The 72,089-nt window shown below is 37.6% G+C and overlaps 2 protein-coding genes and 1 long non-coding RNA gene across 4 annotated transcripts; 2 read left to right on the top strand and 1 right to left on the bottom strand.

Annotated features, from left to right (window-relative positions):
• Positions 1–4,406: 4,406 nt before the first annotated feature.
• Positions 4,407–6,254, top strand: RNF222 (ring finger protein 222). The gene has a single exon (XM_003768721.3). It carries the CDS (start codon positions 4,429–4,431, stop codon positions 5,062–5,064), a length of 636 nt encoding a protein of 211 aa, XP_003768769.1. The 5' UTR covers positions 4,407–4,428; the 3' UTR covers positions 5,065–6,254.
• Positions 6,255–25,615: 19,361 nt separating this feature from the next.
• RPL26 (ribosomal protein L26) lies at positions 25,616–33,096 on the top strand. Of its 2 annotated transcripts, none has more exons than XM_003768722.4 (4): positions 25,616–25,714; positions 26,261–26,433; positions 29,602–29,742; positions 32,928–33,096. In XM_003768722.4, the coding sequence occupies exons 2-4, from the start codon at positions 26,266–26,268 to the stop codon at positions 33,054–33,056; spliced, it is 438 nt and encodes a 145-aa protein (XP_003768770.1). In that variant the 5' UTR covers positions 25,616–25,714; positions 26,261–26,265; the 3' UTR covers positions 33,057–33,096. The 2 variants fall into 2 exon arrangements, with proteins under 2 accessions (XP_003768770.1, XP_012404194.1); XM_012548740.2 differs by lacking the exon at positions 25,616–25,714 and adding an exon at positions 25,719–25,903.
• A 1,141-nt stretch (positions 33,097–34,237) lies between these two features.
• On the bottom strand, positions 34,238–57,631 carry LOC116423237. The gene is made up of 2 exons (XR_004233759.1): positions 57,393–57,631; positions 34,238–34,694 (listed from the first exon to the last, which is right to left on the bottom strand). It is a non-coding gene; the product is annotated as an uncharacterized LOC116423237 (long non-coding RNA).
• Positions 57,632–72,089: the final 14,458 nt, after the last annotated feature.

Raw genomic sequence — 72,089 nt, 5'->3', positions numbered from 1 at the left:
TAGCTTGTGAAGGAAATCAAAAATGCAGGTGGGCATAAATATTCCTCTCCACTTTAAAAGCCAGTTCTCTTCTTTCTTACTATATGGATGGATTTGAATCCATCCACATGTATTTATTTAGCATCTTCTATGAACCAGACACTATGGGAAGAAATATGCAGAAAATGAAATAATCTCTGTTACTAAGGAGAGAAATTAAATCCTGATGGGGAAGACAACGTATTTACAAAATAAATACAAATAAATAAATAACAACACAAAGCAATTAAATACAAAAGGAGTTTGGAAAGTAGGGCACCAGTAATTGAGGGCTATCAGAAAAGGTCTTGAGCTATATCCTGAAGGAAAAGAGAGATTCTGAGGCACAAGTAAAGTGGAGTACATTCTAAGCACAAAGGCACAGAGCTACAAACTCAGGTGCTGTATTTGAGAAACAGAAAAGTTTGATTAGATTGCAGAATATAGGAGGGGTAGTGGCTCCAATAAGTTTGATAATATTGGCTAGAGTAGGGGGCATTACTGGTCTCCTGTTTGATCATGTTTCCCCATCATATTGTTTTGGTATAGGAGATAGAATGCCTTCCCTTCCCCCTCCTCTCCTCTCCTTTTCTTCTATGTATGTCCTATTTATCTTTCAAAGGCTTCAACAACCCATTTCATCTAGAAAGATTTCTCAAACTTTACTTAAGGGTAAAATGAGCACCACAAGCTCCTATACCATTTATTTTCTGTAATATTCATATAGTACCAGAAAGTCTTACATTGTCATTTAACTATTTCATATCAGTATGTCTGCTTTCCTAATTAGTTTGTGAGGGCAAGGTTTTTACATTATACTTCTATACCTCTCTCTTTTCATCTCCTCTTCCCCTTCTTACATAACTTACCACCAAAATATTTCTGCCCATATAGGGACTTAATAATTGGGAATTTGTGAGCAGGGAGGGGCTGAAGGCAGAGAAGGAGAGAAACAGAGAAAGAGAGTTATAACAATCAGAGACAGAGAAAGGAGAAGAGGGAAAGAGAGGGCTAGACGGAAGACATTGGAGAAAGAAACTTTTTTAAAAGGAGAGACAAGATAAGGAACATCAAGAGGTAGCTGGCATAATTTCTTTGTTTTTTATAGATGGAGAAACATAAGGAAGAAAAGGGAATTCTAGGTATATAGGTAGATAGATAGACAAAAGACAAATAGATAGACAGACAGACAGACAGACAGATAATCTAGATGGCAGTTCCTGTCCTTGGATAACCTTGAATTAGCACCGACTCAGCCAGGCTTAGGAAATACCTTTCTATATACAAACACATATACAATGTAAGTGTGTATTAATATATGATACATACACATATAAACATATAAATGCTTCCTTGTTAATGTTTTACATCTGTCTATATGATCTATATATCTGTATATGATCTGTTCTCTATCATTTCCTTGTTACCTGTTAACCCTATCATAGATATGTATAGAATTTGATCAAAATGTATCAGTATACCAAAAGAACATTTTATTGACCTTCCACTTTTCTCTATCCTCCATATACTCTTTTATTATCAAGTTATAAGACCCTACAGAATATATACCTTAGTATAGATCAGGGTTCTTAACCTTGTGTGTGTGTGTGTGTGTGTGTGTGTGTGCACGTGCGGCACATGACCACTTCTGCAGCATGGGGAAATCTATGGATCCCTTTTCAGAATAATGTTTTAAAATTCATAAAATATAATATATAGTATTAAAAAAGAAACCAATTATAGTGAAACAAAGTTATCAAAACTTTAAAAACAAAACAAAACAAATTCACAAATCCCAGGTTAAGAGTCACTGGTCTAAATGATTTCTAAAAGTTCTTTCTAGCTCTAATCTATGAACTTCTTATTTTATCCTTTATCATCTAACTAGTTGTTATTTACATCTTTAATTAATCTTTTTATTGTGATTTATCTCTCTCATAGACCTACCTTCCACCAGCTCTCTCTATATATCTACTTATCATTTTTCAATCTGTATTATCATTTTTCTCTTTAGAATTTTCCAATTGGTATTTCCTTTGGTGTTCCATAGCACATCATTGAGAGTCAGAAAATGCAGTTTCCCTCCCAAATCAAAGAAACTATGTTGGAAGCAATTAGCCTATGATTAACCTAGTCAGCCTTGGAGACTAAGAGACGATTACAATGAATTAATTGAGACTTCCTGGTCAACAAGGCCTATCAGCATTGATATAATAATTTTTTAAAAATTTTCTATATGTGTGAATATGTGTAAAATATCTTCATTCTTTTATTCCCTACAGTTATGCCAGGATCAATTTAAATATGTCTTGGTGGACATAGAAAAAAAAATTCAGAAATACTGCATGATGCCTAAGATCCCTTTCATTTCTAACATTTTATAAATCTTTATTCCTACCACACTCATATCAGTGCTATGCCTTTATTTTGTTACACCTTTTTTTTCAGGTTTCCATTACTTCTTGATATACATTTTATGATCTAGTTTTAATTATCTGTCCTCCATAATCTATTTTCTCAACATACCTTAAAGTTGGCCATTATTGTAGTTACTTGAACTTCCAATTATCTAAAATTATAAAAACAATATTATAAGAGCACCAGCCCTGAAATCAGGAGGATCTGAGTTCAAATCTGGCCTCAAACACTTAACACTCCCTGGCTGTGCGATCCTGAGCAAGTCACTTAACCCTAATTGCCTCAGAAAACAAAAACAAAAACAAAAACCAACCAATAACAAAGCATAATTATATGGAGTAGTACTGAACAGAAATTCAGTGGTTGCCATTGCTAGTAGTACTTCCATTTCACTGTCAAAGTACTGTGCATTCCAGAATCTTCTCATACATCTACTCTCACATGAGACCCAGAAACCTATGTAATACTCCCTGATGACTCTACCTTGTCAGCTGCCTGAGATACTACTGGTACTGCTATTGCAAATATCATAGCAACTGTTAAACCATGGAGGTGTAGTGTATATAATGTGACAGATTGAGTCTGAACCATTTTAAAATATATAAAAAAATTTATAATGGCTATGACTGCTATCTGTGCTTCAACTAATCATCCCACTAGGCTTGAGTTATGGGGTTCTTATTTATTACTCTTTTCCTTTCAATTGTTCCAAATACTCAGTTATGCAAAATGTTTCAGATATGGCAAGTTTACAATATATCTGTTATCAATATCATCTATTTTCTGAAAATCAATTTAACCAAATAGGGAGAGGATCATTACAAATAGATTGGTTACTTGGTGATGAATTCTTTGGCCATAGAAACCAATGAAATGATGAAATATGCAAAACAAACACCAGACAACGATTAAACCCATGGGACCTGAGGAAATCACCAAGAAGAAGAATATAGAGAGTGAAAAGTTCCAGGACAAAAGGAAGTTGCAACTTATAAATTCTTCTCAGAGAGGAGGAAGTAGAAATGATATTAAAGAAAATAATGGAAAGAACAGCTATACCAGATCAAGCATACTATGAGATTATCCAAGTTAGTGATGACACAATTCTGAGGACATTATTCTCAAATACAAGAAAGCAGTGAGGATTCCACATACATATAATTCATGGCCTCCTAAAAATTTTGAACTCACATGAATCAGATCCACTTCTAGGAAGAAATTTCCAAAAGATAATATTCTCTTTGACTCCTTGCCATAGTTACTACAAGAAATTTTCCTAATATAATTATGGTATAACTCATGCCGAGGTTCCCCCTAATGTAAGAGATGTGACCAGCTTCTGTACAAGATCATCAAGCATGATTATCAAGCCTTTAATTGTGAACAAAAAAATGTTGAAGATGCAAACTACTCATGAGTGCTCCTAGGAAGATACAGAAACATATAAAGCATTCCAATAGTTCATCAGCTTCCTCCATAAAGGAATGTATGATCCTGGGCAAGTCACTTAACCCTGTTGCCTCAGTATTTCATCTATAAAATGAACTGGAGAAGGAAAACCACTCTCGTATCTTTGCCAGGAAAACCCCAAGTGGGATTATAAAGAGTTAGACACAACTGAAAAATGACTGAACAAAACAACAACAATTAAGATTAGATAGTAAACGTATATTTTTCAAAAAAGACTATGAAAGGCCAGACTTTGAGGGATCGTGGTTCATAAATTATATAGGAAAGGGCAAGAAGAGAAAAGGAGAAGATGAGCATCATGAAGTTTTAGAATTGGACAGTACTTCCTCTACTCTAACATTGCTCCCCCTATTTTACAAACATTCAAAGTCACACAGTAAGCTGAGTGGATTTCAAACCAAGGTCCTCTGACTAAAACTTCAGTATCCTTGCTAGGATGGGGGGAATAAGATAAGAAGAGTACTGCTGATGCTTTCTATTCTTCCTTCCCACAGCAGAAGCTTATATATTGCTGGAGCTGCCATGTCAGAAGGAGAGAGCAAGGAGAGTGTGGGCAGTGAGTGTCCTGTGTGCTATGAGAAGTTCCGGGACCTTGAAGGAGCCAGCCGAACCCTGAGCTGTGGCCACGTCTTCTGCCATGACTGCCTCGTCAAGTACCTACTTTCATGCAAAGTGGATGGGCAGATTCAAAGGACCATCATCTGTCCTATCTGCCGCTATGTCACCTTCCTCAGTAAAAAGAGCTCCCGCTGGCCCTCTCTGTCATCAGAGAAGAACCTCCAGACCTTGGTGGTCCCCATGGGCCTGGACAACCTGCCTTTGGGACACACAAACCCTCTAACCATTCCCCACCCTCTCTGGGTTTCTTCCCAAGGTCAGACCAACCAAAGTCCATTTCCCAGAGACCTGCTGCCTGGCCTTGTCCAAGAGCCCCAGATCTTTATCATCAGTTCCCACGGAATGCCCCTCAGGGAGGAGGACAGTGTCCTGCCGAGGCAGAGCCTAGCTAACCTCTCTGAAGTGTCCCCAGCACGAAGAAGCTCTCTCTGCTCACGCTGCTGTCATTCTCGAGTAATGCTGCTGATAGCTCTCATTACAGTAGTGGCTGTAATAGCTACTATCCTGCCCTGGATCCTATTGGTGAGGAAGGAGGCATGACTTTGTCTAGGGATGCATCCCCATTAAAAAGAAGTCCCAGAAGCTGAGAAGCTTCTGGGCCAAGGAGAAACACAGGGAGCACAGCCCCACATGATCACAGACATTTTCAGCATTAGCAAGGAAAGGAAAGATGTCTTGAGGGACCCTGACACTAAAAACTTTGCTGATTCTAACTAAGCAAGTCACTCAGAATTCTCAGGCAGGGCTGGCTGACCTAGGAGATGAGAGCATAATTCTGCTACAAAATTATGAAAAGTGATGGGTTTTTTCCTACCAGCTAGCTCAGGAAGGAGTCAGCTCAAGAGAAGTTAAAGGCAAGATAAAGTGCATCTTCTTATTACTTACTCAGTCTCAAAGTCCAATCGGGAGATGGAGATTCTGGAGGCTGGAACTGGGACTTGAAGGGTTGATCCTGAAAGGTTAGTATGTCAAAGTAACCCCAGATATCTACTGGGAAACTTGTGCTTGAATGAAGATCAGCTAATAACCAAGGTCCCCTTCCCTCCAGTCCCAGTTCAGAGCAATACTCATAAGGAGGAAGGATCCCTACCTACCTGACCAAGGAGCAGAAGATGCCAATTCATAGACAGCCTCAGTACTTGGGGGTCTGATAGCCTTCACTTCTACCACATGGCCCCAAAGAAATGATGGCCCTTAGGGAGGCATCTTAGTAAGCCAGATAAAAGGGGGATCTCTAAAAAAGGCCTTTCCTTCCTTTCCTTTTCAGGCAGAATTGAATCCAGAGGAAAGCAGAGAGTATTGAGGCTGCTTCTACCCTCTTCTTGAAAGATCCTGAACCCTTTTCATTCCCTCCAGGGAAGGCTCTATTGCTCACTGATTTAGCATGAGGTCAGAAAAAAGCCTCACTGATGAAAAGAAGTTCTATCTTGCCAAAAAGGCATTCAGCTGGAGAGAAATTGGGTCATGGTTAGGAGGCCTAAAGATGTTTTCCCCAAATCATCCCATACTTCCTAAATCTGGCTAAAGTTGTTATGTAAAAAGGGAGGCTGAATAGGGTACATACATACAGTTCACTGACCTCTCAAAAATGAAGTAATTGGATCAAGGAGTTTAACACTGTCTATGGTGGATCCAGGAATTGAGGTCTTACAACATCCTCTGTTGACTAGAAACTAATAAATAAATAATAATTATTATTATTATCATGGATGTAATACTTTAAAGTTTACAAAGTACTTTATAAATAATAGCTTGTTTAATCCTCATAACAACCAAGTGAGTTTTTTTTTTCCATTTTACACAGAACATTTGTGGATTGTATTACAAAGGATGGGGCTGTCCATGTTTATTAGCATGTCCAAATCTATAATGCCTCACTCAATATTTTAGCAAATTCCATCTTTGTGGGAAACAGGAGAACAGCCACAGTTGGTCAATCATTTCTTCAAATAGCTCTGGATAGGTCATTTAACTCTATTTGCCTCAGTTTCTTCTCTGTAAAATGAGCTAGAGAAGGAAATGGCAAACTACTCCAGTATCTTTGCCAAGAAAACCCTAGATGGGGGCAGCTAGGTGGCACAGTGAATAGATTCCCCAGCCCTGAAGTCAGGAGAACCTGAGTTCAAATCTAGCCTCAGACACTTAACACTTCTTAGCTGTATGACCCTGGGCAAGTTACTTAACCCCAGTTGCCTGGGGTGGGGGGGATACTAGGTTTGGAATTATATCTATTTATATCACTCAGCTATTTGTAGTCTGGAGTGGGAGAGTGATGATAAAAGCCACTTTTTCTAATTGTTGAAGGGCAAGAGAGAAGTAAATTCAACTCCTGATCTGGAAGGTTACAGTTGGCTTAATCTAAGCCATGCTAACTCCCCTGCCACAAAACTCTTAAATAATAATATTAGCTAACACTTATATAGCATTCTAAGATTTGAAAAGCAATTTATATCTATCTTCTCATTTAAACACCACAACAATTCTGTGAAATAGATCTATTATTATCCCCATCTTATAGAAGAAAAAATTGAGGAAGGTAAGTGATGTGCCCAGAGGTACCCAGCTCAAGGCAAGGTGGAGCTCTTGCCTTCCTGACTTCAAGCCCACTACTCTGTCTATGCCACCTCCCTTATACAAAGGACAATTGGAGAGAATGAACAAATATATTTATCAAATAAAACAACAAAACAATAATCAGAGAAGTCATTCGGACTAGCTTGTTATTGTTCATTCATGACTACTCTTTGTGACCCCCTTTGGGATTTTCTTGACAAAGATACTAGACTGGTTTTACCATTTTCTTCTCCAACTTATTTTATTTAACTAAGTCAAACAAGGTTAAATGATTTGCGAAGGAATAAATAAATACTAAGTGTTTGAGGTAATTTTTCAACTCAGATCTTCCTAACTCCAAGCTTAATTCACTATGCCAATTTAACTGCCTTCTGATTAGTCTAGGTAATATTATACACAAGAGAAAAGGGGACTCTGTCAGCTTAGAATGAGATGAAATCTCAGATCAACTAGGAAGAGAATGATTATGGCCAGCTGCTGGGGTGAATGTAGGGGAAGAGGCATGTAGTTGCTTTATCTGAATTGATATCCTTTTTATCCTTTGTCACAAGTTTTTATTATATTTGATGTGCCCCATTTCATTCTAACCCTGAGCTCAAATTACTAGGCTGGCATGAGTTAGGCCTGGCTCAGAAGGATTCCTAAAAGAGTTCACATCAGGAATATTCAGGAAATAGGTTTGAGACATATCTGACTCTTCCTCTCCCCATCAAAGTCATTAAACTTTGCATCCTGTTTATTATATCCTTTATTATAGGGAGGACTCAGTTTCTGGCTTACCTAGATTGTAAGTAAACACCAATTTGGGGAAGATAAATTTTTAATTTTAAGAGGTCAATTTATAAGCCTCAACTTAAGTATCTCTTTACTGACAGAGCTACAGTTCAAGCAAGACCCAACCAAGTTCTCTTCCCCCCACCCCAGAATCTCTAAAGCAACTGGAAACCAAAAGTGAAAATTTGTACATTTTAATCAAGGACACTACCAGTAAATTCAAAGAGGAAATCCAGACCCAGGAATAGTTTTAGTAGAATTTGGGTAAATTAAATATGGTGGCTCTATATCAAAGTTCCCAGACTCGGAAACAGCCTAGAAACTGGTTGGGCTAGTACTGTCTCTAATGAATGGTTGGAGTCATAGGGAGGAGAAAGGGAGGGGAAGTGTAGGTTCACAGAATTCTCTTCATACCTTTCTTCTTAGTCAGCCTGAGTTTTCTCTACATACTGCCTTCCCTTCTCTTTCCTTCCATTTTATTTCCTTCCTTCCTTCCTTTCTTTCCTCCTGCCTTTTCCTTCTATTTTCTTCCCTTCCCTTTTTTTCCACTCCAACATCCTTCAATATCTCTTTTAATGGAGGCAACTACAAGTTAGCTCAGTGGATAGAACACTAAGCCTGGAGTTGGGAAGGCTTGAGTTACAATCTGGCCTCATTTACTAGTTGTGTGACCCTGGGCAAGTCACTTCACAAACAATACAACAGAACAACTTAAGAACAAAAACAACAAAAAAGTCCTCCCTTCTTCCTAACTTACTTATTATTGTTAGGGGCACCACTATCCTTTCAGTTACTTACATTTGAACTCTAGGTATCCTCCTTGACTCCTCAATTTTTCTTATCCCACCATGGTCTTTCAATTTTACTTTTGTAACATCTCTCACACATTCCCTTCTCTCTTCTGACATTGACTCCAACCTGGTATAGGTCCTCATCACCTCTTAGCTGGGCTACTGCAATAGCCTGCTGATTACTAGTCCTACCACATCTCTTTCCATTCCAGGCAATTCTCCATTCAGCTGTCAAAGCATTCTTCCTAAAGTTGTCCCTTTCCCAATTCAAGAAATTTCAGTGCATCCCTGTCACCTCTTGAAACAAAGTCGTATTTAGTGTTCAAAATCATTCATACATAACAGCCTCCCCATCCTTCACTGTCTCAACCTTTCCAGTTACCTTACATCTCCCCTGATTCCTCTTCATCCTCTCTCCCACCAAGTACTCTGTGATTCAGTGACACTGACTTCCTTGCTATTCCTCAAACAAATTACTTGATCTTCTAATTCTGGATATTTTTGGCACCTGAAATGGTCTGTCCTCATATATCTCCTGACTTCCCTGGCTTTATTCAAGTTCCCGCTAAAATCCTATCTTCTATAGGAAACCTTTCCTTATCCTTTTTAAACCTTGCTTTCCTTCTGTTGATTATTCTTAATTTACCCTGTATTTGGCTTGCTTGTACATAGTTGTTACATGTTGTTTTTCTCCCTTCATCTCTTCACCCTATTATGTCCCTCCCCCTGAGTACACTATGAGCTCTTTTGGGAGCAAGGATAGTCTTTTACCTTTCAGGTAAAAGGAAGGTAGTACAGTGGCTAGCATATAGTAGGGGCTTCATAAATGTTGACTGACTGTCTGTCCTAAACTGCTATGGGACTGAAAACATCTAGTAAGAGTTTGTGTAATATTGGTTAAATTGTTTCAGACTCTGTCATATATACTGAACTACATCTGCTTTGTCCTTGTAGTTTTGAGGAACTTTCCATCATTTAAGATGAAGCTTGGCATGTTTCAGCATTGCCTTATAGGTTTTCTCTAAGGAAGGTCAATTTATTTTTGTTTTTAAAATAAATATTTTTGGAATGCTTGCTTTGCATTGTGAAGCAATGAGTTTAAGCATTTTATTTCTCTCCCCTGCCCACAACCTGGAAGTTTTACTTGTGTAGGTTTTTTGTTGCCCTAGAAGGTGACAGATCCTATTAATATTCTAGAGCTGTCAAACTGCATTTTCTTTGTGGTTTCAGAAGATGAATGGCTGGATGAGATAAGGTGAAATGGTTTACTATATAATGAACCATGTCTTGTGCTTAAAAAACAAGGCAGAACAGTAGTAGAAAAATAGATGGGGAAGGAAGAGTCTTAATGCAACTAAATTTCTGTTGGGTTTTTTTGAAATCTTTTCTTTAGATTATATTCTTATTGTCTTCTGTATTTTAAACAGTAGTCATATATTGGAGCACTCTTAGAATCTTGGGTGCCTACAGGTAGGGATGAGAAAGGTTACAAACAAATTGAACTAATTCCTGCTTTATCTAAGTCCCTTTTCTCTTCTTTTCTCTTGACTTTTCTATCTGCTAAGTAAGACCCTCTCCTCTGTCCTGTATTAACATTTAATATATGTCATTTTGTCCTTACCTCCTTCCTTTCTCTCCTTATCCCTTTTAGCCTAAGAACATTTGTATTCATAATGAATTTGTCTATATATCTGAACTATTAAAGGCCTAGAATTGTCTTCTGAATTTATAACTCTAAGTTCTTTCCTCCTGAAGTGCTAATAAGACCAGAGACTTAAGGGACTCCAGTTTCCATATCCAAGAAAAAGATTTAGGAAAAGAACATTCTAATATTTTGTTGGGGTAGTATGAGCTCAGCCTCATATTCTTCTACTTATGCTCTTGCCTCTTTAAAAATGAAATATATTAAATATAATGAAAGAAATAATATAAAAATAACCTAGGGTAATATGTATGATTTAAATAAGAGTCTAATATCTTCATGTGATTGTATGCTGCCTGTCTGATGATATGGAGGGAGGGAAAAGGAGGAGGGAATACCAGAGAGATGAAACAAACTTATAATAGGAGTCCTGAGTTCTAAGGTTGGATTTCTTACTAATAGTTAGAAACAACTTCTTCACTCTTCTTATTGATTTCATCAGCTACCAAGAATATTATTATTTCCAGACAAATGGCTTCCAAATTTATATTTTTATTATATTTTCTCAATTCTAATCCTACATGATCAACTTATTGGCTATAGCTCTCCACTGACACTTCAAATTCAATTCTGTATTTGAAGAACTTGAGTTGGAATCCCTCCTCCAATGTGGATTTGCCATTGTGACATTGGACAAATGCATTGAATCTCACTGGTCTTAGTTTTTTCATTTGTAAAATGGCCTCTACTACATGGTCTCTGAGGTCTCTTCCAGCTTTCTCTCTATGCTCTATGATCCTATGTCAAAACTGATCTTGTAATTTTCCTACTAAAAGGGCATTACTACCTCCTACTCACCGAAGTCCAAAACACTAGTGTCATCTTTCACTCTTCCATCTTTTTCACTCCTCATAGCCAGTCATTTTTCAAATTTAACTAATTCTGCCTTTACGATGTAATACATATAAATTCTAAAGTTATTCTTCCAATCCCCATTGAGATTAGTATATCAGGTTCCCAGAAGATGACTACTCCAAAGGATCCTAGAAATGACCTTTAAATGGTTCCTTTTTTTTTTTTTTAACATTCATTTTTTTTAAATTTCTGTTCCAAATTTTCTCCCTCCCCTTTCCCAATCCATTGAGATTGCAAACAATGTAATACATATTATATGTGTGGAAATCATGCAAACTATATTTTCACATTAGCTATCTTACTAAAAAAAAAAAAAGCAAGTGAAACAATATATTTCTTTTTTTTTAGACTGGCAAAAGAAGTTTATTATTGGCATTGGGAAGTCAACTTTTGCTTGAAAGACTGAATTCCTTGGTGCTAAGTTCCCAACAGAGGGATATAAAGTTTCTAGCTGAGAAATCCCGACAGAGAGGTATAAAGTCTTGTTAGGGAAATAGGTGAGAAAGAGATAAAGAGGGGGTAACGATGAAAGAGAATATCATTTTAGCAGGCATAGGGTTGCAGTTATGCCAAGGGGAGAGAAAGGTTGCTTGGCATAGTATGGCATGGCATGTTAGGTCCTCTGCAAGGACTGAGTCACAGGTTGGCTCTTTTTGTAATTGAAGCCTAGGCTAGAAGCTGGGGGCAGTTCTTGATGGGAGCTGGGTGCAGTTTGTGCTGGAATCAGAATAGAAAATCTTGGAATTGAATGAGTGTCTCTGGACTAATTTCCAATTCAATGGGGTTGGAATCTCCAGTTCCAGCTAAGTAGAAGTGATACTCAACTGGTCCCACCCAGATAACAGAATCTTGATTATCTGGATTCCCTGGGGTGGGTCTTTCGCAGAGGCAGGGTTGAAGGAGAATCTCTCCCTCAGGGAACTTCTAGTTCCCATCTACTATATTGTTACCAGTTACCATCTCCTTAACATCATCTAAACAATGGTTATATCCCCAATATCATTTTGACCAGTTGCTCTGTCTTCAATATTAGTTAAAGTCAGCTAAGTGGCACAGTGGATAGAAAGCCAGGCCTGGAGTCAGGAAGACCTGAGTTCAAATCGACCCTCAGACACTTTCTGGCTATCTAGTCCTGGGCAATTCCCTTAACCCAATTTGCCCGAGTTTCCTCATCTGTAAAATGAGCTTGAGAAGGAAATGGCAAACCATTCTAATATCTTTGCCATGAAAACCTTAAATGGGGTTACAAAGAGCCAAATATGACTGAAACAACTTTGTTAAGTTGTTAATTATAGTTGTTTATTCAATTAGGATGAACTGGATTTTACGAAGATATATTTACTGAAAAGATATAGCAAGACCCAAAGTACAAAAATCTCCCAAACTGGGAGTCCATTCTCTTCTGTTACTTTAATCTCTGAGAAGTGATGACTACCCACAGTTGCCCCACCATATTCATTCCCCAGTGTGCCATAGTCAAAGGACAAGTCACTTCCTTATTTTTGGCTTTTTGAAGCCAACTGTTGCTCCCTGACCAAGAGTTATTCCACTATCCATATAGTGGAATGACATCACTATATGCCTGGGGTACAAAGTGAAAATGCAAATCATGTCACAATGTACTTCCAGTTGTGGATCTTTTTTTCCTACTTCTAGAAAACACTATCTTCTTTTCCCTATATGTCCCTTCTTGTTCCTATCTGACTTAACTGAATTCAGTTCAAGTGAATTCAAATGAATTTGATTAATTCTGTTATAAGTTCTTCTATATCCAGAACTATCCTTTTTCTTCTTTATTTTTCCAATTTCTTTACCTTATACATCCTTAGATGTATGCTGAATTCCATTCATTTATTTACTCAGATCGTTTAACCATCTAAAACCAATTTTTAAAAAATGAAAGGCTCAATCTAACTTTCTTTTGATTAAACAAAGAGAATTCAAAATAGAAATTTCAAAGATTTTGAAGTAAGCAATCATTTCCAAAGAAGTTGTGATGGTGTTTGTTTTATCTCAGCACCAATTCACACATCAAATATTAAAATAAAAACAAGAAGATTTAGAAGTGTTTCTTTTTAATTTATGAAAATCATTGAAAGATAAGTTGGGTGGAGTGAAGCATCAACAAGGAGAAGGGGCTCACTGTATGCTACATATTGACCTCTGGGCTTAAGGAAAGAAGAAATGTCCCAGCAATAAGAGATTCATTATAGTATGTTATGATATATATATATATATATATATATATATATATATATATATATAAAGTGACTGTCCCAATAAGAAAGGACACTGTATTATCCATATTACATGGAAAAATGCTTTGAAGTGCACTGAAGACTTGGAAGTTGAGGAGTTGGGAGGTGATGATTGGAGCAATAGTGGCCTAAAGTGCCCAAGGTACTTAACGTGTAAGCTGAATTTCTGACCCTTAGTAACTCCATCTGGGTTTTTTTTTTTTTTTTTTTTTTTTGCTGAGGCAATTGGGGTTAAATGACTTACCCGGGGTCACACAGCTAGGAAGTGTTAAGTATCTGAGGCCAGATTTTAACTCAGGTTTTCCTGACTTCAGGGCTGGGGCTCTATTCACTGTACCACCTACTGGCCCCCATCTAGGGTTTTCTTGGCAAAGATACTGGAGTAGTTTGCCATTTCCTTCTCTAACTCATTTTACAGAGAAGAAACTGAGGCAAATGACCTGTCCAGAGGTATTAAGTATCTGAGGTCAGATTTGAACTCAGGTAGGTGAGTCTTCTTGACTCTAGGCCTGGCACTCTATCTACTGTGTCACCTATCTACTTTGACAATATTCACAAAAAAGCCACCCATCTTTTAATCTTAGATTTATTGGATTTGTGCAAAAACATTTAAATTTTACATAATCAAAATAATCTTCTGTGATCTTCTCGATCTCTTATTTGGCCACAAACTCTTCTCCTATTCATAGATCTGACAAGTAATTAAGCAGAGTGAAGTAAACCGAACCAGAAGAACAATTTATATTATAAAATCAATATTTAAAAAATAAATAATATTTGACTTTTACAAAACTGATAAATGAAATGATAAGAATCAATAGAAAAATTTATACAATAGCTAAACTATGCTATACTGTACTATATCTTCAAAGTTATAAGAACTATAATCAATACCATTGTAATAATCCATTCATGGTTGCAGAGAAATGATGATAAAGCATACTATCCACCTTCCTGACAGGAAGAAAATTAATTTGGGATATAGGACGAGAGAGATATGTGTGTAAAATATACACACACACATATATTTATATGTGCATACATATATGTGTATATACATGTACAAAAATACACATATCTATGCAGATACATTATATATAATTACATACACATATATTAGACAATTAGTGAGGAAATTTGTTCATTTGTTAAAAGGAATTTGTTTTTCTCTCTCTTTCTTTTTTCAATAATATTGGGAGTAGGAAGGAGAGAAGATAGATTTAAAATTCAATTAAAAAATAGATCATGCATCCTAAAGATGTAGAATGTTTCATTAACTTTCAGATAACATTACTTATTATAAGTTTTGATTAACTGTTTAACAAATTGTTTTATTTGCTATAAGAGACATCGCATGGGGTAGGGTAATCTGGAAAGGGTTGTAATATAAAAATAAAACATGTCAATACAAGTTAAAAAAAAAATCTACCTATCCACACATGATTGGCCTATCACTTACTGCACACATAGGTTGTTTCTGGACTTACAAATCTTCTAACAATGAGGGGTGCCATTTATCAATGGTATTCTGATTGTAGTGTAAACCAACCTAGCAAGATGTGGTAAAGTGGAGTCCATCACTACATGTGAGCTTAGCCACAGACCATCCAAGCAAAAAGAATCGCTATTATTTATTGCATACCTGGACCAATTGGGGATGAAGATTGATCAAACAAGGTAAAGTGCCTTGTGGCCTGCTGCACCCTTGTGGTATAGACTGGCTTGTGGGGAGGACCATCGCTAATTGCTACACATATGAGGCTCACTGCAGGCCTAAGACCATATCTTTAAGAAGAGACAAATGGATTTCTAGCAAAGATGCAGTGAAACATTTTAGTTTCACTTAGAAATACCTCCAACTGGGGAAGCTAGGTGGCTCAGTGGATAGCGCACCAGCCCTGAAGTCAGAGGACCCAAGTTCAAATTTGATCCTTGCCTACGATTATCTTAATCCCAAACATTGAGCCAGCACCTAACAGTGAGAAGGGCCATTTTTCCAAATATATGCTAATAGAGTCATTGTCTTATATTGAATAGGTAAGTAACCTTTTACTTGGTTGTCTGATTCAAGTACACCTTTTTCAGAGTTTCAGCCCTTTACATCTCCTGCTTTCTTTTATTTTAGGACACAGGTGGTCACACCCTCCCTGACTTCATAGGGAGGCGAGAACACCAAAAAGGAGGTGATCACATCTCCCCCCCTCCCCGACTTCTCAGGAAGGGAGGTGAAAGCATTAAAAAGGAGAGGATCACATTCTCCCTGATTCTCAGGAAGAGAGATGAAAAACACCAAAGGGAAGTGGGGAGTCAAGCCAGATATTGTTAGCGAGTTTCTGGACTGAAGGGTCTTCTTACTAGAAACAGGTATGCACAAACCCATCAGCATGGGAGGTATTACACAAGCACATAGCAATAAAGCACAGGCTGGTAGTGATGACTCCTCACAGCTGGCGCAGACTCAATGTGGTGTAACAAACATGAATTGTACATGCAAGTAGTGATATAACAAACAATATGAATCAACATAGTATTGTAAAAGATTTTCAGAAGTCCTAGAAGGAGGGTATGTAAACAACAGTCACACATACACCTTCTTCAGCAGCCAAGAAATACTCCAAAACCAATCTATTGTCCATTGTTTCATATGTCAGGGAATCCAATGATCCCTGCAAGTTTTTGAAGTCCTGCAACAGTCTTATCATGTCCCAGAGAATCCAATGATTCCTGAGAGTTTTCAAGTCCTATAACCATCTTATCATGTCTCAGGGATTCCAATAATTCCTGGGGGGAGGGGGGGGGGGTTGAAGTCCTGCATCAGTCTCATTAACAATTTTTGATGTCCATGAGTCAATTGCCATAACTGCCATGCTCTTTCAGTGGTGGGCACAGTCAGGGATGGTACCACCCGATGTTTCTTGGGTCTTCTCTTTTGTTTCAAGGGTCTGCTCTGCCTCCAATGGACAAGGTGAATACGGATCATTGGCACCCATCTGATTCCTTCTCCATCTGTAGAGATACAAGCAAACCCTCTCCCCCAAGCAGTTAACCTATCTGATACCTTCTATTCACCACTTTCTGGATCTCTCCACATCATCTGGTGATTATTTAAAGATAGTGGAGCTACTCGCACTGGACACTGCCCTTCTGGTGGGTTATAAAACCTGTCTGACTATTTCAAAGTCCAATTCTTTTTGTACAGCAAAATAACTATATGGACATGTATACAGATATTGTATTTAACTTATACTTTAACATATTTAACATGCCATCTGGGAGAGGAGGTAGGGGGGAAGCAGGGGAAAAGTTGGAACAAAAGGTTTTGCAACTGTCAATACTGAAAAATTACTCATGCATATATCTTGTAAATTAAAAGCTATAATAAAAAAGAAAGAAAGAAAGAAAGAAAGAAAGAAAGAAAGAAAGAAAGAAAGAAAGAAAGAAAGAAAGAAAGAAAGAAAGAAAGAAAGAAAGAAAGAAAGAAAAAAAGAAAGAAAGAAAGAAAGAAAGAAAACCTGTCTGCTGGAGCCAGTGCATCCTTTGTCAAAAATCAATAAGTTAATAGTATAAAGAGCTAAATTTAGATGTTCTCTAGAGTTACCTGTGTGTAGTGTTCTTTTCTTTTCTAAAATATGATGGTTCTCCAGGAGCAGGTTTTTTTGGGGGGCTTCTGGAGGCAGCCTTAGTTTCAGTTCAGATCAATAATCACCTCAAACGTAGCCAGGAGTTAAAATCCAGTCCTTTATCGTCTCTTCCAAAATAGCCCAGTTAGCTTTCTTTGATTCCGAGAACTCTTGTTGCTAGTCCTTCGGCCAGCTTCAGCCTCCAGCTCTCTCTGACTCTCCAGTTCTGAATCTCCCGACTGAATTCTGGCTCTCAATCTCCCCAACTGACTCCTCCACTGACTCCTCCACTGACTCTTCCACTGACTCTTCTGACTGAGGCTCTAAGAGCTTCTTATATATGAGCTCTTAAAGGTGTGAACCCAAAGGTTGACTCCTCCTCCAAGAATGGGATTGTGGGAGGTGTAACTTGTAAATCTCCCGGACTTGTGAACTCTAATGTGTGAGTTAATATGTGAACTCTCAAAGGTATAAACATAAGCATTGTTTCTATCAATTCCAATGAATTAACATCTTGTTTCAAGTTCTGGCTCATAACATCTCCTGATTTCTTTTGATTTAGAACATAAGGTGATCATGACCTCCCTGACTTCTCAAGGAGGTGAGAACCCCCAAAAAGGTGATCACACCTTCCCTGACTGCTCAAAAAAGAAGTGAAAACACCATAAAAAGGAGGTGGTCACACCTTCCCTGACTTCTCAGGGAGATGAAAACACCAAAGGAAATGGGAAATCAAATCAGAGTAGCGGGTTTCTAAAGGGACTCACTTGAAACATGTATACATAAATCCATCAATATGGGAGATATTACACATAATTACATAAATTACATAAGCACATAGCAATATAACACAGGCTAGTAGTAATGTAACAAATAACATGAATCAACATGAGAATTTATACATGTCCATAAGTCCTAGAAATAGTCTAAAAGGAATCCATTGTCCATTAGTTCATGTGCCAGGAATCCAATAATTCCTGCAAGCTTTGAAGTACTGCAATAGTCTCATCAACAATTTTTCATCTCAAGGAATCCAATAATTCCTGATGGTTTTCAAGTCTTGCAACAGTCTTTATCAACAATTTTTCATCTCAAGGAATTCAATGATTCCTACTGGTTTTCAAGTCCTGCAAACAGTCTTATCTTGTGTTAGGGAATCCAATGATTCCTGCTTGGCCACGGCCCCAAATTTTGCACAGGGTCTCCATTAAAAATAACCAGACTATTCCATAATTGGTGATGGATTCTTTAAGAAAAGGTTTCTAAAATTCCTCTTAAAGGACCAACTATCTTTACAGATGCATCCAAACATAACATTTGTGCTGTATACTCTCGTCACTTAATTATAAAGACAGTAATCAGAACTCCTTTTCAGTCCATTCAGCAGAATGAATTGCATGCAATCATACAATTTGTACTTAGGTCTTCTCCTTTGTTTCCAAATTTTTCTCTTTTTCTGTCTCTCTCTGATGGACAAGGTGAATACGGCTCTTTGATATCCATCTGATTCCTTCTCCATCTGTAGAAATACAAGCAAACCCTCTTCCCCAAGCAGTTAACCTATCTGGTCCCTTCCATTCACCACTTTCTGGGTCTCTCCACATCACTTGGCAATTATCTAAAGATAGTGGAGCTGCTTGCACTGGACACTGCCCTTCCCATGGGTTATAAAACCTGTCTGCTGGAGTCAGTGCATCTTTATCAAAAATTTAAAAATTAATGGTATAGAGAACTAAATTTAGGAGTTCTCTAGGGTTATCTGTGGCTCCCCCTTTCTTTTGTTTTTGGAAGAGCGTCTTAATGTCTCTGTTTCTTCTCTCTACGATTGCTTGACCTTGAGGATTAAAAGGTATGCTAGTGGTGTGTTAAATCTTATACTGTGCACAAAAGTGTGCAAAATGTTTAGAAGTATATGCAGGTCCATTATCTGTTTTTATTGCTTGTGGCACACACATAATTGCAAATGCTTGTATAAGAAATTCAGTGACCACTCAGGCTGTCTCTTTTGTTGCTAGTATTGCAAAAGTAAATCCTGAAAAGATGTCTACTGTAACATGGATAAAAGACAGACGATCAAAAGATTCATAATGGGTCACATCCATTTGCCAAATTTCATTGGGTCTCAAACCACGAGGGTTCTTCCCTGGAGGGAGCATAAGAGTGTGGAAAGGAAGGCAAGCTGTACAGGCTTTTACTATGCTCCTAGCTTCCTCTCTTGTTATTCCAAATTGCAAACATAAAGCTCAAGCTGCCTGATGATATATTTAGAATGAAATTCTAGAGCTTCCTGAAATAAAAGAGTATTGGCCAAGATAGTTAAAAGACTATCTGCCTTTGAATTACCATCAAAAATAGGACCTGGAAGTCCATTATGAGAGTGGACATACAAGATATAAATGTTACCTGGATTCTTTATCACTTGCTCTTGAAGTTCCTTAAAGAGCTGATATATAGGAAGCTACAAATTTTATTTGGGCTGTGACAATTCTTTGTACCACACCTACTGAATAGGTCAAATCAGATATTATATTTATATCTCCTGGATAATAAGTAAGAGCTAGAATGATTGCATACAATTCATTCTGCTGAATGGACTGAAAAGGAGTTCTGACTACTGTCTTTATAATTAAGTGACGAGAGTATACAGCACAAAGGTTATGTTTGGATGCATCTGTAAAGATAATTGGTCCTTTAAGAGGAACTTTAGAAACCTTTTCTTCAAGAATCCATCACCAATTATGGAATAGTCTGGTTATTTTTAATGGAGACCCTGTGCAAAATTTGGGGCCGGGGCCAATAAAATTTGCCACTCTGGGATGGTTTCACAGCATACATTAATTTGTGCATTGGTATAAAAGGTGTATATTTTGTCAGGTCTTATCCCAGATAATTACACTGCTCGCTTAATGATGTTTAATAAAATTCTAGCCATAAGCACTAGGTAAGGAGTAAGGCTTTGTTCTAATTGTGCTGGGAGGTTCACCCACTCTGTCACACTGTGTCCTTGATGAAGAACTGCTGTGGGTGCCTCTTTTGTAGCAAAAACTGATATTTCTAAGGGTTTTTGAGTGACTCTTTCAACCACATTGGATAAAACCAGTTCAACTTCTCTCAAAGCCTCTTGAGCTCTTTTGTAAGCTAGCATGGTGAGTTTAAAGCACTTTCTCCCCTTAAAATGTCATATAATGGTTGCAATTGATAGGTAGTCAAGTCTAACACTGAACGTATCCATTGGATATGTCCTATCAGTTTCTGAAAGTCATTTAAGGTGTTTAGCTTCTCTGTGCTTAGTTTTTGTACTATAAGCATCATAGGGTATACTTCATATTCTAAATATTGAAAAGGAGCATGTCTTTTAATTTTTGCTATATGCAGTTTGCAGTCCCTTAGTGTTTCTATGGTCTTTTGTAAACATGCTTCTAATTTTTGTTCCTCAGGTGCATATCCCAATATATCATCCATGTAATGTAATAACATTACTTTTGGAAATGCTTTTCTTACTTGAGTAAGAGCAGCAGCCACCTACATTTGACACATTATAAGGCTATTTTTCATTCCTTGTGGCAAAACTCTCTGTTTATATCTTTTAAAAGGCTCTGCTAAGTTAATGTTGGGCACTGAAAAGGCAAATTTTTTCATATCCTTATCTAGAGGGATAGAATAGAAACAATCCTTAGTGTCTATAACCCAGAGAGACTATTTTCTAGGCAACTGAGTAGGAGACGGAAGTCCAGACTGAAGAGTCCCCATAGTTTCCATCTGTTCATTTACTTTTCTTAAATCAGTCAACATCCTCCATTTTCCAGATTTATTTCTTACAACAAATATAAGGGAAATCCAAGGACTTAGAGAAGGCTGTAAGTGCCCTTGGTCAAGTTGCTCCTGTACTATATCTAATAAGACCTGAATTTTATTGCTACCTAAGGGCCATTGTTCTATCCACACTGGTGTATCAGTTTTCCTTTGAATAGGAACAGGTAAAAATGTTGGCAGGCCTTCAACAGCAGCCCTACTTAAAAAACCGAAGTACTCATTTTTAACCCTAATTGTTGTAAAATGTCTCTTCCCCACAAACTGATGAGGATTTTTCAACTATAAAAGGAGTAAAAACTCCTCTTTCACCTTTAAAAGTCTATCTCAAAGGGGTAGCACTAATCTTAGCTACTATAGATCTTCCTATGCTAGACATATAAATGTTTGCTATAATCTTTGGCCAATAGGCCAACTGATGCCTCTAATAGTTGTATGATCTACACCTGTGTCTACCAACCTTTTCATGGTATTTCATATACATAGATAATGAGCATAGGACATTCAGCTGTAACAGCTGCAGTCCAAAATATTCCTGGATTTTGTTGCCAGAAGTCAAAATCTACATAAATATCACCAAATTAGATTCCAGGAGTGTGAATCAATAAACCTAATGTTACTCCTCCTCCTGGGTCATAGATCACACATTGTCTACCTATATTAGTGACTGGGACAACAGCTACACATTCCTCAGTTTCCCAAATCAGTACATGGATAGACACTGTCTTATAAGCACTCTCAAGGGGTGAAACAATCAAGCTAACTGTGTGTAGAGGCAAAGGATCTATAAGCCGAACAAAAACAAATTTCATCTCTCTGGGGGACCTCTCAGTAGTCCCAGGGGCATACAGCTTTATTCTCCCTAACTATAATTCCTTCCCCCATAGGCTTGCTTAAAGACTGACTGATCAGGTTGCTTTTTGGCATATTGATGTTGGAGTACTGAGCTCTTAAAGACTCTCTGGAAGTAATAACAATTGCTGCCTTCAAGCCATAAGTGTTTCTTGATCTGGGGCTCTAAAACCTACCCCTGCCTCTTGTAATGAGGTCATAGGGGGTTGGCAGAATTGCTTTGTGGGAAGTGCGTTGTCCCTCCCACTCCTCCTCCTCCTCTTCCTGTCCAGGAAGGCGGGGTTGAGGGAGGATGGTTGAGGGTCAGGAAATAAGGAATACTCTAAGAATGCATGCTCTTCTGTAGGCAGAATTGGAAGGGAAACCAAGCTTTGAATGTGAAAAAGACCACATCCCTTTCATTAGCAAAATGCTTAACTCTTCTCTATCAAATTACAATGCCCTGCAGATCTCATAGAGATTTAGCAGATGAGATAAATTAGTCAATTGCTAAAAAGGATTTCTTTAACTATGCCCCATGTGCTGTACTCTCTAGGGCTACCCTCACTAACTTTCTGCTTGCTTTTTTTTCTGATATTTCCTTGTCTGGCTGTTCAAGTTAAAATCTTCCCTAGTTTTAAAACTTGTGGGATTCTTTAGCCCATTGTATTCATTTAGTTCTCCCATTATTAATTGCTGTATATTAGGTTTTTATTCCTTCTCTGCCTCAGCCAGTAGACTGAGCTCTTTTTCTTTCTGTTCTAGCTGTACTTTTTGTTTCTTCTCTAACAACCTGTAACTCTTGCATTTTTTGTAAATTGAAATTTGTAAATCTGTTTCTTCTCCAACTCAACCTGTAACTTTTATATCTTTTGTTCTATTTGCTCAATCACCTCCATTACTTCCATCATCTCTTAACTTTTTTCTTGCTGAGCCGAATGTACTTAATGGGCATGGGAATAAATGCCTCAGAGTTTAGGAGTAAGCTCCTTACCTCTCTTCAGAGGTGTGCTCTGCTAGAGAATCATTGGTTTGGCTTTTTGCAATGGCGTTATAATTACTCTTGCAATAAAACTTTGCCCCTTGACTAGGAGTGGGGTTCAAGCTTGCAAATTCTTTTGAGATACATTGGAGACACCGATCTGGGGCCCCAAACTTTTGGGGTCCCCCTTTCCCAACCTTACCTTAAGCATTGAATATTCCTCCAGTTATTTGTTATTTATCATTTCTTTGAAATTAAATCTATGCAAATCTTATGGTTACTTTAGTAGACTGATCTCCAGATGCACTTTGTAGTTATTTTTAATAGGAGATTTTATAATTATTATATAGAAGTGCTGTTGGTTATTAATGTTTATTTCATAGCCTGAAACTTTACTGAAGCTATTATCTCAATTAATATTTTTGCTAATTTTCTAGGATTTTCCAAGTGAAGAATCATATCATCAGTAACTAAGGATTTTACCTCTGTTATGCCACAGTCTCTTTGAACTGTTCTACCTCAGTTTCCCTGCACTAGTTTCCCTTATTGTCCTGACTGAGTTTCCCTGAATTGTTTTACCTCAGTTTCTTTAACTATTCTACCTCACTCCCCTTAGTTGTAAACCCCCCTCTGGGTCATTAGGGCTGAGGACCATTTGCTCTAAGGTTATAACCTTACAATTGTCATTGTGAGACTCAAGATGAGGGGGAGATCAGACTTCCTGGCTCCTAACTCCTTCTGCCCTCAAGAATTTATAACACTATCCCCCTCTAAAATATTCCAAAAGATAAGACTATCCAGGATACCTCAATGACATCTTTACTTCTGTGTATTCAGATATCCTGACTCTGGCTTTTAGTAAGAATTTATAGCCTCCCCCTATCCTTACAGAACCAGATGGTTCTGAAAAACTTCCCGTTCTTTTCTTTCTTTGTTTGAAAAAGATATAAAAAGACTTGGTATTTGCACATTCGTCACTGGATACTTTGAGTCTAGAGCCACTCTCTAATCTCTATCTTGCCTCAGTTTCTCCAGCATTACACCTCCTCTTTATCTGTTTTTATATCTTTCTTTGTATTTTTTAAATAAAATATTAGAAAAGGTTCTTCAAAGGAACTTATTTAAAAGATTTTATGCTATATCAAAGCTATTTTATACAATATAGTTCAACATTAGGAGAAATATAAATATAATAGATAAAAGTTTTTTTTTAAAGACAAAGCTTTTGACAAAATACAATAGACAGTCATGTTATTAAAAAAAAAAAATCTCTAGAGGCCTTTCCCATTCAGTCAGTAAAACAAAGATGTACATTGTCACCAATCTAGCTTTCTGGGATATATTCCTGTCTTTCTCACTCCTCATTAATGTAAGCAGTCCCAGCTACTTGAATTGAATCAGTCAATCAATGCAAAAATAAAGTATGAATTAGTCCTTAAAGGCTGCTAGGTGACATGGCAGATAGTGTATTAAAATTAGAGATCTTAGTTTTGAATCTTGCTTCAGTCACTACCTATGTGATCTTGAGCAAATCACTTAACTTTTATTAATTTCAGTTTCTTCATCTGCAAATGGGGATCACAATAGTGCCCAAAGACAGGCTGTTGTGAAGATGAAATGAAATAGTAAGAGTAAATTATTTTGCAAATCTTAAAATACTACAAGAATATGATGATGATGATGAAAAATGGATTTGAATGGATCATAAGGTTTTGACAAGTGAGGATTGACTGATTCAGACATACATCTGAGTTCTTAAATAAAAATGGAAGTCAATCCAGTGGTGAGCTAAATCAAGAAGTGAACCAGAAGAAAGGGGTGGAACTTAATATTTCTCATAGAGTGTATGAAGAAAAAAATAGAAATATAAAGGGATGGGAAAAACAATAACTTCACTCTTATCTGAAACAAACAAATGAGGGTTTTAACGCAAAGTTCGGTGTAGAAATATATCAAATTCAACAAAAAACAAGTAATACCTACTTTTTGTGAGGTGGGTTGTGATAGTAGGAAAGTTGTATGGAATAATAACAAAAGAAAATAAATTTCTGGATCACAAAGAGAGAAAATAAAATGTAACGGTAGGCTCAAAATCTATTTGCTTGAAGAAAAAAAGATAATAATTAGAATCTGAGGAGAATATCCATCAATTAGGAAATAGGTGAACAAACTGTGGTATATGGTATATGAAGATAATGAAATATGGTATCACAAGAAAAGGAGAGAGTATTTCAGAGTTGGTTGGATTAGAGAAGGTTGTTCAATGAAGTTGGAAAGATGAAATTCAGGACAAATTGTGGTAGGGCCTTATTTTATATAAACATAGACAGACTATATGTGTGTGTGTATATGTATGTATATTGTTCCATTTATTTTTAACAATCTTTTAAAAAAATTTTAAGTGCATTTCTCTAATTATTAATGTTTTAGAGCATTTTTTTCATATGACTATCTATATCTTGGATTTTTTTTTTTTTTCAGAAAACCACCAGTTCACAATCCTTTGACAAATTATCAGTTGGAGAATAGCTCTTATTTTTAGAATTTGGCTCAGTTTCCCATAATTAGAGAAAGAAGACCTTTATCAAGGAAGTTTGCTTTAAAAACTGTTTCCTAATTTCCTGCTTTCATTCCTAATTTCTAATTGTTTTCCAGTTTCCTGTTTTCCTTCTAATTTTGGCTAGTTGCATTTTACGTAAGGCTTTAAATATTAACAATTATTCCTCACCTCCATCTCCATTAGAGATTATTAGGTTATTAGTCTGAGGGGAAAAGACTTGGAAAGGAAAGCTGAGGAACTGAAGAAAAAATGAGTAAACCAAGTTGGGGGGGGGGAGGGAAAGAGCGCGAATTGCCCTGTTGCCATGGAGACACAGAGAGCACGCTGAGAGGTCTCCGGAGATATCGCGAGATCTAGATTTATGGTTTTCCCCGCCTTCTTTAGGAGGCGGAAGTCTCTCCTCAGTCTCTTCTCTTCCGCCGTGTCTTTGAGGGTGAGGTTTCTCTAGCTTTTCCTCATGCAATCCGTTGCCATCCGTCCTCTGTAGCTGCTGTCTTGACCATGCAGCAGAGGGACTGTGGCTCTGACCCCTCCAAGAATTCACAGGGAACCTTAGTGAAGTCTGGTGATGGCCAGTAGCCGGGGCCCAGCCCCGGGGCCGCTGCTGGCCGCGATTGGGGGGGTACGGAATGGCTCTGTGGAAACGGCGGAAATAACTTTCGCTTAGTATAGTTGTGGATGGGATTTGTTTTTTGAGGACGGAGTGAGGGTGACGGGGTCCTGTTGTGGAGTCGAGTCCTGCCCCCTTTTCTTGCTCTCCCCTCCCCACAGTGTACTGAGCTGGGCCGAAGGGGGAGGGGGGGAGGGGGAGGGAGGGGGGCGAAGTAAAGGGAGCAGCCAAGGAACCCTAGATCAGGAGACTGAGAACTGGAAAAAACTAGTCATTTTGCTGAAATGGGGACGCAAAATGGGGTTTTAACGTTCTAGTCTATCCGTATCTCACTTTTATTTATTTTTTTATTGCTGCCTTTTCCTGTAGTCAAAATGAAGTTCAATCCCTTTGTGACCTCTGACCGAAGCAAGAACCGCAAGAGGCATTTCAATGCCCCTTCCCACATACGGAGGAAAATTATGTCTTCTCCTCTTTCTAAGGAACTGAGACAGAAATACAATGTCCGCTCCATGCCCATTCGAAAAGATGATGAAGTCCAGGTATGTAACTTGATGCGCTTTTAAAGTTTTAAGTTAACTTAGGCCCTGCCCGTGTACGGTAAAGACTGTTTTGGCAGCAATGTGAATGATGGGTTGGGAAGGGGAAGAATGGCGGCGAATTGACTCTAAAAAGTTAGTCTAGGTTAGAATAGGAAATAAAGCAGTGTCATAATTTTATGTAAAATAATGACTATTTAAAACCCACCCAAGCACTTCCTGCTCCAGAATTACCTATCTCACTTACTGCCTTGACAGTATAGGTGAAAGGAACAGTAACCATCTTGAATTCTTAATGATTTGTAAGCAACAGGTTTTAAAAAAGCTACTGGCAAGTGGCTGCCAGATCCTGAAGAGACATCTTACCATAATGGATACTCGTATCTACTAGTTGTGTGATTCTGGGCAAGTTATTTAATTTATATTTTAAGCAACTAGAAGGCTTTTTAGTGGCATAGAAGTGGCCTGCTTTGTTTCCCCTGGGCAATCTCTGTAATGAGATCCCAACCTCAGTTCCTTTGGATGTGCAGTTGGGTGTTTCAGTGGTTAGAGTACTTGGCTTGACCAGAGTTTAGATCTGCCTCGGGCATTTAGCAGCTATAAAGTGACTTGCCTGGGGTACATAATTATAAAGTATACCCTAAGTGTACTAGAAAGCTACAGAAAAGGTATTTTAAAGTCTGAGAACAGTTCTTGGAAGAAATTTCCTAGGTGAAAAGATAGAGGAAAGTGTTTTCTAGCAAGAGAAACAGCCTAAATGACTATATATTTGCTCCATTAGAAGTGGACAGTTTTCAAGTTTTAAGTTGGGGAGGTACATGGAGCAGGGAATAAGATGAGACAAAGGTGATTAAGTTAAGTTTACCAGGCAGAGAGGAGTTTGAACTTTGTCAGACAACAGAGTAAATTTTTTTTTTTAATAGCCTTTTATTTACAGGATATATGCATGGGTAACTTTACAGCATTAACAATTGCCAAACCTCTTGTTCCAATTTTTCACCTCTTACTTCCCCACCCCCTCCCCTAGATGGCAGGATGATCAGTAGATGTTAAATATATTAAAATATAAATTAGATACACAATAAGTATACATGACCAAACCGTTATTTTGCTGTACAAAAAGAATCAGACTTGAACAGAGTAAATATTGAGTAAAGCAATGGCATGACCACATCTAATAAGTTATATAGTGTTTATTGTTACGTAAGATGAACAAGATTTCTGTATTAACACTTTTAAAGTAGTTATATCGTGCATATTTTATAATGTCATGTATTATAAAGATCATTCTGGCAGCAGTATGAAAGATGGATTGGAAAGAAGAGGAAATGCCTGAAAGAGTTAGTATAGAGTTAAACTGGGCAGCAGAAATATTGCAATTAATAAAAAAATCACAATTTCATGTATAATCCATCTTTGCTGTTTTATTGTGTATGTAAATCATTAGCACCTGGAAACAAATTGCATGCATGTGAGGGAGAGAGTAGATAACTGTGAGGATATAAATGAGAAGTTCACATCAAAAGGAAGAACAATTTTAAGAGAACAGATGAATGAACTTGATTTTGAACCTGTGAAGTTGGATGGAAACGTCATACTTTTAACTTTAATCTGCCTCATTAACATTTTGTTCATCACTTTTTTTAAGTCTAGGCAATCAAAACAATAAACAAACCCCAGATTTGTAATGGTTGCCAATTTCTAAGGTGTAAAAAAATTTTAACAATGCCTCAGGTAGGAACTGACTCCAGCACATCACTGTATAATAGTTGAGGCTCTGGATTGAATGAGAGAAAAGGCAGAGAGAGCTTTGTCATATATAGGGGGGGAAAATTGAAATCATTCATCATGAACTCCCCCTCCCTCATCTCCTGTCACTTACACCTCCTATTCTTTCCTCCTTCATCCCTGTCTCACATGAAGTGACCTTACCAAGGCTAAACTTCTACGAAGTGCTCCCATTCCATCCCAGTTCTTCCAATAGATTACCTCCTGTATCATTCCCCATTCTGAAAGCCCCTACACTTAATCCTTTCAATCTTATTCTATATCTCTTCTGTCCTTTGTAGCAACTCCTAGAAAAAGCTGTTTACAATCTACCTTCACTTTCTCACTCTCCTTAACTTATCATCTGGTTTTCTTCATCTCCATTCTACTGAAACTGTTCTCTCCAAAGTTACTAATCTTTTAGTTGTTAATAGTTAATCCAATGCCCTTTTCTCAGTCTTCATTCTCCTAGACTTCTCTATAGTCTTTGACACTGTTAATTTTACCTTCCTTGACAGGCTTTTCTCTCTAGAATTTTCCTCCTACCTGTCTCCTTTGCTGGATACTGTGTCTCCTGGGTTTCTCTTCTCTTTCTCTTTATGCTATTTCACTTGCTGATCTCATCCGCTCCTCTGTATTGATACCATCTCCATATTGATAAGTCTTTTTTTTTTTTTTTTTTTTTTAAGTAGAATGATATTTTTAAATGTGCTCTTTTATTACCAGGATTAAATTTTAAAATTAATTTTAATATCCTAAAAATTACCTAATAAAAACAATTATTGAAATAAAAGTCTATTTATTTCATGAAATCTGATCACTGTATAACCCTAGTTCCCAATTGAAAGAAGTGGGGTTTTTTTTTTAATAACTTTTTATTGACAGAACCCATGCCAGGGTAATTTTTTACAACATTATTCCTTGCACTCACTTCTGTTCTGATTTTTCCCCTCTCTCCCTCCACCCCCTCCCCCAGATGGCAAGCAGTTCTATACATGTTAAATAGGTTACAGTAGATCTTAGATACAATATATGTGTGCAGAACCGAACAGTTCTCTTGTTGCTCAGGGAGAATTGGATTTAGAAGGTATAAATAATAAGATCAAGAATGAAGGAAAAAAACTGCGAAAGAAAACAAAATGCTAGCAAGCAACAGAGAATGCGATGTTGTAGTCCACACTCAGTTCCCCTGGTCCTCTCTCTGCGTGTAACTGCCTCTCTTCATCACTGAACAAGTGGAACTGGTTTGAATCATCTCATTGTTAAAGAGAGCCACATTGGATGCCTAGTTTTTATTATTCTCAATGAACAAATATGTTTGGTTTTTTTCATACATTGTATAATATATAGAATTGATCTAATTTCCTTTTTACCTATTTCTGTTATGTTGTAATTTGCTCTTAGGTTGTTCGTGGACACTATAAAGGACAGCAAATTGGTAAAGTAGTCCAGGTTTACAGAAAGAAATATGTGATTTACATTGAGCGTGTACAGCGTGAGAAGGCTAATGGTACAACTGTCCATGTGGGCATTCATCCAAGCAAGGTATGATAATATTTCAGAGCTTGAGGAGAGGGAAAAAAATTAATCATCATTGTGGTTACAATAACCCTGTTACTGGATAATAACATCTATGGCACCAATTTCTGTGGAATGGGAAAGTTTTTATTAAATGCTTCCTAAATGTTATTATAATTTGCCCAGCAATACCAAGATCAGATGACTCCAATGTTTTTTTCAAGATCCCAAGGAATACTTTATTGAATATTTTGTTACCTTGCTTCGGTCATACGTTAGTAATAATTAATAATTAAACCATTCTACCAAAAGAATGAAGATGAAATGCATTGCTTAGTTTCATGACAGCTGAGGAAAGGGGTGAGGTATGGGTGTGTTTTAAAACATGGCTAATTTGGGGAATTGGTTTTGCTTATTCTAAGTAGATATGTATTAAGGGATTTGTATTATATTTTATTTTAGTTTGCTCAGTGTGAAATAGTATTAATTATTAATCATTGATCATCTTGGTTCAACTACTTATAGTCAGTAGATAGACATAATCATCTTTTCCTTCTTCCAACACATCCTTGGATTCACATTGCATTTATAATTGAATTTTAATCCTACATCTGATCAGAAATTTAGAGAGCAGTAGGACTCTTAAATACATAGAAAATAATTATTTTCAGTTTAATATAAATAGGGAAGTAAAAAGTACAGATTTGCCTGTTTGTTGATTAGTTAGTATTCTTTAGCATACATATACTCAATATAACAGTGCAAGATTTATTTCTATAGTGCCAGTGAGACCCTGTCACTGCTAAGTCTATGAACTTAATGAACTGTATTTTAAATTCTTTTACAACAAAATAATATTCCATTATAATCAGGCACCATAGTTTGTTTAGCAATTCTAAATATCTCTGGACATCCACTTTTATTTTACAATTCTTTGCTATCACAAAAGATGCTGTTTTGTATATTTTTATCAATGACCTCCTTGGGATATATACCAACAATGGAATCTTTGGGTCAGAGTATAGGCATTTCAATCATTTTGCTTACATAGTTCCAAATTACTTTCTAGAGAAGTTGTGCCAATTCACTGGTCTAAGAACAATGAATTAGGGAGCCTGTCTTTCCTATTATCAACTTGCTGGGTTTTAAGAGACCTCAGGGTAGTTTTGATTTGCATTTTATTATCAGTGATTTGAAAATTTTTTTCTGTGTGGTTCTTAATAGTTTGCTGTCTTTTTGAGAACTATTTGTTCACATTCTTTAACATTTTTTTGTTTTATTTTTCACAATAAAATCTTGCATCATTATCTCATTTTTATTCTTACCACATTTGCAATTCTGTATAAGTTCTTTCATATGCATTTTTTGTCACAATTGTCTATAGCCTCCCATAAATCTTTTATCAAGATTTTCTTTACTTCCATTCCACTGAATATGCTAGAGGTTTTCTTCTCATTATTATTGCCAGAATTTTATGTAAGAGAAAAATAGCAAATGTCCAAACTAGCCAGTTTTGTGAAAGTTAGTATTCCTCAGCATGCCTGTATAGATCCCCTAGCTCATGAAAATTTGTCACCTTGCTAAGTCTACAATCTTTCTACCTTGCAGCATTTTCACTTGTAAACTCACCATCCTAAAGATGGTCTTAGCCTCGTGCCTGGCTTTTAATAATTGTTTGTCATATTGAATAGTCTATTGATAAGATTACTTGATAGTTGTAAAGTTAACTATCACAATTGCCATGTCAGATGATAGTTGCTATCTTGGAAACTGTGGGTTCCTTAGGATTTTTTTTCCTCCACCTACTACTCATAGTTCTAAAGATCTATGATATCATCATAGAATATTTTATTATTTTTCTTTTTATTAATTTTTTTATTAGAGCTTTTTACTTACAAAACATGCATGGGTAATTTTTCACCATTGACTCTTGTAAAACCGTCTGTTCCAAATTTCCTCTCCTTCCCCCCACCTCCTCCCCAGAATTATATCTGGGGATATATATTTATTTCATGACAGTCCAATAATAATAGTCAAATACATGTTAAATATATGTTAAATCCAATATATGTATACATATCTATACAGTTATCTTGCTGAACAAGAAAAATCAGATCAAGAATGAAGAAAAAAACTGCTAAAGAAAACAAAATACAAGCAAACAACAACAGAGTGAGAATGCTATGTTGTTGTGCACGCTCAGTTCTAAGAAATTTTCTTGCCAGTATTCTCAATACTGGATACCAGGATCACTCTGGAACTGTTGAAAAAGAAAGTAGTGTAAGAAGTGCATTTCATGATATAACTAAATTTCAGTTCCAATTTAAAGAAGATTAGAAATTTTATAAATTAAGTGTAAATTTGTGAAAGTTCCTTACAGTGATTCATCAGAAACTATTTAAATGATTATCATCAGTACAAAGACTTTTTCTTTGGGTTGGTATTTTTCCGAATTAAGAATTTCTTAGAGACTAGAATAAATAGGACCTTTTAATTCAGGCCACAAATACACAGGAAGAGATTAATATAGCTAATCTATATAAACCAAAATTTTGCATTCTTAATGAACTAAGGATTTTTTCATCAGATGCTTAAACTGTTAGAATAAGACCAATTCCAGAGACTATAAACTATGCCCATTAATGTGTTGGCTCTCACTGAAAGTATAAACAAAGCATAATCAAATAGGAAAACGAAACTGGCAAACAAAAAGGAACCTAAACATACAGAGAAAATCTTTTCTCTGAATTTTACCTAATTTTTAAAGGTCATCTTATACTTTTTCCACACTCCTTTCCTAACCATTCTTAATATTGTTGATCCATCTGACAGGGTCTTTTAACGTAGCCTTTATCCCACGATTTTGTATTTTCTAACTTTTATACTTCCTTTACTTTTCTAATTAATCTCAAAGATAGTGTATGTCTTACACTTATGAATTCTTCATTGCACCTCAGTTTAGAGTTGGATGAAATCTAATTCCAATGTTTCATTTTATAGATGAAGGTAAATAAGTAGCAGAATCAGGATTTGAACCAATTCCTCTCAGGAGAAATGCTTTTTATTTTTGTTTTTGTCCTCCTAATTTTATGATTATTAGTCATGACATTTACTGCTTCTGGAAACGAAATTAATCCTTTGGGACACTAAATATATGTTAGTATAGTGTTTTGTTTTTCAGTTTAAACTATATTGTTTTCTGCTTTTTGCAGGTGGTTATCACAAGGCTAAAACTGGACAAAGATCGCAAAAAAATCCTTGAACGAAAAGCCAAATCTCGCCAAGTAGGAAAGGAAAAGGGAAAATATAAGGAAGAAACTATTGAGAAAATGCAAGAGTAAAAAATTACATGAATGTAATTAAATTGCTAGAATGCACAAACCTTGGTGTTTCTGCTGCTTCAAAAGATTCAGATCTTGCGCTTGGTCTCTTTACCCTTTTCCTGACATATCTTAATTCCTTTTGTAAGTTTGTTTCATTTTCCAGCATCAGAAATTGACCCCATTTGAAGATGAGGATAGAACAAAATGGTTACATCCTAATAAGAACTTGTCTATGATGTCTCGGAGTGTACATAAACGTTCTATTGTCCAATAATGTTAACTCATATAGTGACTTACCAAATTGGTTTTCACTTATGGGAAGTTTGGGAAAGTTGTTCAAGTTGAAACCCCAAAAAAGAAAAATAGTAATTGTTAACAGCCCTTCTCTGATTATATAAAGTTATGAAAAGGAAGTTTTATTTTAGAATTCATGTTCCTAAAAGCAAATATACTTATTCCCACTATAATTCTCAATGTGTATTCCCACTATAATTCTCACTATGTGAGCTCTAGAGAATTGACATTCACCTCTTTTTAAGATGAGTTTTCTTCTGAAAGTTGAAGCATATTATTTAAGTACCTATATACCTTCAAGCTCTATGAATCCTCTGAGTTATGCTTTCATTCAATGAGTTTTTTAAATTTCTGGTTTCCTTAAAATTTTCCTAAAGAATATTTGATTCCCACTGGAGTTAGATCATGAAGAACTGTGAGGTGAACATTGCTTTAAACACCATTTCCACGTAGCAGAAATGCCATTGCAATAAAGTTGTCCATAACAATGTGACCCATCTATTTTGAGCAATATTGAATTCAGAATAAAGCTACAAATAATTTGGATGTCTAGTACATCCTCAGTTTTAAGATGAGAAGTCAGGTGCACAGATTAGGTGACTTCTGTGTGATTAGAAATACTTTCTGGGTCTTAAAAACTATACCACAATTCAATATAAATTAAAGATTAGAGCAGACCTCTATTGTGACTTCAAAGGGAGCCAAATTGCATCACACCTCACTTTGCTGAATAATACTAAGAGCAATATTGAGAAAAACTGGTTTGTAGACCAGCCATTTTAGAAAAGAACTAAAATTCTAATTCAGTTGCTGCCTTTGGGTGATGGACAGTAACAGTACCTGAAACCACAAAACTGGTTAACAGCCAGCATTCAATACATGGGTACCTCATTTTTTCCACTGCGGTCCAGAAATCTGGGTTCTTTGGGGGAGTCCATTAAATCAAACTGCAATATGAAATGGTGTCAGCTTAGTGCTAGACTTGGAGATAGAAGATCTGAACTTGAATTCTGCATTTGCCATTTATTACTGGTGAGATTTTCATAACTTTTCTAGGCCTTTGGGTTTCTTCCAGATACATGTAAAGATACTTTCCAACATTAATTTTTATAAAACTATATTCTAAATTTTCTCCCTTTACCCTCCCCAAGATAGCAAGCAATCTGATAAGAGATTAAATATGTGCAGTTCTTTTAAATATACTTTCATATTTATGTACAAGAAAAATCAGACCCAAAAGGGTGGGGAAAAACAACAAAAAATAAAATAGTATGCTTGTATCCATATTCAGTCTTTAGTTTTCTCTGGATATGATTGGCATTTCCATCCCAAGTCTTGCAATTTAGGCCTCAGTTTGCATATCTGCAAAATAAGGAGATTGGATTAGAACTTATAAAGTCCTTAATTTTTTTGTGTCAGAATGCTTTTAAATGCAAAAAAGAAACCAATCATATTAAAATATAATTAGAATAGTTTTTTTAAGTTTGGAGATTCCACATTAAGAAATAAGAAAATATTTCCCTACAACCGTTAAAATTAAATTTTCTAAATTAAAATAGAACGTTTTTAATTTCAAACTCAATGCTCTAAACATTTAGCACTGCACAAACTAGCAGCACTTAGGATAAGAAACACTGCTGATTGGTGGAGTTGTAAAGAAAAGCAAAAACAATCTCTGGCCTCTAGGAACTGGACACCTGCCTTAAAATTTTTCACCTATCATACCAGGGCCTTCAATAAATGCCATCATTCACAAATGTACCAACTTCATATTCAAGAATTCTGAAATTTATCTTTACAATAATCTATTGACTTGTACTCTTTGCTTTTGCCTTCCATCATAATTTCCTCATCCACAATGTGATTTCCAATCCCTTGTTTTTTAAATTTTTTTGTCATTTTCATATTTTGATCCCTTGGCAAACCATTTCAACTTTGTTATCTTCCTCTTTCGGATCCCTCTTCTCCCTTCCCTTATTGCCAGTTATGCCCAGCTAAATCTCACCATGGATCACTCCCACCATTCGTTACTTTTGCACCTGTCCATGTGCTATCGAACAAAATTGGAGAAAATCAACCATTGTGACACTAAATTTACGGTACATAACTTCAATTGAGCCCTTACTGCTGCTAGGCAATTCCTGTTAAACCTCATATCAGTTTACTATCCACTCCATGTAGCTCTTCAAATCTTTTTCCCTAATCAAACCTTTGATGGTTTCCACTATCCCCATTCTCATCTAAGAACCTTGCCTCATATTTTACAAGAAAGAAAAAATTGAGATCATCCATCCTGAACTCTTCCTTTCTGCTTTATCCATCTCTCCATCCCTCCCCCCTCCCCATATGATAGTGACCTTGTTTTTTTGCCAAGGTTAATCCCCCTACTTCCAAGTGATCCCTTTTTAACCCAACTCCTCATACAGATTACCTCTGTCATCCTCATTCTTGCCTAACAAATATGCCCATGTCTCCCCAGTACTGAAAATCCCCTCACTTGATCCTTCTAATCCTGCTAGTGTCCTATATCCTGCTTTTTGTAGCTAAACTGGAAAAGGCTAACTACAGTAAGCATCCACTTTCATTCTCCCTAAAATCGTCTTAAGCTCACCCTGCGTGCTTTCTTCAAAGTTGCTAGCAAATTCAATGACCATTTCTCAATCCTCAATTTTCTTGACCTCTTTGATGCTCTCTTCTTAAGACACCACTCTTTCCTGGTTCTCATACCTATCTGACTACTACATTTTTCTTCTTTGCCAAATCCTCTAGTTCATGCTTCTAACTATAGCATCCTTCAGGCTTTGTTTTTGGGTCTTTTCTTTTCTCCTACAATACTTCATTTGGTGATTTCATCAGCTTCCATGGATTTAATTACCATCTCCCTGCAGGTAAGTCTCAAATCTATCTTTCCTGCCCCAATCACTTTGCCGACTTCCAATCTCACATCTCCAGATTGCCTCCAAATTTACCTTAAACTCAGTATGTCAGAAACAACTCATTCTCTTCCCCACTCCCCAAAATATCACATAGAACTCCCCTACTCCTGTCACTTCCTACATTCCTTGGTACTGTAGAGGGCAGCAAAATCCTTCAGGTCCCTTAGACTTACAACCTGGAAGTCATGCTGGATTATTCATTTCACACCCACAGATCTAAAATGTCAAGATCTACCAATTTCACCTTCAGCATCTCTCAAATAATCCCCCATTTCCTCTGCCACTGCCACCACTTTAGTGCAGTTACTGCAATAACCTGCTGATGGGCCTACCTGCCTCAACTCTTCTCCACTCCAATCCATTCATTCTGCACACAACCACTAAAGTGATTTTCCTGAAATACAGACGATCATATTTCTCCCTCCCTTTTAATAAACTCCAGTGGTTTCCTATTATCTCCAGAAACAAATATGTGGTTAACATTCAAAGTCCTTTATAACCTAACCCTGCTCCTCCTTTTTTAGCCTTCTTATACCATTCTTCCCACCATATACTCTTCATTCCAGTGCCCTGAACAAGATATTCTGTCTGTTCTGGGCATTTTGCCTGGCTATCTTTCACTCCTGGAATAATCTCCTTCCTGTGCTTCTACTGAGCAACCTGGCTTCCTTTAAGTCCCATTGAAAATCTCACATTTCTGTAGGAAATCCCCCCTAACCCTTCTTAATTCCAGTGCTTTCCCTCTTTTAATCATTTACTATTTATCCTGTATGTAGCTTCTTTTGAATATATTTGTATATTAACTCCCCCATTGCATTGTAAAATACAAGGATTATCTTTTGCCTCTTTGTATCCCCAATTCTCAGCATAGTTCCTGGTACAGAGTAGGTGCTTAACAAATGTTTATTGATTGATTTGTGGGAGAAAATATCTTTATAAAAAATAGGTACCTTCAATTTATATGACCAATAGAAAGAAGTGAATTGGCCAACAAATTCAAGTGACTGGGAGAGCAGGGAAGCCTGAGTCTTGAAAGAATCAAAGGAGGGAGAACATATCAGTCCTGAAGAATAGCTAGTACAAAGACATTGAAATGGAAAATGGAGCAATGTGCAAGGGAACAAGTAAATCAGTAGAAGGGATAGAAGGAAATAAAATACAAAAAGACTGAAAGGGTAGAAGAGCCAAGTTGTGAAGGATCTTAAATGCCCAAAAGATTTTGCATTTGATCTAAGAGATAATAAAGAGCAACAGGAATTTATTGTTCAGTGGGGAGGGGTTGACATGGTCAGACATGCTTTAGAAAAATCATTGATAGCTGTGTGGAAGATTGATAGGACAGGAAGATACTTGAGTCAGGAAGACCAATTAACCAGCTATTACAATAGTCTAGACGAAAAGGGATGAGGGCCCTTTACTAGGATGACAGCTGTGTGGTGGAAAATAAGATGTACAAAGAAAGATGTAAAAACAAAAACAAGATTTGGCAACTGATTGAATATATATAGGATGAATGAGAAAAAGGGTGTCCAGAACACCCAGGTTGGAAACCTGGGATATTGAGAGAATTAGGAGAATAAAGGTGTCCTCAACAGTGACAGGGGAAATGAGGAAGGGTAATGAAATTCAAATGAGAGAAAATGGGTTCTGCTTTAGACATGTTGAATGACATCTGGGAGAGAGATAGCTAATTCAAAGTTTCCAACAAGCAATTAGAGTTCTAATCCTAATTAGAACATAGAAGAGAGATGAGGGTTGAATAGTATCTACATCTGAGAATAATTTGCACAAATATGATAAATGAAACTGATGGAATCCCCAAAGTATTTAATATAGTGAGAAAAGAGAAGAGGGTCCACCCAGAACAATGTTGGGGGACATTCTTGGTTAAAGGATGTGATAAAGATAAAAGGAAATGGCAATAGACAAGAAGAGAACCAAGAGAGAATAATGTCATGAAACCTAGAGAAAACATGATACTCATCAAAAAAAAAAAAAAAAAAAAGGATGCTCAATAGTGTAAGATGCTGCAAGGATCAAAGATGAAGATTAAGAGAAAGATTCACTTTGGCAATTAAGAAATTATTGGGAAGCTTGGAGAGAGTGATTCTGTTGAATGAATGTTAGAAGTCAGATTGCAAGGGGGTGAGAATAAAGGACAGGAAGGAGATTATTCCAGGAGTGAAAGATAGCCAGGTAGTTGTGAAAAGCAAAAGAGGCAAGTATGATTAACAATAGGATAAAGGGGGAAAAGATTCAAGAGTAAAGGATACTATAGAATTAATACGTGGGTGTAAGACTGGGAAGGAAAGAGAGATCTTTGCAAAGGTTATCTATAGAAAATAGGAGAGACTTAAGCATAATTTTTTTAAAATTTTGTTTGTTTTTTAAATTAAGCTTTTTATTTTCAAAGCATGAACAGGTAATTTTTCAGCATTGACCCTTGCAAAACTTTCTGTTCCAACTTTTCCCCTCCTTCCTCCCACCCCCTTCCCCATAGCAGGTAGACCAATACATGTTAAATATGTTAAAGTATATGTTAAATATAGTATATGTATATATATCCATAGTTATTTTACTGCACAAGAAGAATCGGACTTTGAAATAAGATAAAATTAGCCTGAGAAAGAAATAAAAAATGCAAGCGGATAAAAACAGAGGGATTGGAAATGCTATGTAATGGTTCACACTCATTTCCCAGAGTTCTTTTGCTGGGTGTAGTTGGTTCTATTTATTATTGAACGAATGGAACTGATTTGGTTCATCTCATTGATGAAGAGGGCCACTTCCATTAGAATTGATCATCATATATGTTGAATATATATATATAATGATCTCCTGGTCCTGCTCATTTCATTCAGCATCAATTCATGTAAGTCTCTCCAGGCTTTTCTGAAATCATCCTGCTGGTCATTTCTTATAGAACAATAATATTCCATAACATTCATATACCACAATTTATTCAGCCATTCTCTAACTGATGGGCACCCACTCAATTTCCAGTTTCTAGCCACTACAAAGAGGGCTGCCACAAACATTTTTGTACATACAGGTCCCTTTCCCTTCTTTAAGATTTCTTTGGGATATAAGCCCAATAGTAACATTGCTGAATCAAAGGGTATGCGCAGTTGGATAACTTTTTGAGTATAGTTCCAAATTGCTCTCCAGAATGTCTGGATATACGTATTCACAATTCCACCAACAATGTATTAGTGTCCCTGTTTTCCCACATCCCCTCTAACATTCCTCATTATCTTTCCCTGTCATTCTAGCCAATTTGACAGATGTGTAGTGGTATCTCAGAGTTGTCTTAATTTGCATTTATCTGATCAATAATGACTTGGAGCATCTTTTCATATGGTTAGAAATAGTTTCAATTTCTTCGTCTGAGAATTGTCTGTTCATATCCTTTGACCATTTATCAATTGGAGAATGCCTTGATTGCTTATAAATTAGAGTCAATTCTCTATATATTTTGGAAATGACTCATTTCTAAAATATATAGAGAACTGACTACATTGTTGGTGGGATTGGAAAGCAATTTGGAACTATGCCCAAGGGGCTATGAAAATGTGCATACCCTTTGATCCAGCAGTGTTTCTGCTGGGCTTATATCCCAAAGAGATCTTAAAGGAGAGAAAGGGACCCACATATGCAAAAATGTTTGTGGCAGCCCTCTTTGTAGTGGCTAGAAACTGGAAATTGAGTGGATGCCCATCAATTGGAGAATGGCTGAATAAGTTATATGAATGTTTTGGAATATTTTTGTTCTATAAGATATGATCAACAGGATGATTTCAGAAGCCTGGAGAGACTTACATGAACTGATTGATGCTAAGTGAAGTGAGCAGAACCGGGAAATCATTTTACATGGCAACAACAAGATTATGTGAAGATCAATTTTGATGGACATGGCTTTATTCAACAATGAAATGACTGAGGACAGTTCCAATGATCTTGTGATGTGATGAAGAGAGCCACCTACACTGAGAGAACTGTGGGAACTGAGTATGTGGATCACAACATAACATTTTCACTCTTTTTGTTGTTTGCTTGCATTTTGTTTTCTTTCTTGTTTTTTCTTCCTATTTGATCTGATTTTTCTTGTGCAGTATGATAATTGTATAAATATGTATGTATATATATTGGATTTAACATATATTTTTAGCATTTATAATATATAATTGGATTACTTGTCATCTAGGGGAAGGGATGGGAGAAGGGAGGGAAAAAATTGGAACACAAGGTTTTGCAAGGTCAATGTTGAAAAATTATCCAGGCATATGTTTTGAAAATAAAAGCTTTAATTTAAAAAAAAAAAAAAGAAATCTCTTGACTTGAGACTTCTGTCAAGTTTCAAAATGAAAAAAATAAGTTATAAATTCAGAAAGAAAAGGGTAAGAGGATAGAGAGGGAAGAGAAGATAAGGGAAGGACTTTAAGAGGAAATCCTATCCACAACAAATCTAGATTAAAGAGAACAAAATATACATTTTGGAGGAAATAAAAGACTTCTAATTTATAAAGAAATAAGAAGGTGAAAGAATAGGCTAAGGGGCAGGTATAAATGAGTGTGGAGATTAACAGGAATGGAATAAAAAAGGAACAACATATAAATATATTTGGAAGATTGTAAAAACCTAAATTCAGATTAAAAACAAGAGGGTAAGGAGAAAAGGAAAAGAGCAAATGATAAGGAAGGGATCCTTAAAGGGGATGTAGGCTAAGTAATAAGAGGGTAAAGTAGGAAGAAGAAGTATTGGGGTTAAAGGGGATCCCAAAACATGGGGATTCCAGAGCAGTGACAGAGGTGTTCCAAAAGAATTTGGAGGCTTAGACTATCTCCAGGTCAAGAAGCAAAGTTTAATTATAATTGCAATACTAATTAATGCAGCTAATTCCAAAAGAGGAAGATAGCAAAAAGCAAGCAGGTAAATTTATTGGGACTTAGGGAGTACAGAACAAAGAACAGCAGGATAAATGACATCATAGGATTAGGGTTCACATGATTTTTGGAAAGTTTGGTAATAGGAGCTAAAAATGACCCTTCTTTTCTTTCATGAAATTAAGAAGGGTTCGTTGTTTGAGTCCAGGGGCAAGATAAATGACAAACCAGTTATCCTTGAAGGATAGCTTAGGGGAATAAAGATACCAGGCCCAATTCCCTTTCTTTCATACACATTCTCCAAGGCTCCAAGGCATACACATCATTTCCAATATCTATATTCCTAAAATGACAACATAATTCCCAAAGTCAAGTAGCCTGGGGTTTCTTGAAAAGTATTGGAGTCTGTACTACTATTAGAGTTTTTACTATATCAAAAGGAAAGCAGAGGAATCAGGGATAGAAAACAACAGATACACACAAACATAATCATAGGGAGCAGCAATATTTATCAGGTTAAAAAATTTTTTAGGGATAATAATCATGATTCCAGACAAAGTTAAAGGTAAAATAGATTTAATCAAAAGAGAAAATAGAGAAATAAAGTCAACCATATTAGTCAATATTGTTTTAGACTATTTAAAATAATCTGATACTATAAGGTTGGAATATTGCTATGATATAGGAAATGAATTGATGGAATTAGAAAAATATGGAAAAACTTGGACTTTATAGAAAAATATTATCCATCTTCAGAAAAACAGGGCAAACAAGCAATAGTATAGTCTGTCAGATTCCTTCAACAAGAATGAAAATAGCATCAAAGTCAGCCAACATTCTGAGATAAATTTTTTAACTTGAAAAGACTACAAGTCAAGATTAAAGCAGAAGAAGAGTTGGTGCACAACTTTTTGTTCATTGTGCACACAAGACTGCCTCTGAGACCAAGATGCAACAAAAGTATATGGATTGATTCTCTGCTGCCTGTGCAAATTTTGGCCTTATAATTAATACCAAAAAAACACAGGTTCCCTCCCAGCCAATAACACATCATTCATATGTGGAACCATTGGTCACAACAAATGGAGAAATTTTGAACATTACATATAAGTTCACATACATTGGCAGTATACTTTCCAAGAATGTACATATAGATGATGAAGTTGACACATGTTTTGCTAGAGCTGGCTCAGTGTTTGGAAGGCTCTAAAGGAAAGTGATGAAAGGAGATGAGAGGTATTAATGCTTTATAATCTGAAGGTCTTCAGAGCCACTGTGAGCTGACCTCGTTATTGTATGCCTATAAAACCTGGACAGAATACTAGTGCCATTCCAGAAAACGGAATCACTTCCATTTGAATTGTCTTAGGAAGATTCTGAAGATCACCTGGCAAGATAAGATATCAGACACAGAGGTCCTAACTCTACTGCAGAAAATGAGTTGGCCATGTTGGGAATGCCAATATATGCTTGCCTAAAAGACAATTTTACAGAGAAAACCACAAGGCAAGTACTCACATGGAAATCAGAAGAAGCGTGAATATAAGGACAATTTCAAGGTTTCTCTGAAGAACTTTGGAATAGATTGTGTGCCCTGGGAGACATTAGTAAAGGATCACCCAGGGTGGGAAACACTGTAGTCTATGAACAAAGCAGAATTACAGTAATCCAAAGGAACCCGAGAGGTGCAAATTTAGAGCTATCTCCATTTCAAATATTCATGTGAACTATTTGTGCCCATTCTGTGATAGAGACTTGTGAGCCAGTGTTGTTCTGACTAGCCACGGTTGGACACACTGTACTTTGACCCCAACATAGTGATGTCATTTTGGTCATCTTTAAGAACAAAGGACAAAAGGCAACCAGAGCAGGTTACAAATAAAGAGCAGTGGTGAGGAATGCAGCTGGCATTCTCATCTAAACCTCATTCTATCTAAACTAGTTAAAAGAAGGAAGAATATGCACATACACACACATACATGAGTTGGATAGAAAAATAAATTTCATTTCAGGAGGAAAAAGTGATAAGGGGGAAGATTTAGAGAGAGGGTAAATTAAGTGAGAGATTAGGTTGCAAAAAAACAAATATTGATTTTGTATTTTATATTTGATAGTATTCTGTACTTTATAATAACCTAAATCTTTCCTTTGTCTCTGAGCGATGAAATTTGGAAAGTTCAGTCTTCCTCTCTCAAGTTAGATACCAAAAGTTTATTCTTTCTATTATTTTTAATTAAAAAAAAAAACTCTGAAATCATTTAAGAGGTTCAATATGCTCATAAACAGTTTAATTCTAAGGGAATTGTTATCTCAGCACCATCTGCAAATCATTTTGTGGTAAGGAAACTTGTTATTCCTTCGTAATTTTATCTCCTGAAAAATTCCATGACATTTGTGTGTTTACCCTTACAAGCAGAAAAGCTTACTTAGTCCCATCTTTGCTTGTCCTTGCCTAATTAAAGATAGTCTTATGTCATTCCCAGGTGCCAATAAATCCACTGGTCCCTGGTATATTATCAATAGTCTCAGGGTGCTGTTGAATCATGTGGGTATAAAACCCTCTTTCTTTAAGATAACCAATCATGTTACCCTTAACCCAAGATGCTGCCATCCCTATAACCAATTGTATTATTTCCTCAACTACCCTGTTCCATTCTTTGTTCAATGTTTATAAAAAGGAGTTATATCTCTATGTCTGTCTTTTAGCTGAAGCAGTCATTAGATCTGCTTTATTAACAAGTTCATATTTGGCTTATAAACTAATTTGCTTGGAGAATTGCTTGCATATCTTAGGGTATCTACATTGAGCCCTTATCTGATAAGAATTTTAAGGAAAATAAACTCTAACTTAGGATATATAAAAATATTTATAGCTATTTTGAAGTAACAAAGAATGAGAATCTGAGGGAATGTCCCTAAGTTGGGAAATGAATTGTGTTGAAAGACATGATGAAGGGGATGGTTTCAGAGAAATCTGATTTGTCTTACATATGAACTGTTATATAGTGAAGTGAACAGACATAAGAGATCAATTTATACAATGACAACAATATGGTAAAGGCAAATAACAGAAAAAACTAGGAACTCTTCTCAGCATAATTACCAATTATAATTCCAGAAGAACAATGACTTTCCATCTTCTGATGGAGAGATCTTCAAAGAATTCAGAGTGCAGTATGACACATTTTTTTTTTTAAGTGGTCAATGTGGAAATTTTTTTGACTGACTATATATATTTGTAACATGATATGTTTTTCTTTAGTTCTCATTGAAAGTAGGATGGGAGAGAGGGTAAAAAGGTAGTTTTTGCTAATTAAAAAAAAAAGAAAATTATCTTGATGCATAATTGAGTGTAGAAGGAAGTAGGGGAAAGAAACCTTAGTAGATATTGCCGTTACCACAGGTGAGAAAGAAGGGATAAGTAAGTGCTTATTTTGTCCATAATGATCTTGTACACCTCCCAAGTCCCTTCAGGATCATCCTGTAATCCTGTTCCAATCCCCATTTTCTCCAGTCTGTTTGCTTAATAAGTTGTGTGACCTTTGCTTGAGGTTCTCTGCTTCTTTATTTAAAAAATGTTAGAATTATGCCCAAAAGGCTATCATACCCTTTGATCTAGCAATACTACTGCTGGGTCTATTTCCCAAAAAGGTAAAAAAAAAATTTATAGCAGTTCTTTTTGTTGTGGCTAAGAATCAGAAATTGAGGGAATACCCATCAACTGGGGAATGGCTGAACAAGTTGTAGTACATGATTGTGATGGAATATTATTATGCTAAAAGGAATGATGAATAAGATTTAGAAAAAATCTGGAAAGACTTACATGCAAAGTGAAGTGAGCAGAACCAGGAGAATATTGTACACAGTTACAGCAATATTGTTCAATGAAGAAGTTAGCTATTCTCTTTTTTTTTATTACAGTTTTTTATTTACAAGATATGCATGGGTAATTTTTCAGCGTTGACAATTGCAAGACCTTTTGTTCCAACTTTTCCCCTCCTTTCCCCCACCCCTTCCCTCAGATAGCAGGTTGATCAATACATGTTAAATATGTTGAAGTATAAGTTAAATACAATATATATATACATGTCCAAATGAACTTAGCTATTCTCAACAATACAAAGGTCCAAAACAATCCCAAAGATTTCATGATGAAAAATCCTAAAATCTGCCTCCAGAGAAAGAACTGATATTATTTGGACACAGACTGAAGCATATTATTTTTCTTACTATTTTGGTGACAAAATGGTGAAGATGTAGGTGAATCAGCATATACTTTATTGACCATCTATAAATATTCATTTAGTTACTAATACTATAAATGTGAGATCTCTCTCTAGTGAACAGGTTGATGACTGAGAGACAAGTTGATAGACTGAGGGAATTGAACTATAGGGATTTCTTTTTTCAATCTGGACTTGTGATTGTAGGAAAATTCCTTAATCAGCAACTTAAAATCTTAAAAGCATTTTCTGGAGTTCTGAAATGTTAAATGACTTGCCCATGATCAGACATGATTGCTTCCTGACTCCAAAGAAAAGCTTCTATTTGCTATGCCATATTGTCTCTAAGCAACGACAGTCCTATTCTATCCTGTAAGGGTCCTTTAAATGGGCCAGCACAGTGCAACAGGAGGTTTGAGTGGCCTGGAAGTAATTTCTGTGGGTAGGAACTGCCCCATGGATGGGAAACCTTGGCATATCGAGGTAGCTTCTTAATGGGAGATGGCTCCCTCTCTGATTGGCTGTGTGTGTGACCTCACAGACCCTTTTTAAGCCCACCACAGCAGGAGGTCACTCTCTTTATCCTGAGATAGCTGAGCCAAGTGGATGGATAGCCAAGAGAGGTAAGGAGCTTGATGGTGAACACGTGGGTCTTCAGACCAGGTATTCACTAGGGAGTTAACAAGTCAGGGCATTAAGTGAGTAGGTATAATAAAGGCTTTAATTTTGCACGTGGCTGGCTGTTCTTGAGCGAGCTATCGGTTATTAAACTATGATTCAAGAAATCATAGCCAGAGATCTCTGAAGGCCTCAGAAGAGATGAGCCAAGTAGAATTAGTTGACACTGCAAAGTTCAGTGGCCAGAGATATCTGATGCCCTGGGAATTAGGAGAGACTGGCAATGTGAAATATTGGGTAATGCTAGGGCTTTCACAGATGAAGTGATTGCCAGGGTTAAATAGTAAAACAATATTTTACACTATCCTAACATATAAATAGGTTATCCTAAAATGTATGGTTAGACTCACAGGTTCTTTAAGAAGTAATAGTTGAGCTAACTTTATTGTGTACCTACAAAAAATAAGAAACATTTTTAGTACACTTGGTCATCTTGTTTTACAGTGTTCATGATAGAGTAAAAAAAAATCCTTCAATGGTGATTCCATAAAGAATCTGACAAAACTGGGAGAGAATTTTTGGAAGATGGCAAAGTAGGTCAGAAAATTCCAAGCTCTCAATTGTATTTATAAGAATACAAGTTATTCCCCAATTGATAAATGCAGTTTTCAGATGAAGAAATTAAAGCTATCTATAGTTATATGAAAACATTCTCTAAATCACTATTGATTACAGAAATGCAAATTAAAATAACTCTGAGGTATCACCTCACATCTATCAGATTGGTTAACATAACAGAAAGGAAAATAATAAATGTTTGGAATACTAATGCATTGTTAGTAGAATTGTGAACAGATCTAACAATTCTGGAGAGCAATTTGGAAATATACTATGAAACTGTGCATACCCTTTGATCTAGCAATACCACTAGTAGATCTGTAACCCAAAGATATCATAAAACATGGAAAAGGACCCACTTGTACAAAAATGTACATAGCAGGTCTCTTTGTGATAGTAAAGAATGAGAAATTGAAGGGATGCCCATCAACTGAGGAAAAGCTAAATAAGTTGTGGTATATGAATATAATGGAATACTATTAAAAACCTGATGCTGAGTAAAGCGAGTAGAATCAAAACATTGTACACAGTAACAGCAATATTATGTGATGATCATCTTTGAAGACTTTGCTCTTCTCAGTAATACAATGAACTAAGACAATTCCAAAAGATGGAAAATGCTATCTACATCCAGAGAAAGAATTATGGAGTCTGAATTCAGAGCAAAGCATATTAGTTTCACTTTTTTTGTTTTTTATTTCTCATGGTTTTCCCCTTTTGTTCTGATTCTTCTTTTACAACACAACTAATATGGAAATATGCTAATATGATTGTACATGTATAACCTATATCAGATTTCTTGCTATCTTGGAAGGGGGGAGGAGAAAAGGGAGGAAAGGAGAAAAAAATGAAAATCAAAATCTTATAAAAGGAAATGTCAAAAACTATCTATACATGTAATTGGAAAAAATAAAATACTATTAAGTGAGGAAAACGAATTCCAAGTTCTCCAGGATTTCCCCTACCAATATGACAATTACCTTTTAGAGTGAATGTGGAGCAGTAAAAATAAACAAGATTTGAGTCAAAACAGTGGTCCTCCAGGAACAACTAGACAAGATTAGAAGAAAAATCCCTGGATGGAGCCCTGGCCCTTGTGAATTGTAAACACCATCAGGCTAGCTCCATTGAAATAGTCAATGGGGAGTCCTGGGACTAGGTGAATTGTGAAGTAATCTATGCCTAGCTAATGAAATTTCCACTTCTTAGACTGTGTGGGGAATCTAGCATCTGAGCAAGTAAGATTGAGAGAACTTTCGCTGATAAGGATTACCAAACCCAGTAGCATTGTTGAGATGAAGAATGAAAAAAACAGAAAAGAATATGAAACATCTTATAAGAAAAAGTTTATCTAGAGAACTGATCAAGAAGAGAAAACACAAGAATAACAGGACTACTTGAAAGCTATAATCAGAATTTCATAAAACTATCTAAACCAAATCAACATATACCATGATACTTGGTGACCTACACAAGTCCTATCCTATCTCCTCCTCTCTAGTTGTAGATGATAATAGGATACTGTAGAAGCAAAAACAGAGCAGCCCTCTTGACATAATTGGTTCCATTTGAGAATTAGCCTTCATTTTAGTGTAAAATGAATATGTCCACTCCTTTGTGGGTTTTCTTTTCTTCCTTCTAGTTATTGCAACTTTTCCTTTCTTATCATAGTGACCAATAAAGTTACAAGGTGTTGCAAAACCATATCAGAACAGTGTATTCTGTTTTTATCTCTCCTTGTGGAGAACATTATTACCTTCTGCTTGGTAACTTTTTCCACGATGACTGTCCTTGCTTTTTTCTCTTCGTTCTATACTATACAAACTAGTCCAAATGTAATTTGTTCAGAATACCATGACTTGTTCTCTGAACTTACTGAGCTCTCTGTTCCATGACTTATGATAATTTAAATAAAACTTTCTTACTTTTGGGAGCCAAGTTAGTGTTTATTTTTTTAACCTAACAAACTTTTAGTGGGTCTTTTTTGTAGAGTATGGGCTAACTCTCTGGAGGGTTTCAGGGTCATCCAGAGCCAGGATAAATCAAAGTCCTTGGTCTTTAGGGAGAGAAGTGAAAGAAGCAGCCAAGCAGAATCCTGGACTCAAGAGTCCGGAGTCACCAATTTCTCTCCTCCTCATCCTGCCACCAAGTGACTCATGACTCTGGCCTCTGTCACTCTGCCCTTCAATCTTTGCCTATGATTATTTTAACAACAAAAATTCATCAAGCACCAACAGTGAGAAGAGTCACTTATCTAAACATAAGCTAATAGAGTCAGTGTCTCACAGCCAATAGGTAATTAGCTTAATTATCAACTAGCCAGGTAATTAGCTGATTAACAAATCCGCTCAGTTGTCTGATTCAAGCATACCTTTTTGGAGTTTCAGCCCTCTACAGCTCCCACTTTCTTTTGTTTTAGAACATAGGTGGTCACGCCCTCCCTGATTTCTCAGGTAGGTGAGAACCCCAAAAAGGAGATGATCACAGACCTCCCTGACTTCTCAGGAAGAGAGATGAAAAACACCAAAGGGAAGTGGGGAGTCAAGCCAGATATTGTTAGTGGGTCTCTGGGCTGAAGGGTCTTACTAAAAAAAAGTATACACAAACCCATCAGCATGGGAGGTATTACACAAGCATATAGCAATAAAGCACAGGTTAGCAATGATGACTCTCCCTACAGCTAGTGCAGGCTCAGTGTGGTATAACAAACGAATTGTACATGCAAGTAGTGTTATAATAAACAATATGAATCAACATGGTGGTGTAAAAGATTTCCAGAAGTCCTAGAAAGAGGTTATGTAAATAATAATCACACATACACCTCCTTCATTGTCCATTACTTTACATATCAGGGAATCTAATGATCCCTGCAAGTTTTTGAAGTCCTGCAACAGTCTTTTTATGTATTAGGGAATCCAATGATTCCTGCAGATTTTGAACTCTTGCAACAGTCTTATCATGTCTCAGGGAATCCAATAATTCCTGAGAGATTTCAAGCCCTACAACAATATTATCATGTCTCAGGGAATCTAATGATTCCTGAGGATTTTGAAGTCCTGCATCAGTCTTATTAACGATTTTTTATGTCCATGAGTCAATTGCCATAACTACCATGCTCTTTCAGTAGTGGGCACAATCAGCGATGGAACCACCTGATGTTTCTTGGGTCTTTTTCTTCATTTCAAGGGCTTGCTCCATCTCTCTCTGATGGACAAGGTGAATACAGGTCATTGGCACCCATCTGATACCTTCTCCATCTGTGAAGATACAAGCAATCCCTCTCCCCCAAGCACTTAATCTATCTAGTCCCTTCCATTCAACACTTTCTGGATCTCTTCACATCACCTGGCAATTATCTAAAGATAGTGGAGCTGTTCACATTGGACATAGCCCTTCTGGTGGGTTATAAAACCTGTCTGCCAGAGCCAGTGCATCTTTGTCAAAAATCAAGAAGTTAATTGTATAAAGAGCTAAATTTAGAAGTTCTTTAGGGTTATCTGTGGCTCCCCATTTCTTTTGTTTTTGGAGGAGCGTCTTGATGTCTCTGTTTCTCCTCTCTACTATTGCCTGTCCTTGAGTAAAAGTAAATACTGAAAAGATGTCTACTACAACATGGATAAAAGACAGAAGACCAAAAGATTATAATGGGTCACATCCAGTTGCCAAATTTCATTGGGTCTCAAACCACAAGGGTTTTTCCCTGGAGGGAGTGTAGGAGCATGGAAAGGAAGGCAAGCTGTACAGGAACTTTAGAAATCTTTTCTTCCAGAATCCATTGCCAATTATATAATAGCAATAAAATTCAGGCCTTATTAGATATAGTACAGGAACAACTTGATCAAGGACACTTACAACCTTCTCTAAGTCCTTGGAATTTCCCTGTATTTGTTGTAAGAAAGAAATCTGGAAAATGGATGTTGACTGATTTAAGAAAAGTAAATGAACAGATGGAAACTATGGGGACTCTTCAGCCTGGACTTCCATCTCCTACTCAATTGCCTAGAGAATGGTGTCTTCGGGTTATAGACACTAAGGATTATTTCTATTCTATCCCTCTAGATAAGGAAGATATGAAAAGATTTGCCTTTTCAGTGCCCAGCGTTAAATTAGTTGAGCTTTATAAAAGCTATGAATGGACAGTTTTGCCCCAGGGAATGAAAAATAGCCTTACTATGTGTCAAATGTATGTTGCTGCTTCTCTTACTCCACTAAGAAAAGCATTTCCAAAAATAATGGTATTATATTACATGGATGATATACTGGAATAAGTGCACCTGAGGAACAAATGTTAGAAGCATGTCTACAAAAGACCACAGAAACACTAAGGAACTGCAAATTGCATATAGTAAAAATTCAAAGACATGCTCCTTTTCAATATTTAGGATATGAAGTATACCCTAAGGTGCTTACAGTACAAAAACTTTCCTTAAGAACAGCTTAAATAATTTTCAGAAATTGATAGGAGATATCCAATGGATGTGACCAGTGTTAGGCTTGACTACCTATCAGTTGCAACTATTATATGACATTTTAAGGGGAGCCAGTGCTTTAAACTCGCCATGCCAACTTACAAAAGAAGTTCAAGAGGCTTTAAGAGAATTGAACTGGCTTTATCCAATGTAATTGAAAGAGTCACTCAAAAAACCTTGGAAATATCAGTTTTTGCTACACAAGAGGCATCCACAGCAGTCTTTCATCAAGGAGACAGTATGATAGAGTGGGTGAACCTCCCAGCATAATCAGAACAAAGCCTTACTCCTTACCCAGGGCATGCTGCTAGAATTTTATTAAAGGCCATTTTTATTTAAACCCCCCCCCCCATCTGGGGGAGGAGGTGGAAGGAGGGAGAGGAAAAGTCAGAACAGAAGTAAGTGCAAGGGATAATGTTGTAAAAAAAAATTACCCAGGCATGGGTTTTGTCAATAAAAAGTTATAATTATTAAAAAAAGAAAAAAAAAACAAAAGAAAACCTTCAGGAATCATTGGATTCTCTGAGACATGATAAGGTTGTTGTAGGACTTGAAAACCCTCAGGAATCATTGGATTCTCTGAGACATGATAAAACTGTTATAGGACTTGAAAACCCTCAGGAATTATTGAATTCTCTGAGACATGATAAGACTTGAAAACCTTCAGGAATTATTGGATTCTCTGAGACATGATAAGACTGTTGTAGGACTTGAAAACCCTCAGGAATTATTGAATTCTCTGAGACATGATAAGACTTGAAAATCTTCAGGAATTATTGGATTCTCTGAGACATGATAAGACTGTTGTAGGACTTGAAAACCCTCAGGAATTATTAGATTCTCTGAGACATGATAAGACTGTTGTAGGACTTGAAAACCCTCAGGAATCATTGGATTTTCTGAGAAATGATAAGACTGTTGCAGGACTTCAAAATCTGCAGGAATCATTGGGTTCCCTAATACATAAAAGACTGTTGCAGGACTTCAAAAACTTTCAGGGATCATTGGATTCCCCGACATATGAAGTAATGGACAATAGATTGGTTTTGGACTATTTCTTGGCTGCTGAAGGAGGCATATGTATGATTGTTATTTACATACCCTCCTTCTAGGACTTCTGGAAATCTTTTACAACACCATATTGATTTATATTGTTTGTTATATCACTACTTGCATGTACAATTCATGTTTGTTACACCACATTGAGCCTGAACCGGCTGTGGGGAGAGTCATCACTAATAGCCTGTGCTTTATTGCTATGTGCTTGTGTGATACCTCCCATGCTGATGGGTTTGTGCATACCTGTTTCTAGTAAGACTCTTCAGCCCAGAAACCCACTAACAATATCTGACTTGACTCCCCACTTCCCTTTGGTGTTTTTCATCTCCTTTCCTGAGAAGTCGGGGTGGGGGGGGGGAGAGGGCGTGATCACCTCCTTTTCAGTGTTTTCACCTCCTTTTCTGAGAAGTCAGGGAGGGCATGATCACCTCTCTTTTAGGGTTCTCACCTCCCTGAGAAGTCAGGGAAGGCGTGACCACCTGTGTTCTAAAACAAAAGAAAGTAGGAGATGTAAAGGGCTGAAACTCTGAGTAGATGCACTGGGGGTCAGACAACCTAGCACTTAAGGCTAATTACTGATTGGACAATACTCTATTAGCATATGCTTGGAAAGTGGCCCTTCCCACTATTCTGTGCTGGCTCAATCTTTTGGTGTATACAAATAATTGTAGGAGGGATTAGGGGGTCATTTTGGCGGTAGATGAGGAGAAGGGAGGTCACAGAGAGCTTGCATCCATTCCCTTCACTTCTACCCCTAAAAACCAAGAATAAAGACCAAGGACTTTTGCTTATCCTGACTCTGGCTGATTCTAAGGCATCCAGAGTGCTAACACGGTCTTCACAGAGTACTACACTATAATAAGAAATAATGACAGGCTGATTTCAGAAAAACTTAGTAAGAATTATATGAACTGCTGCAAACCAGAATAATATTGCACACAATAACAGTAATACTGTACAGTGATCAATTGATCCAAGATAATTTCAAAGGATTCATGATGAATAATGCTATCCACCACCAGAGGAAGAACTGATAGAGTCTGAATGCAGATCAAGCCATACTATTTTTCATTTTGTGTATTTTTTTCATGTTTTCTTTTTTCTTTCTTTTTCTGTGTCTTCTCTCACAATATGACTAACATGGTAATATGTTTTGCATGATTGAACATCTATAGCCTATATAAAATTGCTTACTGTCTCAGGGATAGGGAAAGTGAAAGAGGGAGAGAGAAAATATGGAACTCAAAATTTTTAAAGCTGAATGTTAAAAATTGTATTTACATGTAATTTGGGAAAAAATAAAATACTTAGGTCTGGAAAAAATAAAGCATATGCAGAGTACATCATGGAAAATACCAGATTGGATGAATCAAAAGCTGAAATTAAGGTTATCGGGAGAAATACCAACAATTTCAGAGATGCAGGTGATACTACTCTGTATCCTGTTCCTCTGTTCCTGTTGATTTTCCGGAGGTCTTGGTTTCAGTGGAGAAGCCTTCTTTTCAGCAGAGTAATCACCACAAGAAAGTCCAAATCCTTTATTATCTGGTTTCCTTGCCTAGGGCCCAGGCTAGCTTTCTTAGAGGTTTCCGGAGTCTTGGTTTCAGTGGAGAAGCTAAGGAGAGTCCTGCCACCACAGTGGTGTGAGATGGAATGAATGAATCTGACTCCGAGTCTGAGGGTTTGTGCTTCAGCCTCCAGTCACCACAAAGGTGGAGTATGGAATGTCTCTGGCTGAGTCTGTCCCAGCTTTTATGCTCTATTTTAATTACATTATCATAGGTGTGAATCTTATATAACTATATTAAGTACTAAGTACATGTATTGAACTAGAGAACTATTAAGTTACCATGCTAAACTAGATAACCATTGTAATTCCACTAACTTAACACCTTGTAAGAATCCTTGTTTCAGGTTACAGAGTTCTGGCCTATAACATACTCTGATGGCAGAAAGCGAAAAGATGCCAGGAAATTAAAAGACATATTCTCCTTGGAAAAGAAATCTATCTATAGCAAATCAAAAAGTCATACTAAAAAGCAAAGACATCTCCTTGCCAACAAGATCCATATAAAAAATGCTATTTTGGTTTTTTCCAGTAACAGTATATGACTGTGAGAGATAGACTATAAGAAAAACTAAACTCCACAGAATTAATGCTTTTGAATTATAGTGTTAGAGAAGACTGTTGTGAGTATGTTGGACAGCAAAGAGATTAAATCAATTAATACTTAAATAAATTAATTTAGCCTATTCATTGAAAGGTTAACTATCGCAGGTGAAACTTCACAGGACTCTGTGGAAAAGACCTTATCAGGAAAGATTGAAGGCAAAGGGAAAAGGGGATAGCAGAGGGTAAAACAAATGGATAGCATCATAGAAATAACGAACATGAACTTGGACAGATCTCAAAAGATGATGGAAGATAGAAGGCCTGGCATGCTATGTGGTTCTTGACAATAATAAATTCCCACAACTCCTCCAATATAACTCCATCTTTTATGATCTTTACTAATTTGATGAGTATGTGTTTTAATCTACATATCTTATTATTTATGATTTGGAGCATTTTGTATCTTTCCAGTTGGTTTTCCAACTTTTGTGTATAATTTCTTCTCATTTCCTTTATTTCCCTTGTTGCTGCTCAAATAAGAATTTTTAAAATGCTTGCCTCTTTTCTCTATGTAAAATTCTCTAGCAATCATAGAGAATAGATATGTATACAGTAGTGGCAACTTAGTAGTAATAATCAAAACTACACCATTCCCTTTCACACAATCATTTATATCTTGCTTTTGTGCCCTTATATAAAACTGTGTGTCTTGGTTTAAAGAGATTCAAATAGGAATGAAATAGTGGGAAAACAAAAAAATATAAATGCAAAAAACTTCAAATGTTTTGAAGTAAAAGACATATGGTAGAAAGAATGGGAGGGTCCTTAGGGAAGACCTTTTTTTCTCTGGGTTTTTGCAATGAATTTGAAATAAGTTATTTCTCTTTTGTTCTTAGGATTATTTCTTCAGTTTTCTGTAATGTCTCAGAGTGTTGGAGATGACAAGTCTAGTTCTTTAAGTATAAGCAAGGTGGAATCAGAGATGAGAAGCATGAGAGATAAATTCTTTGCAAGAGTAACAAAATTAATCAAAAGCAAAAGTTACAACAGCAAGATCTTTTCTAAGGAAAAAATATTTCCAGATACTAAGAGAAGTAAAAGAAGCAAAAGAAAAAGAGAAGACGTCATCTCGGGATTATCACTGTGTAGCAAAGTATGATGTGATCACTGTACATGGTACTGAGAAACCGATTGAGGCAGCTCATGGAGAGTGAGATAGACATATGGTATTATGTGCACAAGGAAGAGTTATTTAACATTCTTCATGATACACATCTCAGTATTGGACATGGTGGATGGACTCGCATGCTAAAAGAATTGCAAAGCAAATATGGAAATGTTACAAAAGAAGTCATTGTATTATATCTGACTCTGTGCAAACAATGCCATCAGAAGAATCCAGTGCCCAAGAGAGGTCTTGTAGCAAAACCTATGACTTTTAAGCTAATTTGCTTTAGATGCCAAGTTGATCTCATTGACATGCAGTCTAATGCTGATGGGGAATTCAGATTTATTTTAAGTTATCTGTACTACTTAACTAACTTAACTACTTAACAAATTTATTATTTTATAGCCATTAAAATCCAAAAAAGCTTATGAGGTGACATATGAATGTTAGATATTCTCTCAATCATTGGGAGATCCAGTGTATTCGACTCTGACAGTGGCAAAGAATTTGCAAACCATGTTGTCAGTGAGCTCAATTAGATGTGGCCAGCAATGAAAATTATCCATGAAAAACCTCAAAATAGCCAGAGTCAATGTCTGATAGAATAAGTGAACCAGGAAATACAACAATTGATGAGTACCTGGATGCAGAATAATAATTCACTTCACTGGGCTGAAAGTCTACGATTTCTGCAAATGATGAAAAACCAGATCATTCAGGCAGACTTACAACAAAGTGCCTATGAAGCAATATTTGGTTGTAAATCTAAATTTGGTCTATACGATTCCATTTTGCCCCATGAAACTGTTTCCATTCTATACACAGAAGAAGAACTAGAGATTGCTGAATAGCAACTAGAAAACAGCCTCAAATTAAAGCAGGAAGAAGACATTGAAATTGGAGCAGAGAAATCTGACATAGAAGTAGACATTGATACCAGTGGGAAAATCAAGGAAAAACTAATTAATCACATAAAATGGATTTGAAGAAGAGTTTCCTTCTTAGTTTGAGGTCTGTTATCTTGTTTTTGTTTTTTAAAAATATTTTGATAACTATTTCAATATAATTGATTTTCTTCATAATCTATATTTTCTTTTATTCGTTTAAAAACTGACAAAAGGTCCTTAAGCCTCAACAAACTACCATAAGAAAGATTAAGAAATGACCAGCAAAATGATTTCAGAAAGACCTGGAGAGACTTACATGAACTGATGCTGAGTGAAATCAGCAGGACCAGAAGATCATTATTTACTTCAACAACAATACTATATGATGATAAATTTTGATGGACGTGACCCATTTCAACAATGAGATGAACCAAATCAGTTCCAATAGAGCAGTAATGAACTGAACCAGCAACACCCAGGGAAAGAACTCTGGGAGATGACTATGAACCACTACATAGAATTCCCAATACCTCTATTTTTGTCCACTTATATTTTTGATTTCCGTCACAGGCTAATTATACATTATTTCAAGTCTGACTCATTTTATACAGCAAAATAACTGTTTGGACATGTATACATATATTTTATTTAACTTATACTTTAACATATTTAACATGTATTGGTCAACCTGCCATCTGGGGGAAGGGGTGGGAGGAAGGAGGGAAAAAGTTGGAACTAAAGGATTTGCAATGCTGAAAAATTACCTATGCATATATTTGTCAATAAAAAGCTATAATAATAAAAAAAAAGAAAGATTAAGAATTCCTGCTGTTGACATGGAGATTTCATTGGATGAAGATTTCAACTAAATAACAAAACTACTAAAGTGTTTTAGCTGTTAAGATTCTGTGATAACTGGGATGTATAAGGACAAGTTCATAGAAAGGTTTTTTTAGGCTAGCAAAAGTTTGACTTGCACAGACAGCTAAGCCTTTATTTCCTGCCATAAAAAGACCTATATCCCCAAAGAAACAAAATGCTTTCCCAAGTTAGCCCATTGTGGCCAACATTGTGGTCACTCTTACCTTATCCCAGGTCTTCAGGCGTTTCTGGCCACTACCTCGTCAAACAGTAGTTCATTGTTCAACAAAGCACACAGTAACTTGTGAGCACAAGTTTTTATTATACATGATCACATCCTGCACTCCCACTACTTCTCCTGCACTCTGCACTTTCTCTCGGTCCTGCTGGTTATATTGGGTCTATGAGGTCACATGCACAGTCAATAAGAGAAGGAAATGCCTCCTACTGGTGATGTGTCAGCAGTGCAGCCAGAGTTTCTGCACTTGTGGCAGCTCCTGCTAGCTACAGAGATCACATCCGGGTGCCTCAGGAATTAAATCCTTTTTACTTCCTAGTTGCACCATGTGAGGTTCCTCCCCTGACCCTTACAACTCCCTTTTCTTGTTTAGCACGGACCACTCATAGCATCAAACTAGCTTTGACATCAACAACAACTCACTTAATCAGTGAGATTACAAGGCGTATAAAAATAGGACAAAGGCAAATCAAAAGATGGTAAGAGCTGGTCCTAGCAAAGACCAGAACCAAGAAAAGGTAACATGGTGTTTAACCCACTCAAGAAAAGAATCAGCAGCTAAAGAGGGTAAAGAAAAATTGGAAGCCTGCTGAGCAATTTCAGCTATCAAGTGGGAAAGCTCTTCTGTCTGAGAGGTGACATTACTGGACAGCAGCACACCTTGAAGATGGTCTTCTATGTCTTTCTAATTGGTGGAAAAACTGCTATAGGAGGCATTAAAAGGCAATGGAGTTACACAGGGCGGGTAGTATTTATGACAGGGAACCGAGATCATAGCTTCCAACAAAGTGATATCATTACCAGTCACAACTACTGCAGCAGCTACAGCCTCCACTTCATGTTGTAAGGCACCATCAGTACGTGTCCGCCTTACCCAAGCCTCATCAGAGGATCAGAGGGATAGAGCAGACTTCATAGGAACAAGGAGGTAGACTGGTTGCTTAACTAAGAAAATCGCCTTACCTGCACACTGAGTGGACAGTGAATCAGTGAATCAGTGCAGTTGACCGTTCACAGACAGTAAAAGGCCTGAGATTCAGAAGGTTTGGTGATATTATAACCCTGAGGCGAACAAGCAAGAAAGGCATAACCAGTGGAGAGGGCAGAAAGGCAATAAAGAAATACATCATTATGTCACACATATCATAGTGATGAGTCAAATTCAGTCCTCCCCCAAAAGCCACCTCCCATGTAGTATAAGGATAGTCCGAGCAATTCTTTCTCCAGCTATTGGGATATTGACATGTGGTGATGGTAGCAGTAGCACCAGCAAGTGCCAAACCCCAGCACCAGATGTAGGGATGCCACAGGAGAAGGCACCGGAACTTGTGTGTAAATCTTAGTTTTTGGTATGTAATCCCAAAATATCAATCAGACATCTTGTCTTTCCCAGAAGCACTGAGGGATACCTGTAGAATAGGTGTGGAACGGCATCCAGGTGTCAGGAGTGCCTTTCTTACATGGCTTCAGGGCTATGGTGGTTTTAAACCCTTTGTGAAACCTGAGATATCTTGGCCTATAGAAGTCCCTGTACAATTGATGGAATGAGGAATGGTGTACACAGTCTTGTTCAGGGAGGTAGGATGTTGTAAGTCAGGTATTAAATGAATACCTGAGATAAAGTTCTGTGGTTTCAATTGTATCTAACCCTTTGGTATCTAGCAAAGAAAGGCACAAAGGAGGGGTGTATACAAGAAAAGTCATATTCTTTAGCACTGACTCACTAACTTTGGCAGGTGGGTGTGTTGGTTTTTCACCCTCTAATTTAGAGACATTGCCTACAAGAGGAAAATGGGGCAAAGCCTCTCCCCAGCCCACCATATGAATAGCTGGAGGCCGTGGGAGAAGCCCCACATCCATTGTCTGATTTTATCAGTCTTTAAGCATTGTTCATCAACCAAGGCAGTCCAATTCAGCTGTGACACTGGTGCTGTGTTCGCTGTCTTTAGTGTCATGGTCAAAAGGGACAGAGTTGTCCCCAGCATCTGAAGGGCTGCTGACATCCAGCTGATCCTTCCGGGCTATCATTGTGGACATCATCGTCTGGTCCTTTTCTTCTTAATTCCCCAGGTCATGGATGTTCCTGGTTGGGATCCACTCCTCTGCTTTTGGGTCTGCATCTGGAACAACAAGAGCATACCTGGGACCCCAAACCCTGACCCAACCAGGGCCTTTCCAGATGCTGTCTAAGCCCTTCCACATCACTGTGGAGAGAGGACTCCTGTCCTTGTTGACCAGTCTGTTAATTAGCCGCACTTTTTGTGTGTGCACATTGCTGGAATAAGATTCAAAGAATATGAAAACTGCAGGTAATTGTATGTATACATTGCTGCATCTAAGCAAGCCTGCGTGAATTGGGTGGAAGGTCCTGGGAACCCCAACATTCCCTTTTCTTATTTAGACAGGAGCATCTTGAGGGTACGATTAGCCCATTTGACAATGGCCTGGCCAGTGGGATTATATGGGATCCCAGTGGAATGGGCAATGCCAAATTCAATACAGAAAGATCAAAAGGAAAAAGACATATAAGCCAGCCCATTTTCTGTCTTAAGGGCATGTGGGATTCCCACAATGGAAAAACAATAAAAAATAAAATAGCTGATCACATGCCTAACTAACTGCTTCCCCAGATTGGATGAAGCCATAAGGAATTGAGAATGCATGTCCACAGTTACATGGATACACTGCTTTTTAACATGGGTGACATCCATTTGCCATAGAGCACTAGGTGACTCACCACAAGGATTTGTTGCAGTATTGTGTGGAAGAGGATGAAAAAGAGCACAGATAGTGCAGTGGTGAACAATAGCAGCCACTTCTGCTTTGGAAATACCAAATAGCCTTCATAATGAGCCGGCAGATAGAAATGAAGCATGTGCTTTTTGAGCAGGGGAAGCAAAGTAGAGGCTACACAAAGGATAGAGAAGGGCATCACCTACCCTATTGCCCTCAAATATAGGACCGATACCATCAGAATAAGACCTCACATGCATAACAAAAGGGGGTGCAGTTCTACTGTTCAACATAACTCGATGTTGATGATCAAGCATCAAGGGGTGCTTGATGAAGATCAGTAATGGTAGAGTGCCTGTCATCACGTGGTAAATGTTGGACAGCTTGGCACGTATAAAGACTGTCTATAATTATATTAATAGCTTCCTGACATCATTGCATGGCATGTATGATAGCATACAATTCATTTTTCTTTGTGAAATCACAGGGGATATTTAGAACGTGTGCCTCCTGAGTGTCCTTCCTGTACATTGCAGCCCTGTGATCTTTAGTAGCATCAGTGAAAACACTAGGCCCTTGTACTGGCTCCGATGAAAGAGATCCAGTAGCGCTGCTTACCTTTAACCTTCTGTACAACTGCCTAAGTGGGGAAGAAGTATGCAAAGGTGCCAAGGGACAAAACTGTAATAGGATCAGCCCACATTAAGTTATCCTGAGTAATAGCAAGCACCTGCTGTGATGTATACCAAGAGCCAAATGAGGGGGCTGCCCCGAGATAAGTATGGCCCACTGGCAACATTGCCATAAAAAGGAACCAAGTTCCACAATCTTAGCAGACAGAATGCATGAAGGTCTTGTAGGTTACAACCATTCTATGGAATGCTTGCCTTGATGCAGTGTGGTGAAAAAAGGTTTATCAATAAATGCCGACAATATCAAGGGCTGTGAAGGATCAATTCTAGAGGTAGGACGAGTGCACAGCACAGGAATAAATTGTAATACTATACAGGCCTTCGTAGACTATGATCATGGAGATGTCAGGGTAGAAGGGCCCTTCAATGGGTAGATTGTAGCCACTGTGAGATTCCTACCAACTGTTGAAAATCGTGGAAAGTTTTGTATTTACCTTCATCCACCTTAGGAGGCACCATGGACACAGTGAGATCTTGAAGAATGTGCCCAAGATAGAAAAATGGAGGCTTGGTCTGTATGTTGTGTGGCGCCACTATGAGATTCTGCTGAGCTAATATTTGAGTGATGTGCTATACAATGTGCTGTAATCTTGCCTCTTCCTTAGTTGCCACTAATATCATCATCCATGTAATAGAGTATATAGACACTTGGGCATAGTTTTCTGACTGGTGCAAGAACCTTGTCATGTACCATTGGCAGAGAGTGGGACTATTAGCCATCCCCTGTGGTAATTCTTTTCATGCCACTTGGTGGCAGATGCCTGTAAATTAATAAAGGGAATGGAGAAGGCAAACTTCTCCCCATCAGTCCTTAGGGACCATGTTGGAGTATTAGAGACCTATTGTAAAGTACCCATGTGTAGAGGGCTGAAACTATTGAATCAATGCACTGAGATCAGAACTGCAGAGCACTTGAGGCTAACTACTGATTGGACAGTACTCTATGGGCATATGCTTGGAAAATGGTCCTTTCCACTATCCATACTGGCTCAATGATTGGTGTATAGAAGATTGTAGGAGGGACTAGGAGGTAGAATAAGATTAGCCAGGGACACACACTCTCAGTGGTAGACGACTGGGAAGGCAGTTGTGGAGATTCTGCTTCCATCCTGTTCAATCCTGCTTCTAAGACCAAGAATAAAAACTGAGGACTTTTCCTTATCCTGACTCCGGCTGATTCTGAGGTGTTCTGGGTGCTAGCGCCATTGTTACACCTATGGATTGCATGGTGGCATTCAGCTCGCAAACCAATTAACTTGCACCATGCATTGTTCTTTTTCCAAATTACAAAACTGGGTTATGGCACTAAAGGAAGGTTCAATAGGACCCAGTTTTTCTTGTTCATCAATAATGGATTGTAAGGCAGTGAGCTTTTTATTTGTGAGGGGCCACTGATCCATCCATATAGGACAGTCATGTTTCCCTTTTAAGGATGGCACTATCAATGACCCCCATTAGTTTTCCTTAATATGTAATGTAGTCTGAAGGGCTTTTAGCAGGTCCCTATCCCACAAGGAGGTCCTAAACCCAGTGATGACTAGAGGTTTAAAAACACCCTTCCCATTTTCAAATTCCCAATGAAGTTCTTACTAGATTGGGAAGCGTGCTGCATGCCACCCACCCCATTAACTGTTGCTGCTTGGGGTTGCAGGGGCCATTCAAGAGGCCAATCGAGTTTAGTTATAACAGATATATCAGCCCCTGTTGGAATCTTTACTAAAGTGTTAAGACATTTCTTTGCAAAGTGTTAAAGACATTGGAGTTAATTTAATCTTAGAGTTATTTTGGGCCAGAACTTGAAACAAGATACTAAGTGGAACTGATTGAACAATACTTGTGTTCACACCTTTAGAGAGCTCAAGTATCTAAGTACTCAATGGAGTTCCCACGAGAATTCAGGGCTGGCTTAGTCTGAATTCACACCTCCCTTAGGACCAGAGAGCACTCTGGGAGATAACCCATAATCCCTGCCTCGAGAAGGAGGAATTAACCTTTGGGAGATGATATATATGGAGGAAGCTCTTGGAGCAAAGGAGAATTTCTCCGGAACATCAATAGGGCTCTGAGACAGAACACTCTGGAAGAAAAGACTACTTGCGACAGACTGGAGATTGAGAAGCCACGAGTCGGAGCTGGCTGGAGGCTAAAGAAAGCAGAGGCAGAAGCCAAGAACAAAGCTTCAAGATCTCTTGGGGCCAGGCAGAGAGATAGGCCTCAACTAACCGGGCTAATTTTGGAAGGAGAAATAAACATTTGCAATTTTTACTGGCTGGCTGCGATTTTGGAATAATTATTTATTGCAACTGAGACTAAGGTTGCCCTCCAAGGAAAACCCACCACAAGCCCCTTTATCAATCATCCCTCGACATAGTCTGTTTTCTATATAGATAGTATACATGAGCCTTTCTCACCCAATCATCTGAGAAAATTTTACCTCTTCAAAGGGATATAATGGAAGTGCTTTGGCAATTGGATGCTCCTCTTTCAAAGTCATGGGATATGGGTGAGGACCAAGATAAATGGTTCCATATGTTTCAGTATCATAGTATTGTACAATCACAAGTGCATAATCTGAAAGCCCAATCACTAATCTATCTCCTGCTTTTAGTTGTATCTCAACATGTTCAGTGGTCTACAATTCAATATGAAAGCCCTGTACCGTATTCACCAATTGTTGTTCATATTCCTCATCAGGGCTTGATAGGTTTCTTTGAACCCTATTGTTTCTTGTTGGGTAGGTCCCTGATCTACTGGGTATGCGTTCAGGGTGTTAGGGGTCATGGCCCCAACTCCCAAGTGGAACACACCTTATGTGACCAGCACTGCCTGTCCACTTGAATGGCAAAGACTGTGAGTAATGAGGGGCAAGAGTCAAGGGAGGTGTGAGACTCTGCTTTATTACAAAGACTGCAAGTCCTTTTGTCTTCTCGGTGCCTGCTTCTAGTTCCTACATCATATGTAAGCACATTCTAACCTATAGTAGATACATGATTCTCTCCAGGAAGCTACACGTAGCTATATTGTGTGCATTCCTTTCCTAATAGGGATATTCAAGGTACTCCCCTCCAAGATCCGGCATGTGTAGAGGGCTAAAACTATTGAGTCAATGCACTGAGGTCAGGACTGCTGAGCACTTGAGGCTAACTACTGATTGGACAATACTCTATGGGCTTATGCTTGGAAAATGGTCCTTCCCACTATCCTGTGCTGGCTCAATGATTGGTATATACAGAGGATTGTAGGAGGGACTAGGGGATGGAGTAAGATGAGCCAGGGTCACTCTGCAGTGGACAAGGAAGAAGGCGGTTGCAGAGATTCTCTTCCATCCCCTTCACTTCTACCTTTAAAGACCAAAAATAAAGACTAAGGACTTTTGCTAATCCTGACTCTGGCTGATTCTGAGGTGTCCTGGGTGCTGGCGCAGTTGTCATAGGCAGGCCTCTCCTGGGAATTGCCATGTTGCTTCTTCAAGTGGGACTCCTTCCTCCCATCGCCATTTTGTTCACCTTTACAAGGCTACCCTCAGATTACCTGAGCCATGCCCTGTGTGATATCCAAGGCTGGCAGGGGGTTGGCAAGTCCTCTTACAATTCCCCCTTTTTGTTTTTATGTGACAATTCCATTAGCTTGTATTTTTTGAACATTGATAGCATACCAGATGGAGGTTAATACAGATCTAAAAATCATTGGTAATAAGCATAGAGCTACTACAACTACTAATATAATTGCTCCTATAGTGATTTCAAGTTGTTTCCAGTGACCCCATAGGTCAGCTCGTTGAAAGAATGAGATGATTTTTGTCTGCAACATCATTGGGTCAAATTCTTTGGTCCGCAGCTTGAACAATACTATTTGCAATTTGAGCCAATCTATTTAACTCATAAATCACATTTTCCAAACTTAATCCATGTAATTGAGCTTTAATTATCTCCCATTGTATTTGGGTTTCATTATAAACTGTATCAGTTAGACAATACTGGTTGTATCTATAACCACATCATAACTTTTGCTGTAATTCTAAATATTGTACCTCTTCTCCTAAAAACTGAATTGCCTTTTGTATCCTGTGTATAGCTTCATAAAATTCCTCATCAACCTTTAGTTGTCTTTTAAATCCAGCTGACACATTTCTCATTAAATCCTGTAAGTCCTGGGCTTCTTTTATATGATTTTGAGTGTTGGAAATAGATAAAGCCAATGCTGTGGAAGCTATAATAGCCTCAACCAATAAGGTTATACCTAATATGACACATAATATACATCTTTTAGTTCTAGCACCTAATTCATACATTTTTTCCTTGTAAGGCATCAAAAATAATATCACTATGGGTATGGTACCAAGAGTCTGCTTTTACAACAGTAAAAGTGTAATAGGGATGAATGACTATGTACATTTTTCCTTTGAAATTTGGTCTAAGGCAGGTTTCTACCTGACACCTAATACATGTTAAATTGAAGATTCCTTCTCTATATAGAGAGATTCTAGACATGTTATTTTGGTCTACAAGAAATGCATATCCTTTACCCAAACAAACTCTGGCAGTCAGAATGACACTGCTTGTAACATTATTCCTAGGGTCAATTCCCACTAGTTCTGGCAACCCTTGTACTGTTTTTCCTCCTATAGCAGCAACTGCTTTCTCTATACTTTTCATTTCTAGCCCTGAATTATGAATGTACTTCAGTCTTGGATATTCTACTGCTCCTCTGACTTATATGTACAAGGTGGTATTTTGACAAGAGACTAAAGACTCAGATTGTTTTGCCTTAAGGTGGTTTGTGCACACTGATGTGTGACACACTTCTTAAAAGGCATAAAACCGGGATAATGGTATATCATTGATAGGTTATGGGGCAGAATGCTATTACAGAATTTGCTATGCCTGTTGCTCAACCAATTATTGGATTTGTTGAGAGGAATGTCTTGACCTTCCAGTCTCCATATGTACAAGTGATATAATGGACAAGAGCTATTGCTCTTACAGATATGTCCCCTAGATACATGACCCCGTCCCTTAGTGGAACGCACTAACCCACCAAGTCTGTATTGATTCCATAGTACTCCCACTTATCTCCTGTTCAAATTCCCCCTATTACTTTTTGGATGCATAATGGTAGCCCCTTGGTTAGTCCTGTGAAATTAAATGTCTTGTTGAGCATCACTGTTTGTGTGTCATCTGAGTCTCATTCAAAACCTCCCTCTTTATACATGTGTGACAGGTTAACATGAAGAATAAATTCTGGCATAGTCTCTGTCCATGTGAGTGCTTTCAACCAAGGTGGAGATGAGATAAAAGTGCATCTGTGTGTCTGACATTTCCAGACGTCAATGTGGGAGTTGTTGCTATTATTAACAGGATGCTGCTGAATATTCTGATAACAGTCTTCATTTTGTGTGGTGAGAGTATTGATCAATTCCAATAGGTGCTTTTTTTCTCCTCTTCACACACTGTCTCTTTCCCTGACTTTCCCATCCTGCAGCACACAGATTCTCCTCACTGGAACCCACTTTTCTCCTTCTCCTGTAGAAATGCAAATATATCTTTTTCCCCAGGTTATCAGATTTGGAAATATAGGCAGGGCCATTATCTATTTTTAATATCCAGGGAATATCATGATTTGCAAAACAATCCATCAAGTGATAGTGACATGTTTAAATGATTCTCCAGTTTGTGCTGAGGCTATCAAAAATCCAGAGAAGGTGTCTACACATAAATGAATATATTTGTTTTTTGCCAAATGTCATTAGGAGTATCTCCTTTTGGATTACTGACCATAACTTTCGGTGGTGGGAGAAAAGGGACACAATTTGTGCTTTGTTTTACTATCTGTTTATCCTGTTCTTTTGAGAATCCATATAACCGCTTCAATGATTTTGCAGAGAGGTGGTATCTATTATGGGCTTGTGCAACCAGTGTATTTTCTTTTTTTTTCTTTTTTTTTTTATTATAGCTTTTTATTTACAAGATATATGCATGGGTAATTTTACAGCATTGACAATTGCCAAACCTTTTGTTCCAATTTTTCCCCTCCTTCCCTCACCCCCTCCCCCAGATGGCAGGTTGACCAATACATGTTAAATATGTTAAAGTATAAATTAAATACAATATAAGTATACATGTCCAAGCAGTTATTTTGCTGTACAAAAAGAATTGAACTTTGAAATATTGTACAATTAGCCTGTGAAGAAAATCAAAAATGCAGGTGGACAAAAATATAGGGATTGGGAATTCTATGTAGTGGTTCATAGTAATCTCCCAGAGTTCTTTCTCTGGGTGTGGTTGGTTCAGTTCATTACTGCTCTATTGGAACTGATTTGGTTCATCTCATTGTTGAAGAGGGCCAGGTCCATCAGAATTGGTTATCATATAGTATTGTTGTTGAAGTATATTATGACTTCCTGGTCCTGCTCATTTCACTCAGCATCAGTTCATGTAAGTCTCTCCAGACCTTTCTGAAATCATCCTGCTGATTATTTCTTACAGAACAATAATATTCCATAATATTAATATACCACAATTTATTCAGCCATTCTCCAATTGATGGACATCCATTCAGTTTCCAATTTCTAGCCACTACAAAGAGCAGCCGGTGTATTTTCAATACTTAGGGCTGGTGTGTCTAATTGATATGTTTGTAATGTCTGGTCTGCTATATTGTTTGCTTCAGCTATTGGACCAGGAAGGTGAATTTGAGACCTGACATGACAAATATAAAAATAAGACCATCTTTCCCCGATAGTACTTTGTTCTTGTTATAACAATTGTGTTATATTGTCTTGCTTATCTGCAAAATATGCTGTCTCTAGTCGAGGGATGAGACCTGCCACATAAGAACTGTTTGTAATAATGTTAGAAGGCTCATCAATTTCTAAAGCCTTGATAACTGCCCACAATTCATTCTGTTGGGCTGATGTGAAGCTGTTGTGAAATTTATATAATTGTGACCTGCTGGGAATATACATTGTGGCCCTATGGGGCATCAGTGAAGATGTTTATCCTTGTGACTGGCACTTCTACATATTTAGTGGCCCAAATCCAGGGCCATTCGGTCCATTGTCACTCAAACCTCAAAATGTTGTAAATTAAAATTTGCAACAATTTGCCATTCAACGGATGTTTGTATATGGAAGGTATATGACCTCAGGATCCTGTCCTGTTAATTGAACTGTTCTTTTCCATAATTTTCTTATGGTCATGTGATAGAATGTGATAACTAGTACATGATCTATTTTTAATTTTAGCTAGGTGGACCCAATTCTAAAATTCCTTCTTCTTGGTGAATAATACCTGTGGGTAAATTCCTGGTGTAGGAATTGTTCTTAGAACTGGCTTATTTCTGCCAGCATTTCATGATCTCTTTTGCTTTCTAGATCCCTTATCATTCTTTGTAGTAGATCCCTTATCATTCTTTGTAGTGGAGACAACATTTTATTGCTAGGTGTCGCTCTCTCTCTATTTTTAACGTCCTGTTTTTTTTTTTTTTTTTTTTTTTTTGTGCCTTTTTGTACAATCCTTTGTTCCTCATCTCCAGAGCTTACACCATCGCTAGGTAGCACTCTCTCCTCACTTTTCGAGTCCTGATTTACAACTCTTTGTTCCTGACTTGGCAGGCAATCCAGGTCCTGTCTCCTAGCAACCTTATCTGTTCCCCTAGCTTCTCCATGCTTATCTATTGGAATTCCTTCTCCCCCTTTTTCTTTGTTAGTGTCTTCCTGTAGTTTCTGCACTGCTGCTTTTCTTTCCTTAAACTCCTCAAATCCTTTTTTTTTTTGATTTGCAGACTCATCAGCCAATAGTATTAATTTTCTTTTGATCTTAACTATCTCTGATTCAATCTCCATTTGTTTTTTTTTTGGCTCTCCATTTTCTAATTCCTTTTCTAAATTGGGATAAAGTGTGTCTGTCTCTAACTCATCTGTATTTTCCTTAAATTCCTCTGTAGTTTGCCCACTTCTGCCCACTTTCTAGGCTGATTTACTGACTTCTCTTGTTAGGCCTGGAATGCACTCTTTATGATGTACAGAAAGAAAGTGCTGTCTACCAGTATTCCCGGATTAGTTGATTGATATTCAATTCATTGCTCCCCCACTAAAATCCAGGATTGTAGTGAGACTGAAGGTCTCTCTATGGTCCATGGGCACACTTTCTGAATTATGTCAATAAACTCCTTGCTATTCTTAATGTGAATTATTACTACTAGGTCCTTTGCTTTTGTACATATTATTCTGGTGTAATCCTTCTGTTCTAACTTTTCTGATGAGATTTTTTTGCCACATGATAGAAAGTTTCCTATTCCCTCTGCTTATGTGACTTATGCAGGGTTACTTACAGCACGTAAATCTTCTCCTGTCTTCCAGGCAGAGCATGTCCTCTCACCCAATTTAGCAAGGAGTTTTCTGGGGAGTTGTGGGTACGTTTCTCGCTTCAGTGGCAAGCTTCACATGGGCCTCCCACGTTGACCTTTGCACGGGATGATTGTAGTGGCTCTCTGCTAGGCATAGATTTGGGGGTCCTAGCCACGTTTGGACGCCAGACTGTTGGGGGTCACAATCCCAACTCTCGAACAAAACAGACCAGCACTGCCTGTCCACTTGAATGGCAAAGACTGTGAGTAATGAGGGGCAAGAGTCAAGGGAGGTGTGAGACTCTGCTTTATTACAAAGACTGCAAGTCCTTTTATCTTCTCGGTCCCTGCTTCTATTTCCTACATCATATGTAAGCACATTCTAACCTATAGTAGATACATGATTCTCTCCAGGAAGCTACACGTAGCTATATTGTGTACATTCCTTTCCTAATGGGGATATTCAAAGTATTCCCTTCCAAGGTCTGGCACACCTCTCCTGCAAATTGCCATGTTGCTTCTTCGGGTGGGACTCCTTCCTCCCATTGCCATCTTGTTCACCCTTACAAGACTGCCCACAGATTACTTGAGCTGTGCCCTGTGTGATGTCCAAGGCTGGCAGGAGGTTGGCAAATCCTCTTACACAGGGCCCCCATGGGGCCCCTGAGTCCATTTCCCTGGACCACAGAATTGGTTCTCATCTTGGTCCTGCAAAATTTTGCTACATGCCCTATTTTACCACCCATTCACATATACCGCATTAGGCTTGGAAATGTAAGTGTCCTTTCTTGCCACAGCTATAACATTTCTTTCCCTCATCCTTCCTGTTCATCCCCTATGCAATTCCCTGGGCTATAGCTGAGGTCTTTGCATCTCCATTGGCAGCCTCATAATCTACTTCAGTGCATAATATTGGAAACAGGAGCATCTTTAGGAAGCCCAGCCACTATATGACTACATATTTTATTCATTCCCTCTTTTAAAAGTTGTCTGAAAAGAAGTTCAGAAGCACCATCCCTATACTCCTGTCAACTGCTGTTCTTAAGCAGGACACATAATCTTGGGTAGGTTCCCAGCGGCCCTGTTTTATTGAAGTAAGATGTTGCTGTACTAACCCCTCCTTGTCTATCTCTTCCCAAGCCTGTATAGCGCACTGTGCAATAGGCAGGAATACAGTTACATCATATAAAACCTAGGCTTGAGTAGTAGAATAGCAGTCAGTGACTGTGATTAGAAGCACAGACTCTTCTGGGTCCTGATGAACACTGGCCACAGCATATTTCCAAGCTGTTTTAGCAAATTCTGATAACCATACTACTGAGTGACCAGGGGTAAAACAGGCAAAAACCATTAATTTCCAGTCATTTGGAGTGAGGGTATATCTGCCAGACAGCAACTGTAACATCTGTATGGTATAGGGGGCATTTGGGCCATAAATAACACAAGCTTGTTTCACTTCATTTAGCATTTTAAATAGGATCGGAACATGTGTCCGACCTCCAACCCCATCATCCTCCACTAGGTCGGCCTGGAAGCCCCAATCAGAATCCCGTGGAGTCACATCCTCCCCTTCAGTGGCTGTACTTATCAGAGCTCCCTGCAAGGCCATGTGGGGGCAGTTCTTTCTCTGTTCTATGGGAAAAGCAACAGGTCCCTGGAAAGTAGCTTTTTGTTTATTTTCTGACTTAGCCTGTATAAGGAGTTCTGGTACTTTTTGTTCTAACCGCTTAAATGCCTTGTTCACATTTTCTTGACTTATTTTCTTGCTGAGCTGTACTCAATGGGCATGAGGATAGATACCTTGGAGCCTGAGAGCAAGCCCCCTGCTCCTGGTCAGACGTGTTCTCTGCCAGAGAATCACCTGTCTGACTCTTGATAGCAACCTGTCACAGTATACGTGGCGGTCCTATAAAAGCTGCTTTCACTATTCCAAATAGGAGAAAACCCTAATCAGTCAAGAGCTGGAGTAGTGGTCTCATAGGACGTCATTTGTTCTTCTACAATATTGCATCTGTTCTTATCCAACACAGTATGTTCAAGCCAGGGGGATGTTTGCTATATATGTTCCATAAAGGCATAGCAAACTTTTAAATGAATCTTTAACCCCTGCTTCTTAGCTAACTTATATACTTGAGCTGCATGCATAACTGACCCCGACCCATTATGCTTCCCTGCCTTCCCATCTCTTGATGAGGCTGTTGAACCTTCCCTTATGGGGCCTGATGACCCTGAAAGCACTTCCCCCATATTGGGCTGCCACTTGTGACCACCAAGGTCACTGGTCACCAGTCTTACCTTATCCCAGGTCTTCAGACATTTCTGGCCACTGTCTCCTCAAGCAATAGTTCAACAGAGTATTCAGACACAGTGGCTTGCGAGCACAAGTCTTTATTGTACATGATCACATCCTGCACTCACTATTTCTCCTGCATTCTGCACTATCTCTTGGTCCCGCTGGTTATGTTGGGTCTATGAGGTCCCACACACAGCCAATAAGAGGAGGAGACGTCTCCCATTGATGATGCATCTTCAGTGCAGCCAGAGTTTCTGCACTCCTGGCATCACCTGCTAGCCACAGAGATCACATCCAGGTGCCTCAGGCATTAAAGCCTTTTACTTCCAGGAACCTGAGGTTCCTCCCCTGACCCTTACATAGAATGATTTCAAAGGGAGGTTGGAAGAACAGTCTAGGCTCAGAAGCTGACACCTGAGCTGTCCCCATACCCCACTAGTGGAAAGTGGGAGTGAGGAAAGAATGCATTCCAAAAAGCTACAACTGGTATGAACCAGCAAATATGCTATAGTTTTTTGTTTTTTTGTTTTTAATATGAACAGCAGTCTGTCCTTATTAATCAGATACCTTCCATTATACTCATATGGTATTGCATTATTTTGAAACACATTAACAATGA

This window comes from Sarcophilus harrisii, chromosome 4, assembly GCF_902635505.1.
Source record: "Sarcophilus harrisii chromosome 4, mSarHar1.11, whole genome shotgun sequence".
Lineage (NCBI taxonomy): Eukaryota > Metazoa > Chordata > Mammalia > Dasyuromorphia > Dasyuridae > Sarcophilus > Sarcophilus harrisii.
The sequence above is the reverse complement of the archived record's forward strand: the minus strand, read 5'-3'. Positions and strand labels throughout refer to the sequence as shown.

Coding starts and splice junctions, on each gene's coding strand:
- RPL26 (XM_003768722.4), top strand. CDS start 26,266: ATGAAGTTCAATCCCTTTGTGACCTCTGACCGAAGCAAGAACCGCAAG. Junction 26,434..29,601: donor GAAAAGATGATGAAGTCCAG/GTATGTAACTTG, acceptor ATTTGCTCTTAG/GTTGTTCGTGGACACTATAA. Junction 29,743..32,927: donor TGGGCATTCATCCAAGCAAG/GTATGATAATAT, acceptor TGCTTTTTGCAG/GTGGTTATCACAAGGCTAAA.
- RNF222 (XM_003768721.3), top strand. CDS start 4,429: ATGTCAGAAGGAGAGAGCAAGGAGAGTGTGGGCAGTGAGTGTCCTGTG.